The sequence below is a fragment of the Plecotus auritus genome (genome assembly GCF_963455305.1).
Source record: "Plecotus auritus genome assembly, chromosome: X".
In the NCBI taxonomy this organism is placed as follows: Eukaryota; Metazoa; Chordata; class Mammalia; order Chiroptera; family Vespertilionidae; genus Plecotus; species Plecotus auritus.
In genome coordinates, this window is record NC_137784.1 from 133,992,184 (window position 1) to 134,062,201 (window position 70,018).

General features: G+C 45.8%; 5 protein-coding genes and 4 pseudogenes across 9 annotated transcripts; 4 read left to right on the forward strand and 5 right to left on the reverse strand.

The window, feature by feature from the left end:
* Positions 1 to 8,425: 8,425 nt before the first annotated feature.
* LOC308239237 (zinc finger X-linked protein ZXDB-like) lies at positions 8,426 to 13,879 on the reverse strand. Its single transcript, XM_080651943.1, has one exon. The coding sequence runs from the start codon at positions 13,861 to 13,863 to the stop codon at positions 11,254 to 11,256; it is 2,610 nt and encodes an 869-aa protein (XP_080508069.1). The 5' UTR covers positions 13,864 to 13,879; the 3' UTR covers positions 8,426 to 11,253.
* A 10,491-nt stretch (positions 13,880 to 24,370) lies between these two features.
* Positions 24,371 to 24,612, forward strand: LOC308239864 (dolichyl-diphosphooligosaccharide--protein glycosyltransferase subunit TMEM258-like; annotated as a pseudogene). Its single transcript has one exon. The product of its transcript is annotated as a dolichyl-diphosphooligosaccharide--protein glycosyltransferase subunit TMEM258-like (transcript).
* Positions 24,613 to 29,230: 4,618 nt separating this feature from the next.
* LOC308240326 (germ cell-less protein-like 1) lies at positions 29,231 to 30,745 on the reverse strand (the record flags this gene model as incomplete). The annotated part of the gene is made up of 1 exon (XM_080653210.1): positions 29,231 to 30,745. One exon carries the CDS (start codon positions 30,743 to 30,745, stop codon positions 29,231 to 29,233), a length of 1,515 nt encoding a protein of 504 aa, XP_080509336.1.
* A 5,304-nt stretch (positions 30,746 to 36,049) lies between these two features.
* Positions 36,050 to 36,290, forward strand: LOC308240470 (dolichyl-diphosphooligosaccharide--protein glycosyltransferase subunit TMEM258-like; annotated as a pseudogene). The gene has a single exon. The product of its transcript is annotated as a dolichyl-diphosphooligosaccharide--protein glycosyltransferase subunit TMEM258-like (transcript).
* Positions 36,291 to 41,214: 4,924 nt separating this feature from the next.
* LOC308240327 (germ cell-less protein-like 1) lies at positions 41,215 to 42,729 on the reverse strand (the record flags this gene model as incomplete). Its single annotated transcript, XM_080653211.1, has 1 exon — positions 41,215 to 42,729. One exon carries the CDS (start codon positions 42,727 to 42,729, stop codon positions 41,215 to 41,217), a length of 1,515 nt encoding a protein of 504 aa, XP_080509337.1.
* A 4,876-nt stretch (positions 42,730 to 47,605) lies between these two features.
* On the forward strand, positions 47,606 to 47,828 carry LOC308239790 (dolichyl-diphosphooligosaccharide--protein glycosyltransferase subunit TMEM258-like; annotated as a pseudogene). The gene has a single exon. The product of its transcript is annotated as a dolichyl-diphosphooligosaccharide--protein glycosyltransferase subunit TMEM258-like (transcript).
* A 4,565-nt stretch (positions 47,829 to 52,393) lies between these two features.
* LOC308240328 (germ cell-less protein-like 1) lies at positions 52,394 to 53,908 on the reverse strand (the record flags this gene model as incomplete). The annotated part of the gene is made up of 1 exon (XM_080653212.1): positions 52,394 to 53,908. The coding sequence occupies one exon, from the start codon at positions 53,906 to 53,908 to the stop codon at positions 52,394 to 52,396; it is 1,515 nt and encodes a 504-aa protein (XP_080509338.1).
* Positions 53,909 to 58,875: 4,967 nt separating this feature from the next.
* On the forward strand, positions 58,876 to 59,117 carry LOC308239785 (dolichyl-diphosphooligosaccharide--protein glycosyltransferase subunit TMEM258-like; annotated as a pseudogene). The gene has a single exon. The product of its transcript is annotated as a dolichyl-diphosphooligosaccharide--protein glycosyltransferase subunit TMEM258-like (transcript).
* A 4,754-nt stretch (positions 59,118 to 63,871) lies between these two features.
* LOC308240329 (germ cell-less protein-like 1) lies at positions 63,872 to 65,386 on the reverse strand (the record flags this gene model as incomplete). Its single annotated transcript, XM_080653213.1, has 1 exon — positions 63,872 to 65,386. One exon carries the CDS (start codon positions 65,384 to 65,386, stop codon positions 63,872 to 63,874), a length of 1,515 nt encoding a protein of 504 aa, XP_080509339.1.
* Between the last annotated feature and the right edge of the window lie 4,632 nt (positions 65,387 to 70,018).

The window sequence follows — 70,018 nt, forward strand, 5'->3', positions numbered from 1 at the left end:
AAAGCCACTCCATCAACACAGGGAAGCAGCAAAATTCAGAGACAATGAAACATGTCACGAATGAAAGAAATGGAGGAAAGCAAACCACTGGACGACATAGAGTTCAGAACCACATTTATAAGGTTACTCAAGAATCTTCTAAAAACTGCCGAGAAACTTGATGAGACCACCGAGGAGCTTAGTGAGATCTTCAAGGACCTTAATGAGAATGCCAAAAAAATGGAAAAGGACCAGTCAGAAATTAAGCATACACTGTCTGAAATAAAGAATATACAGAAACTCAACTGTAGATCAAAGGACCCCAAGAATCAAACCAAAGATCTGAAATATGAGGAAACAAAAAATACCCAACCAGAAAAACAAAAAGAAAAAAGAATCCAAAAATATGAAGATAGTATAAGGAGCCTCTGGGACAACTTTAAGCATACCAACATCCGATTTTTTGGGGTGCCAGAAGAAGAGAGAGAGAAAAATATTGAAAACCTATTAGAAGAAATAATGACAGAAAACTTTCCCTACCTGGTGAAAGAAATAGACTTACAAGTCCAGGAAGCGCACAGAACCCCATACAAGAGGAATCCAAAGAGGACCACACCAAGACACATCATAATTAAAATGCCAAGGGCAAAAGACAAAGAGAGAATCTTGAAAGCAGCAAGAGAAAAACGGTTAGTTACCTACAAGGGAGTACCCATACAACTGTCAGCTGATTTCTCAACAGAAACTATGCAGGCCAGAAGGGAGTGGCAAGAAATATTCAAAGTGATGAACAGCAAGAACCTACAACCAAGATTACTCTACCCAGCAAAGTTATCATTCAGAGTTGAAGGTCAGATAAAGAGCTTCACAGACAAGAAAAAGCTAAAGGAGTTCATCACCACCAAACCAGGATTACATGAAATGCTGAAGGGTATTCTTTAAGAAGAGGAAGAAGAAGAAAAAGGCAAAGATAAAAATTATGAACAACAAAATGACATCAAATACATACCTACCAACAAGTAAATCTAAAAATCAAGTGAATAAAAACATTTGAAGAACAGAATGGACTGGTGAATATAATAGAATCAGGGACATAGAAAGAAAGTGGACTGACAATTCTCAGGGGGAAGGGGGTGTGAGGGGTGCGGGAAGAGACTGGACAAAAATCTTACACCTATGCATGAAGACAGTGGCGGGGGGTAAGGGCATGGGGTGGGGTGGGGTAGGGAATCAGGTGGAGGGGAGCTATGGGGGAAAAAAAGAGGAACACCTGTAATAATCTGAACAATAAATATTTATTTAAAAAAAGGGGGGGGATGTGTACCTTGAGAAGAAATATATCTACCATGAAGGACTCCTCATAGTTAACTGGGCACAAATTCATAACTAGGTTCTAGCAGGCATTTCCGACAGAAGCTTCTCACACACACTGCATTTCAGGGAAAATCTTCAGACTGAGTTTTATGGTGTGTAGTCTTCATGTTTGACTTATTTTACTCAACATTTTGTTTACTTCAGCCATGCTTTTGCATATAGAAATGGTTTATGTATTCTTGTTGTACAGAGTTCTATTGTATGCCTATATCATAGTTATTTTTATATTCTGTTTATGGGCATTTATATTGTTTCAGTTTTGGCAAGTGGTTACATGGATGTATTCACTTTGTTAAAATTCATGGACATATATTCTTATGATCTGTTTGTAATATATGTTATGGTTCATTTTTAAAAATTATACAAATAGTAAGTTTTACAAATAAACGTTGCAGTATATAGTAGCTTAAAAATAATTCAAGAAATGATTAAAATATACAATCAGCTTCAAAGCTGATAACCTATAGGTTATCTAAATTCTTATTGAATTGAATAATCCATTGATGTTACAACGGAAAATCAAAAGAAAAATGAATTAGCAACTTCAATGGCATGGATCAAAAATTCACATTTAGTTTTAACATACTTTAAAAATTATTTAGAGTAGAAATAATTAAAAGCACTAACTACTAAGATTATCTGTCATCCTATATAATAAAGGCATAGTATGTAAATTGTCCCCTGGACCTGGAGGTCATCAGGGAGTTCAACCAGGGGTTGGAGCCGGCTGGGGGAAGGGAGGGAGTACCTGGCCGGCAGCCAGCAGCTGCTAGGGACCCTACCAGTGCATGAATTTCGTGCACTGGGACTCTAGTATATAAAATAATCCGCAGCATCTAATTTGACCATATATTGGCATTTCATTAGCAGGGCCTAAATTTGGAAAACTTTTCTCTTCACTTCTTACTTCTGAAAGCCAGATGGTATTAGACAGATGACCAATGTTGCAATAACATCTATTTGAAGTTTTATATTGGAAATTGTAACTGGAAAATACTGAGCATATTTCAAAATTGCCATTGTGCATTTACCCAGATGTTGTTGACCAAAAACACTTAGCAAAAGCCAAAACACTTGACTATATAGCAAACTTAACCTCTTTTTTTGTTTAAATTTTTTCATTTATGCTTTTGGGAACAATCTTCAATAATTTTTGCAAATCCAGGTATCATTTTAGCTTTGAGAAACTCCCCCCCCAAAAAAAAGAATCTAAGGTAAAGGAAAATCAGAATCACTTTGCAAACAAGATCTCTGCAGTGAGCCTTTACAATGTTCAGTATACTATGTGGTACATAGATTTGGCAGTGAAAAAGGACTACCTGTCCAATGTCTATTATTGAAATTAAATATCATACAAAGTCTGCCAAATTTTTAAGGTCTCCTCTACAGACTTAATACTAAAATGGGCTAAAATATGCTATAAAATATGAGATTAATCAGCAAGATTGATAAATACAAAATCTGATTTAATATCAGAAATGAATCTTTTTTTTTCCAAAGAATTTGTCCATTTCTTTCTGCAAGCCTTCTATGTTATCCAGTAAAGTATACAGCTAGCATAGGTTTCTCTATTTTCAAAGTAGTCAACTTTCTAAAATTATAACTATGCACACTTACTTTCACAATGCTCCCAAGTTCTGTTTCTTTCTAAGTATATAAAGAAAGTGACATTTCGCCTGGCTGGTGTGGCTCAGTGTTTGAGTGTCGACCTATGAACCAAGAGGTGACAGTTTGATTCCTGATCAGGGCACATGTCTGGGTTGCAGGCTTGATCCTCAGTGTGGGACATGCAGGAGGCAGCCAATCAATGATTCTCTCTCATCATTGATGTTTCTATCTCTCCCTCTCCCTTCCTCTCTGAAATTAATAAAAACATTTTTTAAAAAAGCAAGTGACATTTCCAAGTGAGAAAGTGAGTCCTCAAATTAAAAAAGAAACAAATTTTACTTAATCAACAACATTTTAAAAGGTGAGGCAAAAGTAATAAACAGGTAACATTTCTTTTTTTTTCTTTACTATGTCATGGCACCTGATACAATTCTTATTGCTGTTATTGGTAATTAACAATAATAATTGGCCCTATGAAGTGCCAGAATATAATGTGTCTTAAGGGGGAAAATGTTGCATTTCCTTAGAAACACCAAGTGCTAAATTTAGCATCAACTAGCTAATGCCAACCAAGATGAATTGGTAGGGGGGGAAAGCACTCACTGCGATCAGCAGCAAATATTCTAAAATTGGAACTAGCCTGGAATGAACTGCGGCTCTGTTCACTGAGTCACTGCCTGTGAAATTTCCATTTCAGCTCTTTGTTTTGGCTGATTTCCCCCACAAACAGACATGTGACCAGTTTCCTTCTGCCCCATCCAGCATAATGTAGTCTCACTACAGCTATATCCCTGCACTGTATGTATAAACAGGAAAGGGAAATAGATCCTGATAAAGATTGATTTCTTGGCTTTATTCCAGAGTTAATATGTCTGAGAGTTGAAATGTCTTTGTTTTTGCTACCATTTTGAACTGTTTTACATCTTGGAGACTTAGTGTTGCTTGTCAATCAAGAGTTTTATTTTGTGGACTTTGTTCCCCTTTCCAAATGGCTTAAGCTGCTTACATTTTATTCCGAATCTTAAATGCTTGCTTGATGATTACCCTCTCTCCACAGCTGGCGAGTTCTCAGGATTCTCTATGCTAAATTCCAGTCTTCAGTCCTAAATAGCACAAGAAACTTATCTACCTTCTTTTCAACTAGTGTAGCTACATGACATTATTACTTTTTTAATTAATGTCCTTGTTTTTTGTTTCAGAAAATTAAATATTGTTTTTGTGTCTAATATGAGGCAAGGGATTTTATTTAGCTTAATACCATTCATTGAAGCACTATAGTTTCCTCATTTGAAAATACCTTATTTGTCCCCAGCTGATGTGGCTCAGTGGTTGAATGTGGTCCTATGAACCAGGAGGTCACAGTTCGATTCCCAGTCAGGGCACAAGACCGGATTGTGGGCTCAATCCCCGGTGGGGGACATTAAAGAGGCAGCTGATCGATGATTCTCTTCATTGATGTTTCTATCTCTCTCTCCCTCTCCCCTCCTCTCTGAAAATCAATATATTTATCTTATATGATTTCCAAAAGATCACTATCAGATAAAACACTTATTACATCCAGGATTCCCATCTAGAATAAATGAGAATAAACATAATTTAAAATTTATTTCCCAAAGGTTTTTGATATAATTACTTAAGGTACCACCCAAAATTCTGTTTATATTTTAATAGGATAGTTCACTCTATTTGTTGTGTCCCAAATTAAATTTTAGATGCTTAGAATTTTTTAATAGCTTTAATAATCTGTGCATTGAATTTTTCTCATCACAATGTTTAGTCCATACTCTAAGAACAACTGCTATTATCTACTATTCTAAAATGTAACTATTTAGAACTTGATTATGTATTATTTTTCATTGCTTGATTTTTATTTCTACATTTAGATCATAATGTGTGTGAGCATAAGGATATAACTTGTCAAATATATGCTCAAAAAATGTTGGTTATACACACAGACAACAGTATTATGGTTATCAGAGGGAAGGGGGTTGGGGGAGCAGTAAAGGGTAAAGGAGGCCAAATACATGGTGATGGAAGATGATTTGACTTTGGGTGGTGGGCACACAATGCAATATATAGATTATGTATCATAGATATGTACTCTTGAAACCTATATAATCTTATTAACCAACTAGAGGCCCAGTGCACTACATTTGTGCACAGGTAGGGTCCCTAGAGGCTGCCAGCTGGGGCCTCCCTTCCCCGGCTGCTGGCCGAGGCCTTCCTTCATCCTACGCCGCCCCCTGGTGGTCAGCGCATATCATAGCGAGCAATCGAACTCCTGGTTAGTCGAACTCCTGAGGGGACACTTTGCATTTTACGCTTTTATATATATAGATGTCACGCCAATATATGTTATGTAAAAAATAGTTAAAAAGGGGAAAAAAAAGTTTGAACAAATTAATGAAATATACTTTTGTGTTATACCTCATAGTGCCTCACACAGAGTAGGACTCAATAATTACTAGCTGCTTAATAAGCTGGTAACAATATGATATTCCTAAGGGATTCACACCTTATTAATGCTCCAAAGAATCACTGTCAGTTTTGTTTAAAATATTGAATTATTTGATGTAGCTAAGTCACAGATAATGTGTTTTGTAGTTCCATAAATGTCAGCAGACAACTAGAATGAGGTGAAGTGTCCTGTTGACAATGCATGACAACAAATCCACCATCAAACAAAATGTAACTGCCAGATAGTTATTTATGCTACCTACTTACTCTTCCACTCTTTCTTTGGACTCCATTCCTTCCGAGTTATCACCATTAGTGGTAAAGGTAACAATGAAAAAGAGAAAATATGTTAGGAGAAAATACATATAAATAATATGTATGTAGATAACAGAGGATGTGGTTCCTGTGACTGAGTTCCCATACCATGTTCATTAGTGACCGTGATTATGAGTAAGAAGCCCTCAGGACCAGCTGGAAGTTAGTTTTGGACAATCCTAGTACTGTCTGTTCCATTCTAATAAAAATACATGTAAAACTCAATCCAGCCCAGCTGGTGTGGCTCAGTGGTTGAGTGTTGACCTATGAACCAGGAGGGCACAGTTCGATTCCCGGTCAGAGCACATGCCCAGGTTGCTGGCTCCATCCTCAGTGAGGGATGTGCAGGAGGCAGCCGATCAATGATTCTCCCTCATCGTTGATGTTTCTACCTCTCTCCCTCTCCCTTCCTCTCTGAAATAAAAATAAATATATTTTTAAAAAACCCTCAATCTAACAAAGTTAATATTGCAGAACTATTGAGATTAATGACTAAACAGCATTTCCCAGTTTATAGAGAAATGATTTATTATATTATTAAGTACCACATAAAACATCCACTGAATACCCAGAGTAGGAAAGAGTGTAGTAGTAAGAAAGAAGTGTCAGACAGGGGAGATAGCTCATTTTGACGCAGAGTACTCTGGGTGGGTACTGTAAGAGGTTGAAGTCTGTAAATATTCAGGCAAATAGGAGCGCAAATATGAAATGTGAATCTGAGAGCATATGAGGGAGCCAAGGGAGATGAAAGGTCCCTGCTGTCTAATAGTGTATATATTCTACAATACTTAAGTATTTATTTAGGGATAACCAAGACTTATCATTGCCCAATGAATTAAACATGCCCTAATCTTTTTTTGCATATATATTTCTGAAAAATTCAATACCCAGCCTCAGCCAGTTTGGCTCAGTAGATAGAGTGTTGGCCCTTGGACTGAAGGGTCCTGGGTTTGGTTCTGGTCAAGGGCACATACCTCAGTTGCAGGCTCAATTCCCAGCCCTGGTCGGGGTGCATGCAGGAGGCAACCAATCGATGTCTCTCTCTCATATCGATGTCTCTCTGTCTCTCCCCCTTCCTTCCGCTCTCTAAAAATCAATGGGAAAATATTCTCAGGTGAGGATTAACAACAACAAAAAAATTCAATACCCAAACTTCTTGTTCATGTTAATGAAATGCAATTTATAGTCTCTAAGAAATCCTTAGCCCTGCCACGCGGCTGGGCTAGAAATAATTTGTCTTTCTTTTTCTGATGGATGTCCCATATATTCAATGAGTCCCCCAATTATATTTGTTTCTCCAGTTTGGAAACATCTCCAATATCTGTCACTTCCTGACACAACTCCAGTCCTAGTCTTCATCACCACATCCTGAAATTATTACAATGAACTTCTAAATGATTTTTCTATCTCCCCCAATTAATCCACATTGCACATGCCTACTATATTACACTTTCTATACAGGGTGGGGCAAAAGTAGGTTTATAGTTGTAAGTACCTGAGAGTTTAATCTTATATTATTTTTTCATTATTGTATTATTTTCCATACGAACAACTGTAAACCTACTTTTGCCCCACCCTGTGTATTCCTCATTGGACTTCCCTTCTTAGGTATCTTCACTGGCTCTTAACCATGTCCAGAATAAAGTCCTGTCCACTGTGACTGCTTTTCATAGCTCCCAGAGTTTGCTTCTATACTGAAATCTAACCCCAACACCCAGCGCTTAACAAACTGTACAAGCTAGGTTGTCTTTACCTTTACCAGTGTTGTGTGGTCAATTCTATCTCAAATTCTTGCTTTTCTCCTTGGCTGGAACTCATCTACCCTCTTCTCTATATAACTACATAGAACCATCCATTAAACCATAGCTACTACCCCTCCTTTTCCTCTAAGCCATTAACTTGGTGTCAGAAAACATGTTTGCTGCTATTATCTAGCTGTGAAATGTTTAATATATGAATTCCTATGTCCTCTCTAAAGTGAAGATGCGGCTCACATTTGACTCCTCTTATCTATGTCCCTGGTACTATACCTTATATTTTGCATGTAGTCAGTATATTAATTTAAAATATACAATAAGGTCCCTAGCTTAAAATTTTTACCAAACACCCATCAATTCAGATTTGACAAACATAAAAAATTCATTTGTTAATGAATGACTTGCTTTTTATATGTAGTTGTGATCTGTCAAAGTGCTTATGTAATCTGCTCTCTAAATCCCCAACACACACTTCACTTTTTAAAAAAATTGATAAGCAAATCTTTTAAAAACCATAAATACATAAATTTAATCTCAGCCTTGTATTTCAATTATCCCCTATTTTGAGTGAGCTGTATCTAAATTAGGTTTTATTATCAAATCATCAAGTGGAAATGTTTGATACCAATAATTACTAAGGGATTATGAATATTCCCAAACATGGAGTTAATCAATGCTTTATCTGGAATCAAGAAATAGTAAAAAATACCGCTATACCAAAGCTTTCTCTTATTTTTCCTGGATGGGAATGGAAAGCATTTAATCCACAGAGAAAAATGATCCTCATATTCTATCATTTACATCTACTTCTCAGGGCTTTCCCTATAATGAGACAATAGTAAAAATGTCAGGGTGAATGTACTTTAACTCATGAGGAACATGTCCAACAGAGTCCCCTGGACACAAACCTTCCTGCAAAAGCATGTTTTCAATTAACAACGTTTTAATAAATCAAGGACTGAAGAGGCACAATAGGCAAATGAGATAATGAACATTAAATCATGTCCCATTCTTTTAAAAGGGAAAATGTATGCCAACACCAACAAAAATGTAACCATTAATTTGTAGTCACATGTCTGACTACATTTCATGCCATTTTCATCATCATGATGGGAAAATGGTATTAAAAGAGAAATATTTTGAACAAACTGAAATCATGTGAACCCACAAACAGTTACAAGGTTATCTTCAAGAAAAGTAAAATTTGTCCTTTGAAAATTCCACAGAACAAAAGTATATTTTCTGATAGTGTTTAATGGGAGGAAATAGGAATGAAGTAAGGAAACAAAGTGAACAGATTTTAAAATATTTTATGGTTATATATCTTAACAGATGCCTATGACCTGAATGCTCACCTCAGGCTTCCGCATTCCTATCTGCAAGAAAAGAAGAAGCATATAGTTAAGAGAACTTAATAACAACACATTTTTTAAATGGTCTTAAAAATATTTCCAAAGTGCTGAGGGAGAACTTTTAAATGAGTAGAAACAATCAAACTCTGACCATTTGTTTGAATTACAAATTTATGTATACTTTTCCTTTTTCACAAGATGAGTATAACCAATTTAAAAATTAGAAAGACAGTACAGATACATTTCAAAGTGGCAAATTTTAAAGTGCACTGCCAAACTGCTATGATAAGTACTATACACAAACATCTACATGCAAACAGTACTGGGTTAGAATGTTTCAAAGCAACTAATAGTGTTTGTTAGCAGAACTACACGGTAAAAAAAGTTAGAAAAGTAAAAGAAATACATCTCTCACTAAAATCTTACATAAAATGTCCCTATTATTTGATTCATATATAAACGCAATGGCATCTAAATCCAGAAAATGATTTTAGTACACAGACTTGTCGTAAATTTTGTGACCAAAAAAAATGGGCCATGATAATAAAGGCTGAGAGATGGTGAATATGAAAAAAAATCTAATTAAATTTTTAAAAAAGAGATCATGGCGCCCGGCCAGTGTGGGTCAGTGGTTGAGCATCAACCTATGAACCAGGAGGTCAAGGTTCCAATTCCCAGTCAGGGCACATGCCCTGGTTGCGGGCTCAATCCCCAGTGTGGGGTGTGCAGGAGGCAGCTGATCGATGATTCCTCTCATCATTGATGTTTCTATCTCTCTCTCCCTCTCCCTTCCTCTCTGAAATCAATAAAAATACATTTTTTTAAAAAGAGATGATGTCAAGGACTGGTGTGCATGCGCTGGAGAATAGGTTGTAGAGGGAGCAGAGCTGGCAGAAGGTAACAGACATAAATTTAGGTGCAACAGAATGAGTGGATTATAAACAAAAGTGATCATGAAACTCAGAAGAGTAGAATGGGGGGGCTATATATATATATATATACACACATATATATATACACACACATATGTATATACATATACTATATATATATACATATACTATATATATGTTACTGAGAAATAATTCAATTGTAATGTAAGTTAGGTAGATTTTAATATGAATTATTGTGAGATCTTGGCCACAACTATCTCATAAAATTGTGCGAATCAAATATAACTTTTCTGAAAATGCTATATAAGCTATAAAATGCTATACTCACATAAGACAGTCACTATTTACTCAAAAAGCAAACAAAACCTCATTCCAACTCTGGGAGAAGGCACACAATGAGCTCTCTGGAGAGAGAGGGGAGAGAATCTCACTCCGGTCCATTCCCAGCTTTTCTCAGAACTACAGGCTTTATAGTCACTTTATGGGCTGCCTTTGAATACAGAGCAAAGACACTATAATTTGGTCTAAGGGTCATGTGGACAATGTCATACAAGAATTGTGGGGACAAAAAAATCCTTCTTAATCTGTGGGGGAAAAAAAGATTTCCTTCCCTGCTCCTTAAGCTTCATGTAACTTTATTGAGTGTATAAGTGTGATATTAAATTATGCCAATTTATCCTCTTTGAGGAAGGAAGGAGAGGGGCCGGAAATGTGATAAAGATTCACTAAAACATGCCAAAACACAGAACGTTTTCCCTCCCAACACTAAGTGCTGGGGTAGACAAAGAAGGCCAAGATGCACCATGTATATGCACACTGCAATGACAATTTACAGTTAGGGAACTGAGGTTTAGTGAGACTAAAGAACTTACTTAAGGCCACTTATTCAACAACACAAGTCAATTTGTTCTGGGACTGAGTTATAGCAAAGCCCTGGCACATTCCACAACAACACAATCTTACAGAAAAAAAAAAAGAGGCTGTAAATTTAAACAGAGAAGAAGAACCAGCCTGTATTTTTATCTTTTTATCTTCCTATGTTCAAGCTCTACCACTAAGTTTCAGAAATACTTTGGCATTGTGTAAAATTTCCATTACTTTTAACGTTTAACAGCAGTGCCACAATTTCTGATCATTAACTCTCAATGCATTTTTCATCACGTTAGAGCACATGCAATAGTTAATCATTGTAAAACGTCCTAAGCTTTTCAAAAAAAGAGCACGATATCATGAAAATACAGAGCTCAGAGGACCTCAGAAGCAATCTATTCAAACCACCTCATTGTATAAATAAGGACATTAAGGCTCAGATAGGTTAAGTGACTTGCTCAGGGTCACTCAACTCAACAGTTCCAGATTCAAGATCAGAATTGAAACCTGCCAACGTGTAGCCGGGGACCACGTTCTTTTTCAAACCCAAGGGAAAGGACCGCAGTTACACAATGAGTCCAGAACATCCTTAACGTTGAGTGTAACGAATACACGTAAGCCACGTGGCGAGGAATGAAGGGCGTGGGCTCATACCAAAAAGGAGCTGCCAGTCACTGTGATGAGATCTGTCTCTTTCGGACAGCCGTGGCTTCCTGCCGGATGGGAGAATGCAAACTGGGTGTCCTCCTCCTCCTGCGCGAAGAAGTCCGAGTCGGGGTGGACGGCCCAGTCCGCCTTGGTGGGCGTCAGCAGTTCGGAGACGCTGTTCTCGCAGAGGGTGCTGGAAGGAGTCAGCGCGTCGGTGTCCACGGTCAGCTTGCTGCTGGGGGTCAGGGCCTGGGGCTCCTGGCTGGAGGTTTTCAGGGCCAAAGAGCCCAGAGACCCCAAGGGCCCCGCGCCCGGGCCGGACACGTCGTCCATGTCCAAGGGGCTCTGCTGAAACCCGGTGGCCGTCGTCCCAAAGAAGAGAGAGGTATCCAGGCTCTGAGGAAGGTCGGTGGTGGCCATCAAGGCCCGAGGGTCCACGGGCTGCCCCAAGGAGGCGTTGCTGTTAGCGCCGGCGGGGAGGCTCCCGGCCAGCGTGGAGCTCACGGAGGCCACGTCGATGGTCAAGATGCCCGAGTTGACCAGGGCCGTGTCCAGCACCGCGGCGGACCCGTGCTGGCCGCCGCCGCCGCCGCCGCCACCGCCGCCGCCCCCGCCACCGCCACCGCCACCGCCGGGCCCCTCCGAGAAGAGGGACAGCAGCTCGGCGTCGCTGAGGTCGCTCTGGCCCTGGCTGGTGAGCTCGCTGCTGGGCGTCAGGGCATTGGCGGCCTCCAGCTGGGCCAGGAGGTCCTGGCCCAGGTTGTGCCTCTTGGCCATGTGGGTCTTCATGCTGTGCTTGGAGGTGAAGAGCTTGTTGCAGGTGGAGACGGGGCAGCGGCTCTTCCAGGTGTCCACGTCCTGCAGGTGCTTCTTGGAGTGGATGTAGAGGCTGCTGCGCGCGGAGAAGCGGGCGGAGCAGCCTTCCACGGGGCACACGAAGGGCTTGGTGCCCAGGTGGGTGATGCTGTGGCCCTTGAGGTGCTCGGCCCGGGTGAAGGACTTGCCGCAGCCCTGCACGGGGCACAGGAACCGGCGGTCGTCGTCGTGCTTCCTCTTGTGCCTGAGCAGCTTGGACATGCTGGTGAAGTTCCAGCCGCAGCCGTCAAAGTCGCACAGGAAGGGCCTCTCGCCCGTGTGGCTGCGCAGGTGGATCTTGAGGCGGCAGGCCTTGTCGTACTGCTTGCTGCAGCCCGGGAAGGAGCAGGAGAAGAGCTCCTGCTCGCGGAAGTGGGCGCGGTTGTGGGAGAAGAGGGCGCTGACGGTGATGAAGGTCTTCTTGCAGCCCGAGAAGGCGCACTGGTAGGGCCTCTCGGGCTCGAAGTGGCTGCGCTGGTGGGCGCTGAGCTTGGCCTGCGTGGGGAAGCTGTCCTCGCACACCTCGCACTTGAAGGAGTTCTCCTGCTCGTGGCCCTTCATGTGCGCCTTGAGGTTGTACACGGTGGTGAAGCTCTTGCCGCAGCCCTGGGCCGGGCAGCCGAAGGGCCGCAGCTTGTCGTGCGACTGCAGGTGCCGCTTGAGCTTGTAGGACGTGGTGAAGGTCCAGCCGCAGCCGCCCAGCGGGCACTTGAAGGGCCGCTGGCCCTGGCTGCTGCTGTGCGTCAGCAGGTGCACCTTCAGCTGGTGCTTCTTGGCGAAGGTCTGGCCGCACTGCGCCTCGGGGCACAGGTAGAGCAGCAGGCCCGCGGCGGCGGCTGGGCCCAGCGGTGGCGGCGGCGGCGCGCGGGGGCTCGGGGCGGCCGGGGCCAGGGCCAGGGCCTCGGCCTCCGCCTCCTCCTCGGGCGCGGGCGCGGGCGCGGGCTCCGCGGGCTCGGCAGGCTCGGCCAGCAGCAGGTCGGGCGGCCTCTCGGGGCAGTCGCCGGGCTGCGCGGCGTGCGGGGCCCCGGCCTGGGGGGCGATCGGGCCCGCGGGCTGCGGCGCGGGCTGCGGCGCGGGCGCGACCCCCGGCTCCCAGGCGGGCGGCGGCGGGGGTGGCGGCGGCGGCGGGGGCGGCGGCGGCGGGGGCGCGGCGAGGGTCAGGACGCCGTTCTCGAAGCGCAGCAGCAGGTTCTGGCTGTGGAGGGTCACGGTGCCCGCGAAGGCCGCGGCGGGGCCCAGGCCCGGCCCGGGGAGCGGGGCGGCCAGCGGGGCCGGGGCCGGGGCCGGGGCGGGGAGCGCGGCCGGGAGCGCCGACAGGCAGCGGGGCCCCGGTGCGGGGCGGCCCGGGGGGTTCGCGCCGCCCTCGCCCCCCCGGAGCCCGGGGCCCGGCCCGGCCTCCTCCCTCCACACGGGCCCCGCGGCCTGGCCGGCGCCCGCGGGCCCCACGTCGCCGCCCACCGGGTCCAGCAGCACCAGGAAGAAGTCGTCGCCGCCGCCGCCGCCGCCGCTCGCCGGCTCGGGCCTGGGCGCCAGAGGGCTGGGGCCTGGGCCCCGCGAGGCCGCGCGGGCCTCCTGGCGCCGCCGCCCGCGCCCGCGCCCGCCATCTTGGGGGCCCCGCAGCAGCAGGAGGCGGCGCGCGGGGGCCTGGCCGGCCCGCGGGTCGAGGGCGCCGTGGACGCGGCCGCCGCCCGCGGGGCTGCCGGCGCCGCCGCCCTGTGGCGCCCCGCGGGCCGGGAGCAGCCCCGGGATTTCCATGGCGGCGTCCGCAGGCTCCGCTGGCGCCGGCGCCGGGAGGAGGTGCGACCCCGCCCCCTGCCGCGGGCCCGAACACGCTCCTGGAGGAAAAGTGCAATGCGCAGAAACCCGCCCTATCAGATATTAAAACGTGGTGAGCGCCACGGCGATTTAAATACCGTGGTCCCGGGTCCGGGAACAGACTGGAAAGCCCCGCGGCAGAGCCTGCTGCGCACCGCCCCCCGCCCCCCCCCCCCCACCCACACACAGTTCACATCAGCGGGGAATGCAGCCGGCTCCCAGGTGAAGGGCAGTGACAGCTCCCGTGTGGATGTGGCCGCAATGCCCAGAGCTCTGTGTGCTAACTGCAGCCCGAGTGCCCCTCACTGTGTAAACCACCACAAGCACCCACCCTCCCGGGGCTCAGCCTGGGGCTGAGTGCTTCTCACGTGTGAACACTCATTGGCTGGCTGGCTGGCTGGCTGGCTGGCTGGCTGGCTGGCACCGTATTCCTCAGAGGACACAGTGTGTGTCAGCCTTCATCTACCACAGTGCTGGCAAGTCTCCTGAAAGGGATGTCTTTTTTGTTTGTTTGCTTTCTGGACAACTTCCATATCCAGAACTGTCCTGACCAGGAAAATTTGGCACCCAATATCTATTTTAAAATAAATATTTAATGATATCATAGAGGAGGGGAGGAGAGAAAGAGAGAAACATCCATGATGAGAGAGAATCATTGATTGGCTGCCTCCTTCCTGCACGCCCCACACTGGGGGAGAGAGCCCACATCAGGGTATGTGCCCTGACCTGGAATCAAACCGTGACCTCCTTATTCATGGGTCGATGCTCAACTACTGAGCCACACTGGCCCGGCAGAGGTTCATAATTCGGATGGTTACTTTGGTCCGAAGAAAACCTTTTGCTTGGCAAATAGTTAATTAATTTAACATCAGTTACTTCATATATGCCGATGCAAGGTCCCTGCTTCAAAGCCCAATGGATTCATATAGTCACTGGTTTTTGTCAGTATTTCCCAAACTCTCCAGACCCAAGCCGAGGAGAGCTTTTTAGTTCCCTCCCCCTGGCTTCCTTTTCCTCAGCCTATCAGACACATGAACTTACCTTTCCAAGAAGAAGCACTTCCACAAACGTCTACTCTGAGCTGCCTTACATCTATGAAGTGGGATCTTGAAGTATGAGGAAGTATTGGGAAACTGAAGAACTGTGGACTACGGGCTGGGGTGGCTCAGAGGTTGAGGCTGGACCTATGAACCAGGAGGTCAAGGTTCAATTCCCAGTCAGGGCACATGCCAGCGTTGTAGGCTCCATCCCCAGTAGGGGGCGTGCAGGAGGCAACCGATCAATGATTTTCTCTCATTGATGTTTCAGTGTGTCTCCCTCTCCCTTCCTCTCTGAAATCAATAAAACTATATTTAAAAAAAAAATGAACTGTGGCCCTAGCTGGTTTGGCTCAGTAGATAGAGCATCGGCCTGGGGACTGAAGGGTCCCGGGTTCGATTCCGGTCAAAGGCACATGCCGGTGTTGTGGGCTCAATCCCCAGTAAAGGGCTTGCAGGAGGCAGCCAATCAATGATTCTCTCTCATCGTTGATATTTCAATCTCTCTCACTTCTCTGAAATTAATAAAAATATATTTAAAAAAAAACTCTGGACAAGGATTGGGTGGAATATTTTGGTAATGGAGCAGTCCAACCCAGTTAGCATACTTACTCACCAAGTGGTATTTGCAATAACTGCTCATCACTTTTTCATTTCCCAGCCACAGGTCCCTAAGACAGAGTGTTCCTTAAATGTCAGATTTCTGACACATAATTGTGCCCCCAAGTGGTTCACATCAGAATCAGATAGGCTCCTGGGCCATTAAACTGAGAAGCCAGACCTTGCTTGAGAGACACATTACTAACAGTAAAGAAAAAGGTACATTTTGTAGCATATGAAGAAATAGTTGGAATATATGACCCAAAATGAAAAAAAAAAAGCAATGGCACATTAAAATAAAGATAATATATGGTGCCAGGTGGGTACTGGAAATATCAGGGGGAAAACTTTGTAAAGTATATGATTGTCTAACCCAGGGTTGGGCAAACTTTTTGACTCGAGGGCCACAATGGGTTCTTAAACTGGACCGGAGGACCGGAACAAAAGCATGGATGGAGTGTTTGTGTGAACTAATATAAATTCAAAGTAAACATCATTACATAAAAGGGTACAGTCTTTTTATTTTTTATTTCAATAGTTTTATTCATTTCAAACATTTTAACAAGAAGAATGTAAACACTAATTATTATAATTTGAAACTTCAAAAAATGGAGGAATCATAGCACAATAACATACCTTATATTGAAGATGTCAAAGGCAAAATAAAATTGCCTAACAAAGGAAAGGTACAAAAACCTTTCAAATTAAACTTAAATATAATAAAATAATTTAAAACTAAAACAGAAACTAAGTGGGAGGAGAAACCAAGATGGCGGCATAGGTAAGCACCTAAACTGCTGCCTCGCACAAAAATTTCAAAACTACAACTAAAAGACAGAACGGACACCATCCAGAACCACAGGAAAGCTGGCTGAGTGAAAACTCTACAACTAGAAGGAAAGAGAAAAGCTCACAGAGAATTGGAGGGACGGCAAAGGGTCTTTGTGCATGCAGAGAGGAAGGGCGGCTGAGAGCCTGGCTGACTCTCCCTGGCAGAAGGGGGAAGGAAGCTCCCGACCGCACTGAACCCCAGTTCTGACTGCACTGAACCCCATTCCCGGGCGAAACCCTGGGGACCCACGCTCTTAAGGGGGGAATCGGGACTCTTGGGCGGAGACTCGGGAGCCAGGGAAGGCAGAGGTCTGAGGGCGCGCGCGTGCCAGTGCGCACAAAGGCTGCGGAGGTTGCCACAGGCTTTCCCTAGTGGAAGGGAGTCAGAAGCTCCTGACTGCACTGAGCCCCAGTTCTGACTGCACTGAACCCCAGTTCCAGGTGAGCCCCTGGGGACCCACGCTCTTGTGGGGGGATTCTGGACTCTCGGGCGGAGACTCGGGAGCCAGGGAAGGCAGAGGTCTGAAGGCGAGCGCGTGCGCGCAAGGGCAAGGCTGACGGGAAGCGAAGACTGTCTGCTCCGCCCTGAGACTCCACCCCATCCAAGCTGAGCACAGAGGCTATTGCAATTTGGCAAGTCTAATCCTATAAGGCTGTCTCCAGCACCGAACTTCTCCCAGCATAGACACAGCTGATCCTTACAGCCAACTGGACTGGAGGTCAATTCCTCCCAGTGATACCAACAACAATCAAGACTTAATTACATCAAGGCTGTACACACAGTCCACAAAGGGGTGCACCAAGAGTGTCCACCTCAGGTTAACTGGGGAGGCCGACCCACTGGGCCATATAGGAAACCTAGCACACAAATCTACCCTACCAACTCAGGGAAGCAGTGAAAATGCGGCATCAGAGAAACAGATCACAAACGAAAGAAATGGAGGAAAACAAACGACTGGATATAGAATTCAAAACCATGATTATAAGGCTTTTCAAGAACATCCTAGAAAAGGCCGATAAATATAACGAGACCCTCGAAGATATGAAAAAGGACCAACTAGAAATTAAACATACACTGACTGAAATAAAAAATATTATACAGAGACCCAAAAACAGACTAGAGGAACACAAGAATCAAGTCAAAGAATTGAAATACAAAGAAGCAAAAAACACTCAACTGAAAAAGCAAAAAGAAAAAAAAAATCCAAAAAGTTGAAGATAGTGTAAGAACACTCTGGAACAACTTCAAGCGTACCAACATCAGAATTATGGGGGTGCCAGAAGAAGAGAGAGAGCAAGATACTGAAAACCTATTGGAAGAAATAATGACAGAAAACTTCCCCCACCTGGTGAAAGAAATAGACTTACAAGTCCAGGAAGCCCACAGAACCCCAAACAAAAGGAATCCAAAGAGGACCACACCAAGACACATCATAATTAAAATGCCAAGAGCAAAAGACAAAGAGAGAATATTAAAAGCAGCAAGAGAAAAACAGTTAATTACCTACAAGGGAGCACCCATACGACTGTCAGCTGATTTCTCAACAGAAACTATGCAGGCCAGAAGGGAGTGGCAAGAAATTTTCAATGTGATGAATAGCAAGAACCTACAACCAAGATTACTCTACCCAGCAAAGCTGTCATTCAGAATTGAAGGGCAGATAAAGAGCTTCACAGATAAGAAAAAGCTAAAGGAGTTCATCACCACCAAACCAGTATTATATGAAATGCTGAAAGGTATTCTTAAAGAAGAGGAAGAAGAAAAAAGTAAAGATAAAAATTATGAACAACAAATACATATCTATCAACAAGTGAACCTAAAAATCAAGTGAATTAAAAACCTGAGGAACAGAATAATCTGGTGAATATAAGAGAATCAGGAGCATAGAAAGGGAGTGGACTGATAATTCTCAGGGGGAAAGGGGTGTGGGGGGTTCAGGAAGAGACTGGACAAAAATCATACACCTATGGATGAGGACAGTGGGGGGGAGGTAAGGGCAGAAGGTGGGGTGAGAACTGGGTGGAGGGGAGCTATTGGGGGAAAAAGGAGAAACAATTGTAATAATCTGAATAAAGATTTATTTAAAAAAACTAAAACAAATAGAAAAGAACAAAATGTGTAAACAGTAAATTAAACATTTTCTTTTTTTTTCTTTTTTAATGTATTTTATTGATTTTTTACAGAGAGGAAGGAAGAAGGATAGATAGTCAGAAACATCGATGAGAGAGAAACATCGATCAGCTGCCTCTTGCACACCTCCTACTGGGGATGTGCCCGCAACCAAGTTACATGCCCTTGACTGGAATCGAACCCGGGACCTTTCAGTCCGCAGGCTGACGCTCTATCCACTGAGCCAAACCAGTTTTGGCAAACATTTTCTTTAGTGCAACTTCCAAATTATGCCCGGGACGTAGATGTAGATGGCAATGCAGACTGGGTTGAAAGGTTTTTGGTCTTTAAAACATCAGCTTCAGTGGGAACAGTGTTGTTGGTCTCCTTTTTAGCTAATGCTCTGATCCTGTGCTCTCCAGGGGCGTGTCTCCCTACATCACCACGATAACGTGTCTACGCATTCCCAGGGTGATGTCGGGGGACGCGTCCGCAGGCATTACAAGGAGCCTCTGGAAGATTGAGGGGTTGTTCCTTCTACTGAATGGGTGGATATAAATCCGCCCACTCAGAAGAAGGAGCTGCGGCCCTGTTTCCCCACGTTGCCATGTTAACACTGCTGCTGGTGGAGGAGCGGAGGGGAGAGCAAGAGAACCCTCCGCTCTTTCGGCTCCACGGGCCGGATAGAACAGCCGAACGGGCCGGATCCGGCCTGCGGGCCGTAGTTTGCCCATGGCTGGTCTAACCACTACACTGTACATCTGAAATTAATACAAAATAATATTGAATGTAATTGAAAATAAAATAAAAAATAGCAAAACAAATAGAAAAAATAAGTCTTCAAGATTTTGACTTATTCACTTTTAAGAAAAGTGAATTGGCTAATAAATTGTCAAAGAACTTTTAGGCCTTAATGCACTGTTTTCAAAGATCTTTCATTCCAAACATGTTTTTCTATTTCTTAAATTTAACAAAAATCCATATGTATGCACTCCTGCAGCCCTTACTACAATCAAAATAGTGACCATAACCATCACCTTCAAAGGTGTCTTTGTGCCCTAGCCAGTTTCGCTCAGTGGATAGAGCATTGGCCTGTGGACTTAAGGGTCCTGGGTTCGATTCTGGTCATGACTGGGTTGCGGGCTTGATCCCCAACACAGGGTGTACAGGAGGCAGTCAATCAATGATTCTCTCTCATCATTGATGTTTGTATCTCTCTCTCCCTCTCTGAAATCAATAAAATTATATATTTTTAAAAAGTTTCTTTGTTGCTGAAACCGGTTTGGCTCAGTGGATAGAGCGTCGGCCTGCAGACTGAGGGGTCCCAGGTTCGATTCCGGTCAAGGGCATGTACCTTGGTTGCGGGCACATCCCCAGTAGGAGGTGTGCAGGAGGCAGCTGATCAATGTTTCTCTCTCATCGATGTTTCTAGCTCTCTATCCCTCTCCCTTCCTCTCTGTAAAATATCAATAAAATATATTTTTTATTTATTTATTTTTTTTATTTATTTTTTTTTTTGTTGTTTGTTTATAAATTTTTATTGATTGATTGATTTTTATTTTTATTTTTTTTTTTTTGTTTTTTTTTTTGTTTTTTTTTTTATTTTTTTAAATCTTTATTCAGATTATTACAATTATTTCTCCTTTTTCCCCCCATAGCTCCCCTCCACCCCTTTCCCACCCCACCTTCTGCCCTTACCTCCCCCGCACTGTCCTCATCCATAGGTGTATGATTTTTGTCCATTCTCTTCATGAACCCCCCATACCCCTTTCCCCCTGAGAATTATCAGTCCACTCCCTTTCTATGCCCCTGATTCTATTATATTCACCAGATTATTCTGCTCCTCAGGTTTTTAATTCACTTGATTTTTAGGTTCGCTTGTTGATAGATATGTATTTGTTGTTCATAATTTTTCTCTTTACTTTTTTCTTCTTCCTCTTCTTTAAGAATACCTTTCAGCATTTCATATAATACTGGTTTGGTGGTGATGAACTCCTTCAGCTTTTTCTTATCTGTGAAGCTCTTTATCTGCCCTTCAATTCTGAATGATAGCTTTGCTGGGTAGAGTAATCTTGGTTGTAGGTTCTTGCTATTCATCACATTGAAAATTTCTTGCCACTCCCGTCTGGCCTGCATAGTTTCTGTTGAGAAGTCAGCTGACAGTCGTATGGGTGCTCCCTTGTAGGTAATTAACTGTTTTTCTCTTGCTGCTTTTAATATTCTCTCTTTGTCTTTTGCTCTTGGCATTTTAATTATGATGTGTCTTGGTGTGGTCCTCTTTGGATTCCTTTTGTTTGGGGTTCTGTGGGCTTCCTGGACTTGTAAGTCTATTTCTTTCACCAGGTGGGGGAAGTTTTCGGTCATTATTTCTTCAAATAGGTTTTCAGTATCTTGCTCTCTCTCTTCTGGCACCCCCATAATTCTGATGTTGGTACGCTTGAAGTTGTCCCAGAGTCTTCTTACATTATCTTCAATTTTTTGGATTTTTTTTTTTGCTTTTTGCTTTTTTGGTTGAGTGTTTTTTGCTTCTTTGTATTTCAATTCTTTGACTTGATTCTTGCGTTCCTCTATTCTGTTTCTGGGTCTCTGTATAATATTTTTTTATTTCAGTCAGTGTATGTTTAATTTCTAGTTGGTCCTTTTTCATATCTTCGAGGGTCTCGTTATATTTATCGGCCTTTTCTAGGATATTCTTAAAAAGTCTTATAACCGTGGTTTTGAATTCTATATCCAGTCGTTTGTTTTCCTCCATTTCTTTCGTTTGTGATCTGATTCTTTGACCCCGCATTTTCACTGATTCCCTGAGTTGGTAAGGTAGATATTTGTGCTAGGTTTCCAATATGGCCCAGTGGGTCTGCTTCCCCAGTTAACCTGAGGTGGACACTCTTGGTGCACCCCTTTGTGGACTGTGTGTACAGCCTTGTTGTAATTAAGTCTTTATTGTTGTTAGTATCACTGGGAAGAATTGACCTCCGGGTCAGTTGGCTGTAAGGATCAGCTGTGTCTATGCTGGGAGAAGTTCGGTGCTGGAGACAGCCCTATAGGATTAGACTTGCCAAATTGCAATAGCCTCTGTGCTCAGCTTGGATGGGGTGGAGCCTCAGTCTTGGCTTCCTGTCAGCCCCGCCCCTGCGCGCACGTGCGCTTTCAGTCCTCCGCCTTCCCCAGCTCGAGTCTCCGCCTGAGAGTCCAGACTCCCCCCACAAGAGCGTGGGTCCCCAGGGGCTCGCCTGGAACCGGGGTTCACTGCAGTCAGAACTGGGGCACAGTGCCGTCAGGAGCCTCTGACTCCCCTCCACCAGGGAAAGCCCGCGGCAACCTCCGCAGCCTTTGAGCGCACTGGCCCGCGTGCGCCTTCAGACTTCTGCCTTTCCCAGCTCGAGTCTCCACCCGAGAGTCCAGACTCCCCCCTAAGAGCGTGGGTCCCCAGGGGTTCGCCCGGAACTGGGGTTCAGTGCAGTCAGAACTGGGGTTCAGTGCGGTCGGAGGCTTCCTTCCCCCTTCCGCCAGAGGAAGTCAGCCAGGCTCTCAGCCGCCCTTCCTCTCTGCGCGCACAAAGCCCCTTTGCCGTACCTCCAATTCTCTGTGAGCTTTTCTCCTTCCTTCTAGTTGTAGAATTTTCACTCAGCCAGCTTTCCTGTGGTTCTGGATGGTGTCCGTTCTGTCTTTTAGTTGTAGTTGTGAAATTGTTGTGCGAGGCAGCAGTTTAAGTGTTTACCTATGCCGCCATCTTGGTTTCTCTCTGATTGATTTTTTCAATAAAATATATTTTTTAAAAAAAGTTTCTTTGTTTTCCTATGTATTGCTTTCCTCTCGACCCATCCCAACCCCTATCCGTAGGCAACACTAATTTGCTTTCTCTCACTATAGATTAATTTGCATTTGGCTGAATCTTATTCAAATGGAAACATACACTATATTCTATTTTTTGTCCTTTCTTTTAAATCCTCACCCGAGGAGTGAGGATATTTTTCCCATTCATTTTTAGAGAGAGTGGAAGGGACAGGGGAGGAGGGAGAGAGAGACAGAGAGAGAGAGAAACATATATGCATCTATGTGAGAGACCCATCAATTGGTTGTCTCCCACACACACCCGAACCCCAGAGGTGGGGATAGAACCTGCAATCCAGAAACCAGCTCCTGACTGGGAATTGAACCCGAGACTCTCTAACCACTGAGTCATACTGGCCAGGGCTTTTTTTTCTTTTTTTTTAAGCACAGCATAATTATTTTGAGAATTACTCATCCTGTTATTTTAAGCAATAATTCATTTATTTCTGTTGTTCTGTATTTCATTGTATGGTTATTAGGGTTGTTTTTAGTTTTTGATTATTACAAATAAAGCTGCTATGAATATTCATGTACAAGTCTTTGTGTGGACCTATGCTTTCATTTCTCTTAGATTAAAAACTTAAGAACAGTGGTATGGTGTGTTAACATTTTAAGAAACTGACAAAGTGTTTCCAAATATTCATAACCACATATACTCTGATCGCATACTTATGGAGCCTTGATATGGTCAATATTTTTATTTTGAGCCATTCTAATGTGTGTGTTGTGGTCTATCATTTTAATTTTAATTAACATGTCATTAATTACTTATAATATTGAGCATCATTTCAAGGGTTTAATTGCCATTATTTTATTTGGTGAAGTTTCTGTTAAAATATTTGTTCATTATACTTGTGTTGTTTACATGTAATTGATTTTCAAAAGTTCTTTACATATTTGAATTACAGGACTATTAGTGGTTATATTTTGTATATATTTTCTCATTATTTGTCTTATATTTAATTTTCCTAAAGTATATTTTTATTTTCTTAATTTATTTATTTAAAAATTTTTATTTTATATTATTGATTTCAGAGAGGAAGGGAGAGGGAGAGAGAGATAGAAACATCAATGATGAGAGAGAATCATTGATGGCCTGCCTCCTGCAAGCACCCTACTGGGGATGGAGCCCGCAACCCAGGCATGTGCCCTTGACCGGAATGGAACCCGGGACCCTTCAGGCCTCAGGCCAACGCTCTATTCACTGAACCAAACCAGCTAGGGCCTAAAGTGTATTTTCAGAACAAACTTTTTTAGTTTGGATGAAGTCCAATTTATTGATTTTGTGTATTATACTCCATGTGTTTGATGGCTTATTTAAGAGATTTTTGTCAAATCCAATTGCACTTCGATTTTGTCCTGCCCTTTCTTCTAGAAATGTTATAGTGTTAGTTCTTACATTTAATTCCAATGTCAATTTCTAGTTCATTTTTGCATATGGTGTAAGGTAAGGTTTAATGGTCATTTCTTTTCTTTTTTTAAATATATTTTATTGACTTTTTACAGAGAGGAAGAGAGAGGGATAGAGAGCTAGAAACATCGATGAGAGAGAAACATCAATCAGCTGCCTCCTGCTCACAACCAAGGTCCATGCCCTTGACCGGAATTGAACCTGGGACCCTTCAGTCTGCAGGCTGATGCTCTAGCCACTGAGCCAAACCGGTCAGGGCTAGTGGTCATTTCTTTTAACTTACGGGTATCCAATTGTTCCAGCATCAGTTCCTGATAACAGTATCCTACCTCCTCTGAAATGAGTTTTGCACCTTGGTTGACAAGCAATTGACTGTATCCATGTGGGTCTATTTCTGGATTCTCTCTTCTGCTAAATTGACCTGTGTCCCTGTACTTTGTGCCAATGACACACTTTCTTGAATTCTGTAGCTCATGGTAGGTCTTGCAACCTGGCAGTCAGGGTAAGTTCTCAAATGTCACTATTCATATTCAGACTAACTTTGAATAGTCTAAGTCCTATGTAGTAGTATTTCCATATAAATCTCAGAAATAGCTTGAGGGAGTGGCAGATTACCCAGTGCCCGGCAAAATGGAGCTCAAGGCCATGAGCAGATACACCAGCCCCGCAAACCCAGCCGTCTTCCCCCATCTGACGGTGGTGCTGTTGGCCATTGGCATGTTCTTCACCGCCCGGTTCTTCGTTTGTGAGGTCCGTCCACCAGGTACACTCGGGACATCTACAAGGAGCTCCTTATCTCATTCCTGGCCTCCCTCTTCATGGGCTATGGGGTCTTCTTCCTGCTGCTCTGGGTCAGCATCGATGTATGAGCTCCCACAGGCTCCAAACAGGCAGCTGCACTGAACCCCTGCTTTTGTAAATTAATTTTTTTACTGTTGCTGGAGGTGTGCCGCCTGCTGCTCACAATAAAGCAGATGTGTGACAAAAAACAAAAAAAGAAAAAAGAAAAAGAAATAACTTGAATTGTTGCCTTCCCTATAGAGAAAGGTAAAAATGGCATCAGATGTGTTATCAGAAAAAAGTGTCTTAGTCCATTTGTTTTGCTATAAAAACATACCACAGACTGGGTGGCTTAGAAACAACAAGTATTTATCACAGCCCTGAAAACTGGAAGTTTGAGACCGGGGTTCTACTGAGGTTGGGTGAGGTGCCTCTTCTGGTTTGCAGACTTCTCCTTCTATCCACACAGACTGGAAGGAGTAAGCAACTCTCTGGGAGCTTTTTATAAACAAACAAACAAAAATAATACAATTCATGCACGCTCCACCCTCATGACCTAATCACCTTTCAAGGCCTAGCCTACTACCATTACCTTGGTGGTTAGAATTTTTTTTTAAACAAATACTTTTTAAATTTTTAATATATTTTTATTGATTTCAGAGAGGATGGAGAGGTAGAGAGAGAGAGAAACATCAATGTGGAAAGGGAGTCATGGATAGGCTGCCTCCTGCAGGTCCCTCACTGGGGATTGAACCCACAACCTGAGCATGTGCCCTTATGGGGAATCAAACCGTGACTTCCTGGTTCACAGGTTGATGTTCAATCACTGAGCCACACCTGCCTGCAATAGAATTTTCACATATAAATTTTGGGGCAGGGAAACCGACATAAACAGCATTTGAGGGGCGGTAAAATCTTTGAAAGCTGCACCAGTTAGTTGGACAGACTGGCCCTCTCTTCCTACATCAGGGACTGTTTGGAAGACACATCTTTAAAGTAATAATGTTGTGTGTCCTGTTGTCTTCTATTTTGAAATAAATGTCACCTTAAATACTCTGCAGGCAAGCAGAACAAACTCTGGCAAAATAAAAAATAAGCCAAATAAAAACACCAAAAGGAAAATGTGAAGATACTTCGAAATTATTCATACCTAGATATCCAAGGGAATAACTGGCATCTATGGAAGTGCATTTTATTTTATTTATGTATTTTTATTTAATTAATTGGAGTGACACTGGTTAACAAAATTATACAGGTTTCAGGTGCACAATCCTACAACACATCACTTGTACATTGTATTGTGTGTTCACCACCCCAAGTCAAGTCTTCATCCATCACCAGTCATCCCTCCTTAACACCTCACCTGTCCCACACCCATCCACCAGGCAATCCCTACACTATTGTGTCCAAGAGTTCTTTCCCTTTTTTCCTTTTTTGTTCAATCCCTCCACCCCCTTCACCCAGCCCCACCCCTGAGCACTCTATGAGTCTGTTCCTATTTTGCTTGGTAATTCATTTTGTTCATTAGATTCCACATGAGTGAAATCCTATGGTAATTGTTTTTCTCTGATTGGCTTGTTTCACTTAGCATAATGCTCTCCAGGCCCATCCATGCTGTTGCAAAGGGTAGAAATTGCCTTTTTTTTTTTTTACTACCATGTAGTATTCCATTGGGTAAATGTACCACAGCTTGCTTATCTACTCAACTACTGATGGGCACTTGGGCTGCTTCTAGATTACAGTGTTTATTCAACCATTTAAAAATTATTTCTTTGGTTTTTACAAGCAATAAAAACATTTATTTGCATGTAAAATATAATATTGTATCTAACATTATGTATTTACTAGAGGCCCAGTGCACGAAATTTGTGCACTGGGGGTGGAGGTCCCTCAGCCAAGCCTGCACCCTCTCTAATTGGGGACCCCTCAGGGGATATCCGACTGCCTCTTGCAATCCGGAACATCTGGCTCCTAACCGCTCACCTGATCACCCCTGACTCCTCTGCCTGCCTGCCTGATTGCCCCTAGCTGCTCCCCTGCTGGCCTGATCGCCCCTAACCGCCTCTGCCTCACCCCACACCTGGGACCCAGGATTTCCTCCTCCAGCCAGTTGCAGGAACCTGGGAGCCAGGACCCGGGTTTCCCTACCTCTGGCTGGCTGTAGACACCCAGGACCTGGGCTGGCTTCACCCGGCCTGGCCACAGCCACAGCCACATGGGACTGTGGGTGGGCAGCTTGCCCAGAATGCAGCCATTGACACCCAGGACCATGGTGTGGCGGCTTATCCCTCTCCTGGGCCGCAGGCACAGTTGCAGGCACTGATCCCGGGGACCAAGGGGTGGATGACTTGTCCCTCTCCCAGGCTAGAGCCCCAGGCGCTGGTGCCCAGGACTGCAGGGCAGGCGGCTTGTCCTTCTCCTGGGCCGCAGCCTGGCTGGTCCCCATTCCTTTCTCGTGAGCTCATTTGTGCCTGTCTGCTCCGCATTCCTCTCTCCCCAGTATTGAGTGTCTGAGCTGTTACCATGTGTCAGCATGAGGGCATGATGACCACTTGCATATTATTTCTTTATTATATAGGATATGTGTTACTATATAATTATAATTATATATGTTTTACAATACATATTTTCTGATATATATTTATATACTATACTAGAGGCCTGGTGCACAAAATTCGTTCACAGGGGGGTGTGTCCCTCAGCCCAGCCTGCACCCTCTCCAATCTGGGAACCACCGGGATCAGGCTTAAACGGGCAGTCAGACATCCCTCTCACAATCCAGGACTGCTGGCTCCCAACTGCTTGCCTGCCTGCCTTCCTGATTGCCCCTAACCACTCCCCTGCCAGCCTGATTGATGCCTAACTGCTCCCCTGCCAGCCTGTTTGCCCCTAACTGCCCTCTCCTGCAGGCCTGGTCACCCCTAACTGCCCTCCATGCAGGCTTGATCGACCCCAGCTGCCCTCCCTTGCAGGCATGGTCCCTCCCAACAGCCCTCCCCTGCTGGCCTGATCGCCCACAACTGCCCTCCCTTGCAGGCCTGGACCCTCCCAACTGCCCTCTCCTGCTGGCCATCTTGTGCTCGCCACCTTGTATCCACATGGGGGCAGGATCTTTGAACACATGGGGGCAGCCATCTTATGTGTTGGAGTGATGGTCAATCTGCAAATTACTCTTTTATTAGATAGGATAGAGGCCTGGTTCATGGGTGGCGGCCTGCTGGTTTGCCCTGTAGGGTGTCCTGGATCAGGGTGGGAGTTCCCTTGGGTCATGGGGCGGCCTGGGCGAGGGGCCTGTGGTGGTTTGCAGGCCGGCCACACCCCCTGGTGACCCAAGCACAGGCCCTGGTATCTGGGGTTTATTTATCTTCTACAATTGAAACTTTGTAGCCTGGAGCAGGGCCAAGCCTTCTGCTTGCTCCGTGGCGTGGCGGCAGCCATTTCTATTGGGATTTATGTATCTTCTATAATTGAAACTTTGTAGCCTTAAGTGAGGCCTGGGCTGGCCAGAGTGTGCGGAAAGCTTGGCTTCCTCCATCGCCGAGGGCATCCCTAGCCTCTTGCTCTGTCCAGCTCTGTGGCTGCCGCCATTTCTGTTTGGATTTATGTATCTTCTATCATTGAAACTTTGTAGCCTTGAGTGGAGGCCTGGGCCGGCAAGGGCAGGCGGAAAGTTTGGCTTCCTCCATTGCCAGGGATGCGCAAGCCTCGCTCCTGCTCTCTGTGGCCATAGCCATCTTGGTTGGGTTTATTTGCATATTTGCTCCTTATTGGCTGGTGGGCGTGGCTTGTGGGCATGGCTTGTGTGTGTAGTGGAGTGATGGTTAATTTGCATATTACTCTTTTATTAGATAGGATGATAATATAATATTTTATCTACCTATATATAAAAATGTAATATGTTAATTAGAATGGACGACCTTCCCGACAAAGCCAGGGCTGTGAGGGAAGCCCAGGTCCCAGGTGCCAGAGGGAAGCCAGTGTCCACAGCCGGGGGAAGGAAGGCCTACTCTTGCATGAATTTCGTGCATCTGGCCTCTAGTATTTATATAATATGTAATTATGTACTATGTTTATGTATCCTTTAATCCTTGTTCCATTCTTTAAGTGTGGAAAAAAATATAGTTTTTGCAGATAAGCTGGCAGCAGTATGCGCTCTCCAAACCCTAGAGTAACTGGGCCATGTGTTCAATTATTTGGAAAATAACACTAACTTATATAATATGTAATGTTATAAAACCTGAGAATGCCTGGCTATTTAAAACTGTACATTTTAGAGTACAAAAGCGTCCCTAATCACAGGTTTTACCTGATGATTGACTCTCCTGTAATATTGACACAATAAAAACCACATTTGCTCAACAATTATAGCAAGGGAAAGAATTCTACATTTTCTCTCAATGTTAGTTAGGGTAAAGCGTGTCTAAGTAATAAATTGATTTTTATTCCTTGGCTTGCATTTCCATTTAGAGCTTGCCTATTGATGGTAAATAAGAGGCAAAAAATGACAGCATTAATGATTATTTGGTTTCACAGATACTTGCTTTGAAATAAACTTTGTCTTCTTAAATCCATAGAAATAAAATAAAGCTAGTCATTCATGGTAGTTTCCACATTTGATTTTATTATATGCCATCTTTATTGTGTTTTACAGTAGGGCCATTGAAGGCAATGAAACATCAGAAGTGTTCAAAATGCTAATATATGCTACTAGACAAGCTGATCAATTCCTGGACTTTCTAATGATGTAAACAGGAAGTTACAGAATATATATAAAGGAAAGCTCAGAACTTTTCTATCTAACTTCATTACCAGGTGGTCCTCATCGTTCTCAAAGGTAAGAGTTTTATAACCAGTTGTTTTCCTGAAAATTACTTTTCCACTAGAATCGAAATATACCAGAGTTAATCTGAATGCAATATTTCTTAGAGATCGTAGAGAAACTGAACCCACATCTGGCCGAGTGACGAGATTTTGCTTGAAAATTATATAATCGCTGGTGAAGATGACGTGCAAAGGAAAGCCGAAGTTGAAACCCGACCACTTCCAGGAGAATTTCCCATTCTTGACAACGATTTTCCCACATCTCATGCTGTATTCTTCCAGTTCTGCTTCATTGGTGTATTGGGGCCCGATTTCCTTGCTTTGTTGAGCTCTCAGCAAGGTAAACCATTGTTGTTTATAAGCTTTCAATAACCATTCTGAAGGTATTAGAGTATCTTGCTCAATAACCCTTGTGGAGGCCAGGTCACAGATGATATGCTGAAACCTCAAATTTTTAAACACCGACTGAAATGGTATGCCTCGTCTGGTCTCCAGGAAGGCCATGCTGGCAACACGTCCTCTGTGCCTGGAAAACCAGTCGTTTGCGTGGTCTAAAAGCTGTTGTATGGATCCTTTCCAAGCCCGGTTAAGACGAAGGAACATCCACTCTTTCAGCGTGGTGTACACATCTATTTCCTTCTGTATCACTAGTAAGTCAGCGGAAGAAATGAGCTGATTCATGAGTTCTATACTGACTTCTTTGTACAGTTCAACACTGGGATGAGTCATCAGGTTGTGGAGAAGCCAGTCAAAGCATTCTGTCTTCAGAGACTCTAACCCATAGGCTTCTGCTGTTGCGTAATAGCCACATACAGTTTTCACGTTGACTGCCTCCTTCATGGTCTCCTCACAGTCTTCAATGAGGTCCTCCACTTGAAGCAGGCACGCCGTTGCCAAAACCCTTGGAACTCGAAGGGGCTCCCGCAAGTCATAGTCATCCCTGTACAAGGAACCTAGCACGAAGTTCAGGGACTCGACGTCAATATTGTGGTCCTTAATCTCCAGGTCGATAATATCTTTGTCAGAGTCTTCGCGAGAACTTCTAAAGAGAGTAGCAAAGTAGCCTGCCTGACGCAAATACGTTTTGTGTAAACACCACACTTTCCCCAGAGCGCGGATTTTAATGTCACTGGTTTCCCCATTCAGAAATAAAGTTTGGTAAGCATACTCAGATGTGAGCTTCACTTTTTTCCTCTGGCTTGTAGTGGCCTCTTGCTGGAGACTGTCTTCTGGGTCTAGAGACCTGCGGCTGTTCCCGGCCTCTGGGTCGCAAGAGGGTCCGCTCCGCTTGCGTTTCCGGCGGGACGATACTCGTCTGGGGCCTCCCCGGGCTTCTGGCTGAGGCGGATCCGTTGTGCCTAAGTCCCTGCCCCTCAGGATGCGACTGCTCAAGGACCCCATAGAGGAAGACTATGAGATTCCCTGGCCTAGGGGGACTGTTCTAGACTTTCTTGCCAAGGCATTCCGGCGTCCGTCACCTCAGCTTATGCCCGAGTCTCCCTGAGACCCTGAGCGACAGTTCCGAATGTCACAGAGGTCCCTCATTCTTTAAAGTCCCCCTGCCACGCCCCCAGCGAGACCACGCCCCCAGTGAGACCACGCCCCAGCTCCCCGCCACAGCCCGTGGCCCCGCCCACTCCGATCGCCCCGCCCAACCGCTGTGGCTCCGCCCCCTGACCTGGTCTTCTGTGAACCTGGCAGCTTACCAGGGCCCCACCCAGGCCTCCAGGTTTTCCTGAGAATGTTTATAAGGGAAATGACTGAACCAAAGGCTTTTGGATCAGAGTGTCAGAGGCTGTAAGGCTTTCACACATTCTCAATGCCAGTGTGCGGGAAATTCAATGTGAGCAGTCCTAAATACAGTCATTTACCTACAACTTGTAGCGATTTGAAAAGGTTAACAGCCTGGCTGGCTGGCTCAGTGGTTGAGCATGGATCTATGAACCAGGAGGTCACGGGTCCATTCCAGGTCAGGGCACTTTTTCCGATTCCGGGCTCAATCCCCAGTGCGGGGTGTGTGGGTGGTAGCTAATCAATGATTCTCTCTCATTATTGATGTTTCTTCTCTCTCTCCCTCTCTCTTCCTCTCTGAAATCAATAAAAATATTTTTTTTAAATGTGAACAGTGTGGTATCTCATTATTGTATTTGCTTTTGATTACTGGAGGGCAGAAGAGATCTTAAAAATTTTCCAGTGAGGTACATCTTCATATTCTTCGCCGATTTCTGAAAGGTTTACATATATTTTCGCCTCATGGATTGCTAAAAGCTTCTTTTAACTATTGTCATTTGCCATTTAGTTTTTATGCAGTTCTTTTCTGTGAAGACATTTTCATTCTGTTTTGAAAATATATTTTTGTTTATTTAAAAAATATTTTTATTGATTTCAGAGAGGAAGGGAGAGATAAAAACATCAATGATGAGAGAGAATCATTAATTGGCTGCCTTCTGCATGCCCCCTACTGAGGATCAAGCCTGGATATGTGTCCTTGACCAGAACCAAACCTGGGACCCTTCAGTCTGCAGGCCAATGCTCTATCCACTGAGCTAAATCAGCTAGGGCAACATTTTTATGCTTAAGAGGCCAAATCAGATTTTCCAAATACCGGTTTTTGCATCTCTGCTTATAGAAAGCCTTGCCTTATCTGAAATTAGATAAATTATGTTCTATAATTCCTTGCTGAATTTTCATGATATTATGTAATAATTTAAAAAATCTAAGTATTAAAGTTTAAAGCATTTGGATATTCTTATACTTTGAAGTGACAGAAGCAATATACAAAAGAACACATTATAAAACAAATTTTTATAAACAGAAAAATACACATATATGTATATGCATGCACAGTAATACTGCAAGTAATAGACAAGATTACACCATACATGCCTGATCGGCATGGCTCAGTGGTTGAGCTTTGAACCAGGAGGTCATGGTTTGATTCCCCGTCAGGGCACATGCTCAGGTTTCAGGCTGGATCCCCAGTGTGGGGCATGCAGGAGGCTTGATCAATGGTTCCCTGTTATCATTGAGGTTTCTCCTCTTCCCTCCACTCTCCCTTAAAAAAAAACCAACAAAAGATGGCAGAGCAGGGAGCCAGAGATCTGGGCCCTTAATACCATCCCTGATGCAATTATAACCAACTTGCCTGGAACTCCCCCTACCACTGGAATGCCTGATCTATAGACTATAAGTTAGTTTGAATCAACATTTTCTTTTGTTTAAAGCTAAAAGCATCTTAACTGACACAATAAACATTGTAGATTTCTCTGAGGGAGGCAGAAAAATCTGGATCATGGGATAGACACTGCGACTTGCAAGCTGTGTCTATCTCGGAGAAAAAAATGAATCCGCTCTGTGCCTCAGTTTCCCCGTATGTGAAGTGAGAACAATACCTGTACTTCACAGGCTTGCTCTGGAAAGCTTTAAATAAAGTAATTTAAGTCTAGCTCTTTATCACTATCATAAAGATATCTTGGAGACAGAAAACAACATCACGTCAGTTATATATTTGTATGCTCTCCTATTTCCACGTTTTTACCCTGATACCATGTCTCACCCACGCAGCAACCCCCTCACCTGCTCTCAGCTCCCCCCTTCATAGGCATAAGGATATTCTTTTACAGAATTACAGTGCAAGCATAAATTCAGAAATTTCCACAGGACACATTATCTGATATAAATCCGATATCCACATTCTGCCATTTGTCCTAATGTCCTTTGTTTCACATTTATTCCCCAATCGAAGATCACACATTGCATTATGTGTTTTCAGCTACCTTTCATCTGGAACAGTTTCTCTGCCTTTCCTTCATCTAATTCATTTATTTGTTTTAAAGAATATGGGCCCTTTATTTTGTAACGTGTCCATAATTTTTTTACTGCTTTCAGAGAGAGGAAGGGAGAGGGAGAGAAAGGTAGAAACATCAATGATGAGAGAGAATCATTGATGGCCTACCTCCTGCAAGCACCCTACTGGGGATGGAGCCCACAACTCAGGCATGTGCCCTTGACCAGAATGGAACCCGGGACCCTTCAGGCCTCAGGCCAACGCTCTATTCACTGATCCAAACCAGCAAGGGCCTAAAGTGTATTTTCAGAACAAACTTTTTTAGTTTGGATGAAGTCCAATTTATTGATTTTGTGTATTATACTCCATGTGTTTGATGGCTTATTTAAGAGATTTTTGTCAAATCCAATTGCACTTCGATTTTGTCCTGCACTTTCTTCTAGAAATGTTATAGTGTTAGTTCTTACATTTAATTCCAATGTCCATTTCTAGTTCATTTTTGCTTATGGTGTAAGGTAAGGTGTAATGGTCATTTCTTTTCTTTTTTAAATATATTTTATTGACTTTTTACAGAGAGAAAGGGAGAGGGATAGAGGGCTAGAAACATCGATGAGAGAGAAACATCTATCAGCTGCCTCCTGCACACCACCCACTGGGGATGTGCCCGCAACCAAGGTATATGCTCTTGACCAGAATTGAACTTGGGAACCTTCAGTCCTCAGTCCGATGCTCTAGCCACTCAGCCAAACGGGTCAGGGCTAGTGGTCATTTCTTTTAACTTACGGGTATCCAATTGTTCCAACATCAGTTCCTGATAACAGTATCCTTCCTCCTCTGAAATGAGTTTTGCACCTTGGTTGACAAGTAATTGACTGTATCCATGTGGGTCTATTTCTGGATTCTCTCTTCTGCTAAATTGACCTGTGTCCCTGTACTTTGTGCCAATGACACACTTTCTTGAATTCTGTAGCTTCATGGTAAGTCTTGCAACCTGGCAGTCAGGGTAAGTTCTCAAATGTCACTATTCATATTCAGACTAATTTTGAATAGTCTAAGTCCTATGTACTAGTATCCTATCTAATAAAGAGGGAATATGCTAATTAACCATCAAACCTTCACAAAGCTGGCTACACCCACAGCTGAGGCCAAGTTCCCATAAGGAGCCTTAAGAAGCAATCAGCAGGGACCTGAGGCTACGCCATCCCCTGCCCGCCGTGGGGCTTGACAGGGGACCTCAGCCTGCCTTCCAAACCTGGCAGGGCTTGACAGGGGACCTCAAGGTTCTCCTCCCGTCCTGGTGCTGGGCTAGTGGACCTCAGGCTGCTCCCCCCGCCCCAGTGCCAGGACAGGGGACCTCAGACTGCGCCCCCCACCAGGTGGGGCTTGTCAGGGGACTTTAGGCCACACCCCCACCAGTAGGGCTTGACAGGGGACCTCAAGGTGGGCTTCCCGTCCTGGTGCTGGACTAGGGGACCTCAGGCTGCTCCCCCCTGCCCCAGCGCCAGGCCGGGGGACCTCAGTCTACGTCCCCCAACCAGCAGGGCTTGACGGGGGACCTCAAGGTGTGCTTCCAGTCCTGGTGCTGGGCTAGGGGACCTCAGGCTGCTCCCCTGGCCCCAGCTCCAGGCTGGGGGACCTCAGCCTGTGCCTCCCACCTGGTGGGGCTTGACAGGGGACCTCAAGGTGTGCTTCCTGTCCTGGTGCTGGGCTAGGGGACCTCAGGCTGCTCCCTTGGCCCCAGCACCAGGCCAGGGGACTTCAGGCCGTGCCCCCAACTAGGTGGGGCTTGACAGGGGACTTCAGGCCATGCTCCCCACCCTGGCACCAGGCCGGGGGACCTCAGTCTCCGTCCCCCAACCAGCAGGGCTGGACGGGGGACCTCAAGGTGGGCTTCCAGTCCTGGTGCTGGGCTAGGGGACCTCAGGCTGCTCCCCTGGCCCCAGCTCCAGGCTGGGGGACCTCAGCCTGTGCCCCCCACCTGGTGGAGATTGACAGGGGACCTCAAGGTGTGCTTCCTGTCCTGGTGCTGGGCTAGGGGACCTCAGGCTGCTCCCCTGGCCCCAGCACCAGGCCAGGGGACTTCAGGCCGTGCCCCCAACTAGGTGGGGCTTGACAGGGGACTTCAGGCCATGCTCCCCATCCTGGCACCAGGCCGGGGACCTCAGGCTGCACCCCCCGCCCCAGCACTGCGCCAGGGGACCTTAGGCTGCACCCCCTGCCTGGCGGGGCTTGACAGGGGATCTCAAGGTGCACCCCCAGTGCTGGGTCAGGGGAACTAAGGCCGCGCCCCCTGCCCAGGTGGGACCTGAGGCTGCACCCCCCTGCCTGGCGATGCTTGACAGGGGACCTCAAGGTACACCCCCAGTGCTGAGTCAGGGTACCTCAGGCCATGGCCCCCACCCAGTGGGGCTTGACAGAGGATCTCAGGTCATGTCCCACACCTGGTGGGGCTTGACGGGGAACCTCAAGGCATGCCCCCCCACCCCAGTCTGGGCTTGGGGACCTCAGGCCAAGCCCCCTGTCCTGGTGCCAGGCCAGTCGACCTGAGGCTACGTTCCCTGCCCGGCGAGGCTTGACAAGGGTGGGACTAGCCAGGTCTGTATCTATCCCAATGAGGGGGGGCGGCAGCCAGGTATGGGTCTCACGTGATTTTGAGGCGCACAGGGGTAGACGTGGACTTGACTCTGGGTCCTGTGTTGTGCCCCAGACTCTGACAGGAGGAAGGTTTTCATGTACATTTTACTAATTTTCTTTCATCTCTGACAATTCTATTATAGAGAAAGGGCAAATAGCAATATTAAAATATTTCCTCTATTTAATCCCCTTTTAATGTGCACGAATTTTGTGCACCAGGCCACTAGTTTCCATATAAATCTTAGAAATAGCTTGAGGGAGTGGCAGATTACCCAGTGCCCGGCAAAATGGAGCTCGAGGCCATGAGCAGATACACCAGCCCGCAAACCCAGCCATTTTCCCCCATCTGACGGTGGTGCTGTTGGCCATTGGCATGTTCTTCACCGCCCGGTTCTTTGTTTGTGAGGTCCGTCCACCAGGTACACTTGGGACATCTACAAGGAGCTCCTCATCTCCTTGGTGGCCTCCCTCTTCATGGGCTTTGGGGTCCTCTTCCTGCTGCTCTGGGTCAGCATCTATGTATGAGCTCCCACAGGCTCCAAACAGGCAGCTGCACTGAACCCCTGCTTTTGTAAATTAATTTTTTTACTGTTGCTGGAGGTGTCCCGCCTGCTGCTCACAATAAAGCAGATGTGTGACAAAAAAACAAAAAAAGAAAAAAGAAAAAGAAATAACTTGAATTGTTGCCTTCCCTATAGAGAAAGGTAAAAATGGCATCAGATGTGTTATCAGAAAAAAGTGTCTTAGTCCATTTGTTTTGCTATAAAAACATACCACATACTGGGTGGCTTAGAAACAACAAGTATTTATCACAGCCCTGAAAACTGGAAGTTTGAGATCGGGGTTCTACTGAGGTTGGGTGAGGTGCCTCTTCTGGTTTGCAGATTTCTCCTTCTATCCACACAGAGTGGAAGGAGTAAGCAACTCTCTGGGGAGCTTTTTATAAACAAACAAACAAAAATAATACAATTCATGCACGCTCCACCCTCATGACCTAATCACCTTTCAAGGCCTAGCCTACTACCATTACCTTGGTGGTTAGAATTTTTTTTTTAACAAATACTTTTTAAATTTTTAATATATTTTTATTGATTTCAGAGAGGATGGAGAGGTAGAGAGAGAGAGAAACATCAATGTGTAAAGACAGTCATGGAGAGACTGCCTCTTGCAGGTCCCTCACTGGGGATTGAACCCACAACCTGAGCATGTGCCCTTATGGGGAATCGAACCGTGACTTCCTGGTTCATAGGTTGATGTTCAATCACTGAGCCACACCTGCCTGCAATAGAATTTTCACATATGAATTTTGGGGCAGGGAAACCGACATAAAGAGCATTTGAGGGGCGGTAAAATCTTTTTTTTTTTTTTTAAATATATTTTATTGATTTTTTTACAGAGAGGAAGGGAGAAGGATAGAGAGTTAGAAACATCGATGAGAGAGAAACATCGACCAGCTGCCTCCTGCACACCCCCTACTGGGGATGTGCCCGCAACCAAGGTACATGCCCTTGACCGGAATCGAACCTGGGACCCTTGAGTCCGCAGGCCGACGCTCTATCCACTGAGTCAAACCGGTTAGGGCAAGGGGCGGTAAAATCTTTGAAAGCTGCACCAGTTAGTTGGACAGACTGCCCTCTCTTCCTACATCAGGGAATGTTTGGAAGACATACCTTTAAAGTAATAATGTTGTGTGTCCTGTTGTCTTCTATTTTGAAATAAATGTCACCTTAAATACTCTGCAGGCAAGCAGAACAAACTCTGGCAAAATAAAAAGTAAGCCAAATAAAAACACCAAAAGGAAAATGTGAAGATACTTCGAAATTATTCATACCTAGATATCCAAGGGAATAACTGGCATCTATGGAAGTGCATTTTATTTTATTTATGTATTTTTATTTAATTAATTGGAGTGACACTGGTTAACAAAATTATACAGGTTTCAGGTGCACAATCCTACAACACATCACTTGTACATTGTATTGTGTGTTCACCACCCCAAGTCAAGTCTTCATCCATCACCAGTCATCCCTCCTTAACACCTCACCTGTCCCACACCCATCCACCAGGCAATCCCTACACTATTGTGTCCAAGAGTTCTTTCCCTTTTTTCCTTTTTTGTTCAATCCCTCCACCCCCTTCACCCAGCCCCACCCCTGAGCACTCTATGAGTCTGTTCCTATTTTGCTTGGTAATTCATTTTGTTCATTAGATTCCACATGAGTGAAATCCTATGGTAATTGTTTTTCTCTGATTGGCTTGTTTCACTTAGCATAATGCTCTCCAGGCCTATCCATGCTGTTGCAAAGGGTAGAAATTGCCTTTCTTTTTACTGCCATGTTGTATTCCATTGGGTAAATGTACCACAGCTTGCTTATCTACTCAACTACTGATGGGCACTTGGGCTGCTTCTAGATTACAGTATTTATTCAACCATTTAAAAATTATTTCTTTGGTTTTTACAAGCAATAAAAACATTTATTTGCATGTAATCTATAATATTGTATCTAACATTATGTATTTACTAGAGGCCCAGTGCACAAAATTTGTGCACTGGGGGTGGAGGTCCCTCAGCCTGGCCTGCACACTCTCCAATCGGGGACCCCTCGGGGGATATCCGACTGCCTCTTGCAATCCGGAACTTCTGGCTCCTAACTGCTCACCTGATCACCCCTAACTCCTCTGTCTGCCTGCCTGATTGCCCCGAGCTGCTCCCCTGCTGGCCTGATCGCCCCTAACCGCCTCTGCCTCACCCCACACCTGGGACCCAGGATTCCCTACCCAGCCAGTTGCAGGTACCTGGGAGCCAGGACCCGGGTTTCCCTACCTCTGGCTGGCTGTAGACACCCAGGACCTGGGCTGGCTTCACCCGGGCTGGTCACAGCCACAGCCACATGGGACTGTGGGTGGGCGGCTTTGCCCAGAATGCAGCCATTGGCACCCAGGACCGTGGTGCAGCGGCTTATCCCTCTCCTGGACCGCAGGCACAGTTGCAGGCGCTGATCTCCGGGACCCAGGGGTGGATGACTTGTCCCTCTCCCAGGCTACATCCCCAGCGGCTGGTGCCCAGGACTGCAGGGCAGGCGGCTTGTCCTTCTCCCTGGCCGCAGCCTGGCTGGTCCCCATTCCTTTCTCGTGAGCTCATTTGTGCCTGTCTGCTCCGCATTCCTCTCTCCCCAGTATTGAGTGTCTGAGCTGTTACCATGTGCTGGCATGAGGGCATGATGACCATTTGCATATTATTTCTTTATTATATAGGATATGTGTTACTGTATAATTATAATTATATATGTTTTACAATACATATTTTCTGATATATATATTTATATACTATACTAGAGGCCCGGTGCACAAAATTCGTTCACAGGGGTGTGTGTCCCTCAGCCCAGCCTTCACCCTCTCCAATCTGGGACCCACCGGAATCGGGCTTGAAGGGGCAGTCGGATATCCCTCTCAAAATCCAGGACTGCTGGCTCCCAACTGCTTGCCTGCCTGGCTTCCTGATTGCCCCTAACCACTCCCCTGCCAGCCTGATTGATGCCTAACTGCTCCCCAGCCAGCCTGTTTGCCCCTAACTGCCCTCTCCTGCAGGCCTGGTAACCCCTAACTGCCCTCCTCTGCACTCCTGGTCCCCCCCAACTGCTCTCCCCTGCCGGCCTGGGTCCCTCCCAACTACCTTTCCCTGCAGGCCTGGTTGCCGCCAACTTCCCTCCTCTGCCAGCTTGGTCACCCCTAACTGCCCTCCCCTGCAGGCTTGATTGCCCCCAACTGCCCTCCCTTGCAGGCCTGGTCCCTCCCAAATGCCCTCCCCTGCTGGCCATCTTGTGGCAGCCACCTTGTGTCCACATGGGGGCAGGATCTTTGACCACATGGGGGCAGCCATCTTGTGTATTGGAGTGATGGTCAATCTGCATATTACTCTTTTATTAGATAGGATAGAGGCCTGGTGCATGGGTGGGGGCCAGCTGGTTTGCCCTGAAGGGTGTCCTGGATCAGGGTGGGGGTTCCCTTGGGGTGTGGGGCGGCCTGGGCGAGGGGCCTGTGGTGGTTTGCAGGCCGGCCACACCCCCTGGCGACCCAAACAGAGGCCCTGGTATCTGGGGTTTATTTATCTTCTACAATTGAAACTTTGTAGCCTGGAGCAGGGCCAAGCCTTCTGCTTGCTCCATGGCAGCAGCCATTTCTATTGGGATTTATGTATCTTCTATAATTGAAACTTTGTAGCCTTAAGTGAGGCCTGGGCCGGCCAGAGTGTGTGAAAAGCTTGGCTTCCTCCATCGCCGAGGGCATCCCTAGCCACTTGCTCTTTCCAGCTCTGTGGCTGCCGCCATTTCTGTTTGGGTTTATGTATCTTCTATCATTGAAACTTTGTAGCCTTGAGTGGAGGCCTGGGATGACAAGGGCAGGTGGAAAGCTTGGCTTCCTTCATTGCTGGGGATTCCCAAGCCTTCCTCCTGCTCTCTGTGGCCATAGCCATCTGGGCTGGGTTTATTTGCATATTTGCTCCTGATTGACTGGTGGGCTTGGCTTGTGGGCATGGCTTGTGGGTGTAGCGGAGTGATGGTTAATTTGCATATTACTCTTTTATTAGATAGGATGATAATATAATATGTTATCTACCGATATATATAAAAATGTAATATGCTAATTAGAATGGACGACTTTCCAGACAAAGCCAGGGCTGTGAGGGAAGCCCAGGTCCCAGGTGCCAGAGGGAAGCCGGTACCGGCAGCCGGGGGACGGAAGGCCTACTCTTGCATGAATTTTGTGCATCGGGCCTCTAGTATTTATATAATATGTAATTATGTACTATGTTTATGTATCCTTTAATCCTTATTCTACTCTTTAAGTGTGGAAAAAAATATAGTTTTTGCAGATAAGCTGGCAGCAGTATGCGCTCTCCAAACCCTAGAGTAACTGGGCCATGTGTTCAATTATTTGGAAAATAACACTAACTTATATAATATGTAATGTTATAAAACCTGAGATTGCCTGGCTATTTAAAACTGTACATTTTAGAGTACAAAAGCGTCCCTAATCACAGGTTTTACCTGATGATTGACTCTCCTGTAATATTGACACAATAAAAACCATATTTGCACAACAATTATAACAAGGGAAAGAATTCTACATTTTCTCTCAATGTTAGTTAGGGTAAAGCGTGTCTAAGTAATGAAGTGATTTTTATTCCTTGGCTTGCATTTCCATTTAGAGCTTGCCTATTGATGGTAAGTAAGAGGCAAAAAATGACAGCATTAATGATTATTTGGTTTCACAGATACTTGCTTTGAAATAAACTTTGTCTTCTTAAATCCATAGAAATAAAACAAAGCTAGTCATTCATGGTAGTTTCCACATTTGATTTTATTATATGCCATCTTTATTGTATTTTACAGTAGGGCCATTGAAGGCAATGAAACATCAGAAGTGTTCAAAATGCTAATATATGCTACTAGACAAGCTGATCAATTCCTGGACTTTCTAATGATGTAAACAGGAAGTTACAGAATATATATAAAGGAAAGCTCAGAACTTTTCTATCTAACTTCATTACCAGGTGGTCCTCATCGTTCTCAAAGGTAAGAGTTTTATAACCAGTTGTTTTCCTGAAAATTACTTTTCCACTAGAATCGAAATATACCAGAGTTAATCTGAATGCAATATTTCTTAGAGATCGTAGAGAAACTGAACCCACACCTGGCCGAGTGACGAGATTTTGCTTGAAAATTATATAATCGCTGGTGAAGATGACGTGCAAAGGAAAGCCGAAGTTGAAACCCGACCACTTCCAGGAGAATTTCCCATTCTTGACAACGATTTTCCCACATCTCATGCTGTATTCTTCCAGTTCTGCTTCATTGGTGTATTGGGGCCCGATTTCCTTGCTTTGTTGAGCTCTCAGCAAGGTAAACCATTGTTGTTTATAAGCTTTCGATAACCATTCTGAAGGTATTAGAGTATCTTGCTCAATAACCCTTGTGGAGGCCAGGTCACAGATGATATGCTGAAACCTCAAATTTTTAAACACCGACTGAAATGGTATGCCTCGTCTGGTCTCCAGGAAGGCCATGCTGGCAACACGTCCTCTGTGCCTGGAAAACCAGTCGTTTGCGTGGTCTAAAAGCTGTTGTATGGATCCTTTCCAAGCCCGGTTAAGACGAAGGAACATCCACTCTTTCAGCGTGGTGTACACATCTATTTCCTTCTGTATCACTAGTAAGTCAGCGGAAGAAATGAGCTGATTCATGAGTTCTATACTGACTTCTTTGTAAAGTTCAACACTGGGATGAGTCATCAGGTTGTGGAGAAGCCAGTCAAAGCATTCTGTCTTCAGAGACTCTAACCCATAGGCTTCTGCTGTTGCGTAATAGCCACATACAGTTTTCACGTTGACTGCCTCCTTCATGGTCTCCTCACAGTCTTCAATGAGGTCCTCCACTTGAAGCAGGCACGCCGTTGCCAAAACCCTGGGAACTCGAAGGGGCTCCCGCAAGTCATAGTCATCCCTGTACAAGGAACCTAGCACGAAGTTCAGGGACTCGACGTCAATATTGTGGTCCTTAATCTCCAGGTCGATAATATCTTTGTCAGAGTCTTCGCGAGAACTTCTAAAGAGAGTAGCAAAGTAGCCTGCCTGACGCAAATACGTTTTGTGTAAACACCACACTTTCCCCAGAGCGCGGATTTTAATGTCACTGGTTTCCCCATTCAGAAATAAAGTTTGGTAAGCATACTCAGATGTGAGCTTCACTTTTTTCCTCTGGCTTGTAGTGGCCTCTTGCTGGAGACTCTCTTCTGGGTCTAGAGACCTGCGGCTGTTCCCGGCCTCTGGGTCACAGGAGGGTCCGCTCCGCTTGCGTTTCCGGCGGGACGATACGCGTCTGGGGCCTCCCCGGGCTTCTGGCTGAGGCGGATCCGTTGTGCCTAAGTCCCTGCCCCTCAGGATGCGACTGCTCAAGGACCCCATAGAGGAAGACTATGAGATTCCCTGGCCTAGGGGGACTGTTCTAGACTTTCTTGCCAAGGCATTCCGGCGTCCGTCACCTCAGCTTATGCCCGAGTCTCCCTGAGACCCTGAGCGACAGTTCCGAACGTCACAGAGGTCCCTCATTCTTTTAAGTCCCCCTGCCACGCCCCCAGAGAGACCACGCCCCCAGCTCCCCGCCACAGCCAGTGGCCCCGCCCCACTCCGATGGCCCCGCCCAACCCCTGTGGCTCCGCCCCCTGCCTCGGGGTCTTCCATGAACCTGGCTGCTTACCAGGGCCCCACCCAGGCCTCCAGGTTTTCCTGAGAATGTTTATAAGGGAAATGACTGAACCAAAGGCTTTTGGATCAGAGTGTTAGAGGCTGTAAGGCTTTCACACATTCTCAATGCCAGTGTGCGGGAAATTCAATGTGAGCAGTCCTAAATACAGTCATTTACCTACAACTTGTAGCGATTTGAAAAGGTTAACAGCCTGGCTGGCTGGCTCAGTGGTTGAGCATGGATCTATGAACCAGGAGGTCACGGGTCCATTCCAGGTCAGGGCACTTTTTCCGGTTCCGGGCTCAATCCCCCTTGCGGGGTGTGCGGGTGGTAGCTAATCAATGATTCTCTCTCATTATTGATGTTTCTGTCTCTCTCTCCCTCTCTATTCCTCTCTGAAATCAATAAAAATATTTTTTTAAAATGTGAACAGTGTGGTATCTCATTATTGTATTTGCTTTTGATTACTGGAGGGCAGAAGAGATCTTAAAAATTTTCCAGTGAGGTACATCTTCATATTCTTCGCCGATTTCTGAAAGGTTTACATATATTTTCGCCTCATGGATTGCTAAAAGCTTCTTTTAACTATTGTCATTTGCCATTTAGTTTTTATGCAGTTCTTTTCTGTGAAGACATTTTCATTCTGTTTTGAAAATATATTTTTGTTTATTTAAAAAATATTTTTATTGATTTCAGAGAGGAAGGGAGAGATAAAAACATCAATGATGAGAGAGAATCATTAATTGGCTGCCTTCTGCATGCCCCCTACTGAGGATCAAGCCTGGATATGTGTCCTTGACCAGAACCAAACCTGGGACCCTTCAGTCTGCAGGCCAATGCTCTATCCACTGAGCTAAATCAGCTAGGGCAACATTTTTATGCTTAAGAGGCCAAATCAGATTTTCCAAATACCGGTTTTTGCATCTCTGCTTATAGAAAGCCTTGCCTTATCTGAAATTAGATAAATTATGTTCTATAATTCCTTGCTGAATTTTCATGGTATTATGTAATAATTTAAAAAATCTAAGTATTAAAGTTTAAAGCATTTGGATATTCTTATACTTTGAAGTGACAGAAGAAATATACAAAAGAATACATTATAAAACAAATTTTTATAAACAGAAAAATACACATATATGTATATGCATGCACAGTAATACTGCAAGTAATAGACAAGATTACACCATACATGCCTGATCGGCATGGCTCAGTGGTTGAGCTTTGAACCAGGAGGTCATGGTTTGATTCCCCGTCAGGGCACATGCTCAGGTTTCAGGCTGGATCCCCAGTGTGGGGCATGCAGGAGGCTTGATCAATGGTTCCCTGTTATCATTGATGTTTCTCCTCTTCCCTCCACTCTCCCTTAAAAAAAAACCAACAAAAGATGGCAGAGCAGGGAGCCAGAGATCTGGGCCCTTAATACCATCCCTGATGCAATTATAACCAACTTGCCTGGAACTCCCCCTACCACTGGAATGCCTGATCTATAGACTATAAGTTAGTTTGAATCAACATTTTCTTTTGTTTAAAGCTAAAAGCATCTTAACTGACACAATAAACATTGTAGATTTCTCTGAGGGAGGCAGAAAAATCTGGATCATGGGATAGACTCTCTGCCACTTCCAAGCTGTGTCATCTCAGACAAAAAAAACAAATCCTCTCTGTGCCTCAGTTTCCCCGTATGTGAAGTGAGAACAATACCTGTACTTCACAGGCTTGCTCTGGAAAGCTTTAAATAAAGTAATTTAAGTCTAGCTCTTTATCACTATCATAAAGATATCTTGGAGACAGAAAACAACATCAAGTCAGTTATATATCAGTATGATCTCCTATTTCCACGTTTTTACCCTGATACCATGTCTCACCCACTCAGCAACCCCCTCACCTGCTCTCAGCTCCCCCCTTCATAGGCATAAGGATATTCTTTTACAGAATTACAGTGCAAGCATAAATTCAGAAATTTCCACAGGACACATTATCTGATATAAATCCGATATCCACATTCTGCCATTTGTCCTAATGTCCTTTGTTTCACCTTTTTTCCCCAATCGAAGATCACACATTGCATTATGTGTTTTCAGCTACCTTTCATCTGGAACAGTTTCTCTGCCTTTCCTTCATCTAATTCATTTATTTGTTTTAAAGAATATGGGCTCTTTATTTTGTAAAGTGTCCATAATTTTTTTACTGCTTTCAGAGAGAGGAAGGGAGAGGGAGAGAAAGATAGAAACATCAATGATGAGAGAGAATCATTGATGGCCTGCCTCCTGCAAGCACCCTACTAAGGATGGAGCCCACAACTCAGGCATGTGCCCTTGACCAGAATGGAACCCGGGACCCTTCAGGCCTCAGGTCAACGCTCTATTCACTGAACCAAACCAGCAAGGGCCTAAAGTGTATTTTCAGAACAAACTTTTTTAGTTTGGATGAAGTCCAATTTATTGATTTTGTGTATTATACTCCATGTGTTTGATGGCTTATTTAAGAGATTTTTGTCAAATCCAAATGCACTTCGATTTTGTCCTGCCCTTTCTTCTAGAAATGTTATAGTGTTAGTTCTTACATTTAATTCCAATGTCCATTTCTAGTTCATTTTTGCTTATGGTGTAAGGTAAGGTGTAATGGTCATTTCTTTTCTTTTTTAAATATATTTTATTGACTTTTTACAGAGAGAAAGGGAGAGGGATAGAGAGCTAGAAACATCGATGAGAGAGAAACATCGATCAGCTGCCTCCTGCACACCACCCACTGGGGATGTGCCCACAACCAAGGTATATGCTCTTGACCAGAATTGAACCTGGCAACTTTCAGTCCTCAGTCCGATGCTCTAGCCACTCAGCGAAACCGGTCAGGGCTAGTGGTTATTTCTTTTAACTTACGGGTATCCAATTGTTCCAACATCAGTTCCTGCCTCCTTCCAACTCTGAAAATGAGTTTTGCGCCTTGGTTGACAAGTAATTGACTGTATCCATGTGGGTCTATTTCTGGATTCTCTGTTCTGCTAAATTGACCTGTGTCCCTGTACTTTGTGCCAATGACACACTTTCTTGAATTCTGTAGCTTCATGGTAAGTCTTGCAACCTGGCAGTCAGGGTAAGTTCTCAAATGTCACTATTCATATTCAGACTAACTTTGAATAGTCTAAGTCCTATGTACTAGTATCCTATCTAAGAAAGAGGGAATATGCTAATTAAACATCAACCCTTCACAAAGCTGGCTACACCCACAGCTGAGGCCAAGTTCCCATAAGGAGCCTTAAGAAGCAATCAGCAGGGACCTGAGGCTACGCCATCCCCTGCCCGCCGTGGGGCTTGACAGGGGACCTCAGCCTGCCTTCCAAACCTGGCAGGGCTTGACAGGGGACCTCAAGGTTCGCTTCCCGTCCTGGTGCTGGACTAGGGGACCTCAGGCTGCTCCCCCCGCCCCAGCGCTAGGACAGGGGACCTCAGACTGCGCCCCCACCAGGTGGGGCTTGACAGGGGACTTTAGGCCACACCCCCACCAGTAGGGCTTGACAAGGGACCTCAAGGTGGGCTTCCCGTCCTGGTGCTGGACTAGGGGACCTCAGGCTGCTCCACCCTGCCCCAACGCCAGGCCGGGGGACCTCAGTCTACGTCCCCCAACCAGCGGGGCTTGACGGGGGACCTCAAGGTGCGCTTCCCGTCCTGGTGCTGGGCTAGGGGACCTCAGGCTGCTCCCCTGGCCCCAGCTCTAGGCTGGGGGACCTCAGCCTGTGCCTCCCACCTGGTGGGGCTTGACAGGGGACCTCAAGGTGTGCTTCCTGTCCTGGTGCTGGGCTAGGGGACCTCAGGCTGCTCCCTTGGCTCCAGCACCAGGCCAGGGGACTTCAGGCCATGCCCCCAACTAGGTGGGGCTTGACAGGGGACTTCAGGCCATGCTCCCCACCCTGGCACCAGGCTGGGGGACCTCAGGCTGCACCCCCCGCAAGAGCACTGCGCCAGGGGTCCTGAGGCTGCACCCCCCTGCCTGGCAGGGCTTGACAGGGGACCTCAAGGTACACCCCCAGTGCTGGGTCAGGGTACCTCAGGCCATGCCCCCCACCCAGTGGGGCTTGACAGAGGATCTCAGGTCATGTCCCACAACTGGTGGGGCTTGACGGGGAACCTCAAGGCATGCCCCCCCACCCCAGTCTGGGCTTGGGGACCTCAGGCCAAGCCCCCTGTCCTGGTGCCAGGCCAGTCGACCTGAGGCTACGTTCCCTGCCCGGCGAGGCTTGACAAGGGTGGGACTAGCCAGGTCTGTATCTATCCCAATGAGGGGGGGCGGTGCCAGGTATGGGTCTCATGTGATTTTGAGGCGCACGGGGGTGGACGGGGACTTGACTCTGGGTCCTGTGTTGTGCCCCAGACTCTGACAGGAGGAAGGTTTTCATATACATTTTACTAATTTTCTTTCATCTCTGACACTTCTATTATAGAGAAAGGGCAAATAGCAATAATAAATATTTCCTCTAATTAATCCCCTTTTAATGTGCACGAATTTCGTGCACCAGGCCACTAGTTTCCATATAAATCTTAGAAATAGCTTGAGGGAATGGCAGATTACCCAGTGCCCGGCAAAATGGAGCTCAAGGCCATGAGCAGATACACCGCCCCATGAACCCAGCCATCTTCCCCCATCTGACGGTGGTGCTGTTGGCCATTGGCATGTTTTTCACCGCCCGGTTCTTCGTTTGTGAGGTCCGTCCACCAGGTACACTCGAGACATCTACAAGGAGCTGCTCATCTCCTTGGTGGCCTCCCTCTTCATGGGCTTTGGGGTCCTCTTCCTGCTGCTCTGGGTCAGCATCGATGTATGAGCTCCCACAGGCTCCAAACAGGCAGCTGCACTGAACCCCTGCTTTTGTAAATTACTTTTTTTACTGTTGCTGGAGGTGTCCCGCCTGCTGCTCACAATAAAGCAGATGTGTGACAAAAAACAAAAAAAGAAAAAAGAAAAAGAAATAACTTGAATTGTTGCCTTCCCTATAGAGAAAGGTAAAAATGGCATCAGATGTCTTATCAGAAAAAAGTGTCTTAGTCCATTTGTTTTGCTATAAAAACATACCACAGACTGGGTGGTTTAGAAACAACAAGTATTTATCACAGCCCTGAAAACTGGAAGTTTGAGATCGGGGTTCTACTGAGGTTGGGTGAGGTGCCTCTTCTGGTTTGCAGACTTCTCCTTCTATCCACACAGAGTGGAAGGAGTAAGCAACTCTCTGGGAGCTTTTTATAAACAAACAAACAAAAATAATACAATTCATTCAGCTCCACCCTCATGACCTAATCACCTTTCAAGGCCTAGCCTACTACCATTACCTTGGTGGTTAGAATTTTTTTTTAAACAAATACTTTTTAAATTTTTAATATATTTTTATTGATTTCAGAGAGGATGGAGAGGTAGAGAGAGATAGAAACATCAATGTGGAAAGAGAGTCATGGATAGGCTGCCTCCTGCAGGTCCCTCACTGGGGATTGAACCCACAACCTGAGCATGTGCCCTTATGGGGAATCGAACCGTGACTTCCTGGTTCACAGGTTGATGTTCAATCACTGAGCCACACCTGCCTGCAATAGAATTTTCACATATGAATTTTGGGGCAGGGAAACCGACATAAACAGCATTTGAGGGGCGGTAAAATCTTTGAAAGCTGCACCAGTTAGTTGGACAGACTGGCCCTCTCTTCCTACATCAGGGACTGTTTGGAAGACACATCTTTAAAGTAATAATGTTGTGTGTCCTGTTGTCTTCTATTTTGAAATAAATGTCACCTTAAATACTCTGCAGGCAAGCAGAACAAACTCTGGCAAAATAAAAAATAAGCCAAATAAAAACACCAAAAGGAAAATGTGAAGATACTTCGAAATTATTCATACCTAGATATCCAAGGGAATAACTGGCATCTATGGAAGTGCATTTTATTTTATTTATGTATTTTTATTTAATGAATTGGGGTGACACTGGTTAACAAAATTATACACGTTTCAGGTGCACAATCCTACAACACATCACTTGTACATTGTATTGTGTGTTCACCACCCCAAGTCAAGTCTTCGTCCATCACCAGTCATCCCTCCTTAACACCTCACCTCTCCCACACACATCCACCAGGCAATCCCTACACTATGGTGTCCAAGAGTTCTTTCCCTTTTTTCCTTTTTTGTTCAATCCCTCCACCCCCTTCACCCAGCCCCACCCCTGAGCACTCTATGAGTCTGTTCCTATTTTGCTTGGTAATTCATTTTGTTCATTAGATTCCACATGAGTGAAATCCTATGGTAATGGTTTTTCTCTGATTGGCTTGTTTCACTTAGCATAATGCTCTCCAGGCCTATCCATGCTGTTGCAAAGGGTAGAAATTGCCTTTTTTTTTTTTACTGCCTTGTTGTATTCCATTGGGTAAATGTACCACAGCTTGCTTATCTACTCAACTACTGATGGGCACTTGGGCTGCTTCTAGATTACAGTATTTATTCAACCATTGAAAAATTATTTCTTTGGTTTTTACAAGCAATAAAAACATTTATTTGCATGTAATCTATAATATTGTATCTAACATTATGTATTTACTAGAGGCCCAGTGCACGAAATTTGTGCACTGGGGGTGGAGGTCCCTCAGCCTGGCCTGCACCCTCTCCAATCGGGGACCCCTCGGGGGATATCCGACTGCCTCTTGCAATCCGGGACTGCTGGCTCCTAACCGCTCACCTGCCTGCCTGCATGATCACCCCTAACTCCTCTGCCTGCCTGCCTGATTGCCCCTAGCTGCTCCCCTGCTGGCCTGATCGCACCTAACCGCCTATGCCTCACCCCACACCTGGGACCCAGGATTTCCTCCTCCGGCCAGTTGCAGGAACCTGGGAGCCAGGACCCGGGTTTCCCTACCTCTGGCTGGCTGTAGACACCCAGGACCTGGGCTGGCTTCACCCGGGCTGGCCACAGCCACAGCCACATGGGACTGTGGGTGGGCAGCTTGCCCAGAATGCAGCCATTGGCACCCAGGACCATGGTGTGGCGGCTTATCCCTCTCCTGGGCCGCAGGCACAGTTGCAGGAACTGATCACGGGGACCAAGGGGTGGATGACTTGTCCCTCTCCCAGGCTACAGCCCCAGGCGCTGGCACCCAGGACTGCAGGGCAGGCGGCTTGTCCTTCTCCCTGGCGGCAACCTGGCTGGTCCCCATTCCTTTCTCGTGAGCTCATTTGTGCCTGTCTGCTCCGCATTCCTCTCTCCCCAGTATTGAGTGTCTGAGCTGTTACCATGTGTCGGCATGAGGGCATGATGACCACTTGCATATTATTTCTTTATTATATAGGATATGTGTTACTATATAAATATAATTATATATGTTTTACAATACATATTTTCTGATATATATTTATATACTATACTAGAGGCCTGGTGCACAAAATTCGTTCACAGGGGGCTGTGTCCCTCGGCCCAGCCTGCACCCTCTCCAATCTGGGAACCACCGGAATTGGGCTTAAACGGGCAGTCAGACATCCCTCTCACAATCCAGGACTGCTGGCTCCCAACTGCTTGCCTGCCTGCCTTCCTGATTGCCCCTAACCACTCCCCTGCCAGCCTGATTGATGCCTAACTGCTCCCCTGCCAGCCTGTTTGCCCCTAACTGCCCTCTCCTGCAGGCCTGGTCACCCCTAACTGCCCTCCCCTGCAGGCTTGATCGACCCCAGCTGCCCTCCCTTGCAGGCCTGGACCCTCCCAACTGCCCTCTCCTGCTGGCCATCTTGTGCTCGCCACCTTGTATCCACATGGGGGCAGGATCTTTGAACACATGGGGGCAGCCATCTTGTGTGTTGGAGTGATGGTCAATCTGCAAATTACTCTTTTATTAGATAGGATAGAGGCCTGGTTCATGGGTGGTGGCCTGCTGGTTTGCCCTGAAGGGTGTCCTGGATCAGGGTGGGGGTTCCCTTGGGGCGTGGGGTGGCCTGGGCGAGGGGCCTGTGGTGGTTTGCAGGCCGGCCACACCCCCTGGCGACCCAAGCAGAGGCCCTGGTATCTGGGGTTTATTTAACTTCTACAATGGAAACTTTGTAGCCTGGAGCACGGCCAAGCCTTCTGCTTGCTCCGTGGCGTGGCGGCAGCCATTTCTATTGGGATTTATGTATCTTCTATAATTGAAACTTTGTAGCCTTAAGTGAGGCCTGGGCTGGCCAGAGTGTGTGGAAAGCTTGGCTTCCTCCATCGCCGAGGGCATCCCTAGCCTCTTGCTCTTTCCAGCTCTGTGGCTGCCGCCATTTCTGTTTGGATTTATGTATCTTCTATCATTGAAACTTTGTAGCCTTGAGTGGAGGCCTGGGCCGGCAAGGGCAGGCATAAAGTTTGGCTTCCTCCATTGCCGGGGATGCCCAAGCCTCGCTCATGCTCTCTGTGGCCGTAGCCATCTTGGTTGGGTTTATTTGCATATTTGCTCCTTATTGGCTGGTGGGCGTGGCTTGTGGGCGTGGCTTGTGTGTGTGGTGGAGTGATGGTTAATTTGCATATTACTCTTTTATTAGATAGGATGATAATATAATATTTTATCTACCTATATATAAAAATGTAATATGCTAATTAGATCGGACGACCTTCCAGACAAAGCCAGGGCTGTGAGGGAAGCCCAGGTCCCAGGTGCCAGAGGGAAGCCAGTGTCCGCAGCCGGGGGAAGGAAGGCCTACTCTTGCATGAATTTCGTGCATCTGGCCTCTAGTATTTATATAATATGTAATTATGTACTATGTTTATGTATCCTTTAATCCTTGTTCCATTCTTTAAGTGTGGAAAAAAATATAGTTTTTGCAGATAAGCTGGCAGCAGTATGCGCTCTCCAAACCCTAGAGTAACTGGGCCATGTGTTCAATTATTTGGAAAATAACACTAACTTATATAATATGTAATGTTATAAAACCTGAGAATGCCTGGCTATTTAAAACTGTACATTTTAGAGTACAAAAGCGTCCCTAATCACAGGTTTTACCTGATGATTGACTCTCCTGTAATATTGACACAATAAAAACCATATTTGCACAACAATTATAGCAAGGGAAAGAATTCTACATTTTCTCTCAATGTTAGTTAGGGTAAAGCGTGTCTAAGTAATAAAGTGATTTTTATTCCTTGGCTTGCATTTCCATTTAGAGCTTGCCTATTGATGGTAAGTAAGAGGCAAAAAATGACAGCATTAATGATTATTTGGTTTCACAGATACTTGCTTTGAAATAAACTTTGTCTTCTTAAATCCATAGAAATAAAATAAAGCTAGTCATTCATGGTAATTTCCACATTTGATTTTATTATATGCCATCTTTATTGTGTTTTACAGTAGGGCCATTGAAGGCAATGAAACATCAGAAGTGTTCAAAATGCTAATATATGCTACTAGACAAGCTGATCAATTCCTGGACTTTCTAATGATGTAAACAGGAAGTTACAGAATATATATAAAGGAAAGCTCAGAACTTTTCTATCTAACTTCATTACCAGGTGGTCCTCATCGTTCTCAAAGGTAAGAGTTTTATAACCAGTTGTTTTCCTGAAAATTACTTTTCCACTAGAATCGAAATATACCAGAGTTAATCTGAATGCAATATTTCTTAGAGATCGTAGAGAAACTGAACCCACACCTGGCCGAGTGACGAGATTTTGCTTGAAAATTATATAATCGCTGGTGAAGATGACGTGCAAAGGAAAGCCGAAGTTGAAACCCGACCACTTCCAGGAGAATTTCCCATTCTTGACAACGATTTTCCCACATCTCATGCTGTATTCTTCCAGTTCTGCTTCATTGGTGTATTGGGGCCCGATTTCCTTGCTTTGTTGAGCTCTCAGCAAGGTAAACCATTGTTGTTTATAAGCTTTCGATAACCATTCTGAAGGTATTAGAGTATCTTGCTCAATAACCCTTGTGGAGGCCAGGTCACAGATGATATGCTGAAACCTCAAATTTTTAAACACCGACTGAAATGGTATGCCTCGTCTGGTCTCCAGGAAGGCCATGCTGGCAACACGTCCTCTGTGCCTGGAAAACCAGTCGTTTGCGTGGTCTAAAAGCTGTTGTATGGATCCTTTCCAAGCCCGGTTAAGACGAAGGAACATCCACTCTTTCAGCGTGGTGTACACATCTATTTCCTTCTGTATCACTAGTAAGTCAGCGGAAGAAATGAGCTGATTCATGAGTTCTATACTGACTTCTTTGTAAAGTTCAACACTGGGATGAGTCATCAGGTTGTGGAGAAGCCAGTCAAAGCATTCTGTCTTCAGAGACTCTAACCCATAGGCTTCTGCTGTTGCGTAATAGCCACATACAGTTTTCACGTTGACTGCCTCCTTCATGGTCTCCTCACAGTCTTCAATGAGGTCCTCCACTTGAAGCAGGCACGCCGTTGCCAAAACCCTGGGAACTCGAAGGGGCTCCCGCAAGTCATATTCATCCCTGTACAAGGAACCTAGCACGAAGTTCAGGGACTCGACGTCAATATTGTGGTCCTTAATCTCCAGGTCGATAATATCTTTGTCAGAGTCTTCGCGAGAACTTCTAAAGAGAGTAGCAAAGTAGCCTGCCTGACGCAAATACGTTTTGTGTAAACACCACACTTTCCCCAGAGCGCGGATTTTAATGTCACTGGTTTCCCCATTCAGAAATAAAGTTTGGTAAGCATACTCAGATGTGAGCTTCACTTTTTTCCTCTGGCTTGTAGTGGCCTCTTGCTGGAGACTGTCTTCTGGGTCTAGAGACCTGCGGCTGTTCCCGGCCTCTGGGTCGCAGGAGGGTCCGCTCCGCTTGCGTTTCCGGCGGGACGAAACGCGTCTGGGGCCTCCCCGGGCTTCTGGCTGAGGCGGATCCGTTGTGCCTAAGTCCCTGCCCCTCAGGATGCGACTGCTCAAGGACCCCATAGAGGAAGACTATGAGATTCCCTGGCCTAGGGGGACTGTTCTAGACTTTCTTGCCAAGGCATTCCGGCGTCCGTCACCTCAGCTTATGCCCGAGTCTCCCTGAGACCCTGAGCGACAGTTCCGAACGTCACAGAGGTCCCGCATTCTTTAAAGTCCCCCTGCCACGCCCCCAGCGAGACCACGCCCCCAGCTCCCCGCCACAGCCCGTGGCCCCGCCCCACTCCGAGGGCCCCGCCCAACCGCTGTGGCTCCGCCCCCTGCCTCGGGGTCTTCCATGAACCTGGCCGCTTACCAGGGCCCCACCCAGGCCTCCAGGTTTTCCTGAGAATGTTTATAAGGGAAATGACTGAACCAAAGGCTTTTGGATCAGAGTGTTAGAGGCTGTAACGCTTTCACACATTCTCAATGCCAGTGTGCGGGAATTTCAATGTGAGCAGTCCTAAATACAGTCATTTACCTACAACTTGTAGCGATTTGAAAAGGTTAACAGCCTGGCTGGCTGGCTCAGTGGTTGAGCATGGATCTATGAACCAGGAGGTCACGGGTCCATTCCAGGTCAGGGCACTTTCCCGGGTTCCGGGCTCAATCCCCCGTGCGGGGTGTGCGGGTGGTAGCTAATCAATGATTCTCTCTCATTATTGATGTTTCTGTCTCTCTCTCCCTCTCTATTCCTCTCTGAAATCAATAAAAATATTTTTTTAAAATGTGAACAGTGTGGTATCTCATTATTGTATTTGCTTTTGATTACTGGAGGGCAGAAGAGATCTTAAAAATTTTCCAGTGAGGTACATCTTCATATTCTTCGCTGATTTCTGAAAGGTTTACATATATTTTCACCTCATGGATTGCTAAAAGCTTCTTTTAACTATTGTCATTTGCCATTTAGTTTTTATGCAGTTCTTTTCTGTAAAGACATTTTCATTCTGTTTTGAAAATATATTTTTGTTTATTAAAAAATATTTTTATTGATTTGAGAGAGGAAGGGAGAGATAAAAACATCAATGATGAGAGAGAATCATTAATTGGCTGCCTTCTGCATGCCCCCTACTGAGGATCAAGCCTGGATATGTGTCCTTGACCAGAACCAAACCTGGGACCCTTCAGTCTGCAGGCCAATGCTCTATCCACTGAGTAAATCAGCTAGGGCAACATTTTTATGCTTAAGAGGCCAAATCAGATTTTCCAAATACCGGTTTTTGCATCTCTGCTTATAGAAAGCCTTGCCTTATCTGAAATTAGATAAATTATGTTCTATAATTCCTTGCTGAATTTTCATGGTATTATGTAATAATTTAAAAAATCTAAGTATTAAAGTTTAAAGCATTTGGATATTCTTATACTTTGAAGTGACAGAAGCAATATACAAAAGAATACATTATAAAACAAATTTTTATAAACAGAAAAATACACATATATCTATATGCATGCACAGTAATACTGCAAGTAATAGACAAGATTACACCATACATGCCTGATCGGCATGGCTCAGTGGTTGAGCTTTGAAACAGGAGGTCATGGTTTGATTCCCCGTCAGGGCACATGCTCAGGTTTCAGGCTGGATCCCCAGTGTGGGGCATGCAGGAGGCTTGAGCAATGGTTCCCTGTTATCATTGATGTTTCTCCTCTTCCCTCCACTCTCCCTTAAAAATAAAACCAACAAAAGATGGCAGAGCAGGGAGCCAGAGATCTGGGCCCTTCATACCATCCCTGATGCAATTATAACCAACCTGCCTGGAACTCCCCCTACCACTGGAATGCCTGATCTATAGACTATAAGTTAGTTTGAATCAACATTTTTTTTTGTTTAAAGCTAAAAGCATCTTAACTGACACAATAAACATTGTAGATTTCTCTGAGGGAGGCAGAAAAATCTGGATCATGGGATAGACACTGCCACTTGCAAGCTGTGTCTATCTCGGAGAAAAAAATGAATCCGCTCTGTGCCTCAGTTTCCCCGTATGTGAAGTGAGAACAATACCTGTACTTCACAGGCTTGCTCTGGAAAGCTTTAAATAAAGTAATTTAAGTCTAGCTCTTTATCACTATCATAAAGATATCTTGGAGACAGAAAACAACATCACGTCAGTTATATATCAGTATGCTCTCCTATTTCCACGTTTTTACCCTGATACCATGTCTCACCCACGCAGCAACCCCCTCACCTGCTCTCAGCTCCCCCCTTCATAGGCATAAGGATATTCTTTTACAGAATTACAGTGCAAGCATAAATTCAGAAATTTCCACAGGACACATTATCTGATATAAATCCGATATCCACATTCTGCCATTTGTCCTAATGTCCTTTGTTTCACCTTTTTTCCCCAATCCAAGATCACACATTGCATTATGTGTTTTCAGCTACCTTTCATCTGGAACAGTTTCTCTGCCTTTCCTTCATCTAATTCATTTATTTGTTTTAAAGAATATGGGCCCTTTATTTTTTAAAGTGTCCATAATTTTTTTACTGCTTTCAGAGAGAGGAAGGGAGAGGGAGAGAAAGATAGAAACATCATGATGACAGAGAATCATTGATGGCCTACCTCCTGCAAGCACCCTACTGGGGATGGAGCCCACAACTCAGGCATGTGCCCTTGACCAGAATGGAACCCGGGACCCTTCAGGCCTCAGGCCAACGCTCTATTCAATGATCCAAACCAGCAAGGGCCTAAAGTGTATTTTCAGAACAAACTTTTTTAGTTTGGATGAAGTCCAATTTATTGATTTTGTGTATTATACTCCATGTGTTTGATGGCTTATTTAAGAGATTTTTGTCAAATCCAATTGCACTTCGATTTTGTCCTGCACTTTCTTCTAGAAATGTTATAGTGTTAGTTCTTACATTTAATTCCAATGTCCATTTCTAGTTCATTTTTGCTTATGGTGTAAGGTAAGGTGTAATGGTCATTTCTTTTCTTTTTAAAATATATTTTATTGACTTTTTACAGAGAGAAAGGGAGAGGGATAGAGAGCTAGAAACATCGATGAGAGAGAAACATCGATCAGCTGCCTCCTGCACACCACCCACTGGGGATGTGCCCGCAACCAAGGTATATGCTCTTGACCAGAATTGAACCTGGGAACCTTCAGTCCTCAGTCCGATGCTCTAGCCACTCAGCCAAACGGGTCAGGGCTAGTGGTCATTTCTTTTAACTTACGGGTATCCAATTGTTCCAACATCAGTTCCTGATAACAGTATCCTTCCTCCTCTGAAATGAGTTTTGCACCTTGGTTGACAAGTAATTGACTGTATCCATGTGGGTCTATTTCTGGATTCTCTCTTCTGCTAAATTGACCTGTGTCCCTGTACTTTGTGCCAATGACACACTTTCTTGAATTCTGTAGCTTCATGGTAAGTCTTGCAACCTGGCAGTCAGGGTAAGTTCTCAAATGTCACTATTCATATTCAGACTAACTTTGAATATTCTAAGTCCTATGTACTAGTATCCTATCTAATAAAGAGGGAATATGCTAATTAACCATCAAACCTTCACAAAGCTGGCTACACCCACAGCTGAGGCCAAGTTCCCATAAGGAGCCTTAAGAAGCAATCAGCAGGGACCTGAGGCTACGCCATCCCCTGCCCGCCGTGGGGCTTGACAGGGGACCTCAGCCTGCCTTCCAAACCTGGCAGGGCTTGACAGGGGACCTCAAGGTTCTTCTCCCGTCCTGGTGCTGGGCTAGTGGACCTCAGGCTGCTCCCCCCGCCCCAGTGCCAGGACAGGGTCCTCAGACTGCGCCCCCCACCAGGTGGGGCTTAACAGGGGACTTTAGGCCACACCCCCACCAGTAGGGCTTGACAGGGGACCTCCAGGTGGGCTTCCCGTCCTGGTGCTGGACTAGGGGACCTCAGGATGCTCCCCCCTGCCCCAGCGCCAGGCCGGGGGACCTCAGTCTACGTCCCCCAACCAGCAGGGCTTGACGGGGAGCTCATAGTGGGCTTCCCGTCCTGGTGCTGGGCTAGGGGACCTCAGGCTGCTCCCCTGGCCCCAGCTCCATGCTGGGGGACCTCAGCCTGTGCCCCCCACCTGGTGGAGCTTGACAGGGGACCTCAAGGTGTGCTTCCTGTCCTGGTGCTGGGCTAGGGGACCTCAGGCTGCTCCCCTGGCCCCAGCACCAGGCCAGGGGACTTCAGGCAGTGCCCCCAACTGAGTGGGGCTTGACAGGGGACTTCAGGCCATGCTCCCCACCCTGGCACCAGGCCGGGGGACCTCAGGCTGCACGCCCCGCCCCAGCACTGCGCCAGGGGACCTGAGGCTGCACCCCCCTGCCTGGCGGGGCTTGACAGGGGATCTCAAGGTGCACCCCCAGTGCTGGGTCAGGGGAACTAAGGCCGCGCCCCCTGCCCAGGTGGGACCTGAGGCTGCACCCCCCTGCCTGGCGATGCTTGACAGGGGACCTCAAGGTACACCCCCAGTGCTGAGTCAGGGTACTTCAGGCCATGCCTCCCACCCAGTGGGGCTTGACAGAGGATCTCAGGTCATGTCCCACACCTGGTGGGGCTTGACGGGGAACCTCAAGGCATGCCCCCCCACCCCAGTCTGGGCTTGGGGACCTCAGGCCAAGCCCCCTGTCCTGGTGCCAGGCCAGTCGACCTGAGGCTACGTTCCCTGCCCGGCGAGGCTTGACAAGGGTGGGACTAGCCAGGTCTGTATCTATCCCAATGAGGGGGGGCGGCAGCCAGGTATGGGTCTCACGTGATTTTGAGGAGCACAGGGGTAGACGGAGACTTAACTCTGGGTCCTGTGTTGTGCCCCAGGCTCTGACAGGAGGAAGGTTTTCATATACATTTTACTAATTTTCTTTCATCTCTGACACTTCTATTATAGAGAAAGGGCAAATAGCAATATTAAATTATTTCCTCTATTTAATCCCCTTTTACTGTGCACGAATTTTGTGCACCAGGCCACTAGTTTCCATATAAATCTTAGAAAAAGCTTGAGGGAGTGGCAGATTACCCAGTGCCCGGCAAAATGGAGCTCAAGGCCATGAGCAGATACACCAGCCCCGCAAACCCAGCCATCTTCCCCCATCTGACGGTGGTGCTGTTGGCCATTGGCATGTTCTTCACCGCCCGGTTCTTTGTTTGTGAGGTCCGTCCACCAGGTACACTCGGGACATCTACAAGGAGCTCCTCATCTCCTTGGTGGCCTCCCTCTTCATGGGCTTTGGGGTCCTCTTCCTGCTGCTCTGGGTCAGCATCGATGTATGAGCTCCCACAGGCTCCAAACAGGCAACTGCACTGAACCCCTGCTTTTGTAAATTAATTTTTTTACTGTTGCTGGAGGTGTCCCGCCTGCTGCTCACAAAAAAGCAGATGTGTGACAAAAAAACAAAAAAAGAAAAAAGAAAAAGAAATAATTTGAATTGTTGCCTTCCCTATAGAGAAAGGTAAAAATGGCATCAGATGTGTTATCAGAAAAAAGTGTCTTAGTCCATTTGTTTTGCTATAAAAACATACCACAGACTGGGTGGCTTAGAAACAACAAGTATTTATCACAGCCCTGAAAACTGGAAGTTTGAGATCGGGGTTCTACTGAGGTTGGGTGAGGTGCCTCTTCCGGTTTGCAGACTTCTCCTTCTATCCACACAGAGTGGAAGGAGTAAGCAACTCTCTGGGGAGCTTTTTATAAACAAACAAACAAAAATAATACAATTCATGCACGCTCCACCCTCATGACCTAATCACCTTTCAAGGCCTAGCCTACTACCATTACCTTGGTGGTTAGAATTTTTTTTTTAACAAATACTTTTTAAATTTTTAATATATTTTTATTGATTTCAGAGAGGATGGAGAGGTAGAGAGAGATAGAAACATTAATGTGGAAAGAGAGTCATGGATAGGCTGCCTCCTGCAGGTCCCTCACTGGGGATTGAACCCACAACCTGAGCATGTGCCCTTATGGGGAATCGAACCGTGACTTCCTGGTTCACAGGTTGATGTTCAATCACTGAGCCACACCTGCCTGCAATAGAATTTTCACATATGAATTTTGGGGCAGGAAACCGACATAAACAGCATTTGAGGGGCGGTGAAATCTTTGCAAGCTGCACCAGTGAGTTGGACAGACTGGCCCTCTCTTCCTACATCAGGGACTGTTTGGAAGACACATCTTTAAAGTAATAATGTTGTGTGTCCTGTTGTCTTCTATTTTGAAATAAATGTCACCTTAAATACTCTGCAGGCAAGCAGAACAAACTCTGGCAAAATAAAAAGTAAGCCAAATATAAACACCAAAAGGAAAATGTGAAGATACTTCAAAATTTTTCATATCTAGATATCCATGGGAATAACTGGCATCTATGGAAGTGCATTTTATTTTATTTATATATTTTTATTTAATTAATTGGGGTGACACTGGTTAACAAAATTATACAGGTTTCAGGTGCACAATCCTACAACACATCACTTGTACATTGTATTGTGTGTTCACCACCCCAAGTCAAGTCTTCGTCCATCACCAGTCATCCCTCCTTAACACCTCACCTCTCCCACACCCATCCACCAGGCAATCCCTACACTATGGTGTCCAAGAGTTCTTTCCCTTTTTTCCTTTTTTGTTCAATCCCTCCACCCCCTTCACCCAGCCCCACCCCTGAGCGCTCTATGAGTCTGTTCCTATTTTGCTTGGTAATTCATTTTGTTCATTAGATTCCACATGAGTGAAATCCTATGGTAATGGTTTTTCTCTGATTGGCTTGTTTCACTTAGCATAATGCTCTCCAGGCCTATCCATGCTGTTGCAAAGGGTAGAAATTGCCTTTTTTTTTTACTGCCTTGTTGTATTCCATTGGGTAAATGTACCATAGCTTGTTTATCTACTCAACTACTGATGGGCACTTGGGCTGCTTCTAGATTACAGTATTTATTCAACCATTTAAAAATTATTTCTTTGGTTTTTACAAGCAATAAAAACACTTATTTGCATGTAATCTATAATATTGTATCTAACATTATGTATTTACTAGAGGCCCAGTGCACGAAATTTGTGCACTGGGGGTGGAGGTCCCTCAGCCTGGCCTGCACCCTCTCCAATCGGGGACCCCTCGGGGGATATATGATTGCCTCTTGCAATCCGGGACTGCTGGCTCCTAACTGCTCACCTGCCTGCCTGCATGATCACCCCTAACTCCTCTACCTGCCTGCCTGATTGCCCCTAGCTGCTCCCCTGCTGGCCTGATCGCCCCTAACAGCCTCTGCCTCACCCCACACCTGGGACCCAGGATTTCCTCCTCCAGCCAGTTGCAGGAACCTGGGAGCCAGGACCCGGGTTTCCCTACCTCTGGCTGGCTGTAGACACCCAGGACCTGGGCTGGCTTTACCCGGCCTGGCCACAGCCACAGCCACATGGGACTGTGGGTGGGCAGCTTGCCCAGAATGCAGCCATTGGCACCCAGGACCGTGGTGTGGTGGCTTATCCCTCTCCTTGGCTGCAGTCACAGTTGCAGGCACTGATCCCCGGGACCAAGGGGTGGATGACTTGTCCCTCTCCCAGGCTACAGCCCCAGGCGCTGGTGCCCAGGACTGCAGGGCAGGCGGCTTGTCCTTCTCCCGGGCCGCAGCCTGGCTGGTCCCCATTCCTTTCTCGTGAGCTCATTTGTGCCTGTCTGCTCCGCATTCTTCTCTCCCCAGTATTGAGTGTCTGAGCTGTTACCATGTGTTGGCATGAGGGCATGATGACCATTTGCATATTATTTCTTTATTATATAGGATATGTGTTACTATATAATTATAATTATATATGTATTACAATACATATTTTCTGATATATATTTATATACTATACTAGAGGCCCGATGCACAAAATTCGTTCACAGGGGTCTGTGTCCCTCAGCCCAGCCTGCACCCTCTCCAATCTGGGAACCACCGGGATCAGGCTTAAACGGGCAGTCAGACATCCCTCTCACAATCCAGGACTGCTGGCTCCCAACTGCTTGCCTGCCTTCCTTCCTGATCACCCCTAACCACTCCCCTGCCAGCCTGATTGATGCCTAACTGCTCCCCTGCCAGCCTGTTTGCCCCTAACTGCCCTCTCCTGCAGGCCTGGTCACCCCTAACTGCCCTCCCCAGCAGGCTTAATCGACCCCAGCTGCCCTCCCTTGCAGGCCTGGTCCCTCCCAACTGCCCTCCCCTGCTGGCCATCTTGTGGTCGCCACTTTGTGTCCACATGGGGGCAGGATCTTTGACCTCATGGGGGCAGCCATCTTGTGTGTTAGAGTGATGGTCAATCTGGATATTACTCTTTTTTTTTTCTTTTCATTTTTTTGTACATATTACTCTTTTATTAGATAGGATAGAGGCCTGGTTCATGGGTGGGGGCCTGCTGGTTTGCCCTGAAGGGTGTCCTGGATCAGGGTGGGGGTTCCCTTGGGGCATGGGGTGGCCTGGGAGAGGGGCTTGTGGTGGTTTGCAGGCCGGCCACAGCCCCTGGCGACCCAAGCAGAGGCCCTGGTATCTGGGGTTTATTTATCTTCTACAATTGAAACTTTGTAGCCTGGAGCAGGGCCAAGCCTTCTGCTTGCTCCGTGGCGTGGCGGCAGCCATTTCTATTGGGATTTATGTATCTTCTATAATTGAAATTTTGTAGCCTTAAGTGAGGCCTGGGCTGTCCAGAGTGTGCGGAAAGCTTGGCTTCCTCCATCGCCGAGGCATCCCTAGCCTCTTGCTCTTTCCAGCTCTGTGGCTGCCGCCATTTCTGTTTGGATTTATGTATCTTCTATCGTTGAAACTTTGTAGCCTTGAGTGGAGGCCTAGGCCGGCAAGGGCAGGCGGAAAGCTTGGCTTCCTCCATCGCCGAGGGCATCCCTAGCCTCTTGCTCTTTCCAGCTCTGTGGCTGCCACCATTTCTGTTTGGGTTTATGTATCTTCTATCATTGAAACTTTGTATCCTTGAGTGGAGGCCTGGGCCAGCAAGGGAAGGCGGAAAGTTTGGCTTCCTCCATTGCCGGGGATGCCCAAGCCTCGCTCCTGCTCTCTGTGGCCGTAGCCATCTTGGTTGGGTTTATTTGCATATTTGCTCCTCATTGGCTGGTGGGCGTGGCTTGTGGGCATGGCTTGTGTGTGTAGTGGAGTGATGGTTAATTTGCATATTACTCTTTTATTATATAGGATGATAATATAATATGTTATCTACCGATATATATAAAAATGTAATATGCTAATTTGAATGGACGACCTTCCAGACAAAGCCAGGGCTGTGAGGGAAGCCCAGGTCCCAGGTGCCAGAGGGAAGTCGGTGTCCGCAGCCGGGGGAAGGAAGGCCTACTCTTGCATGAATTTTGTGCATCGGGCCTCTAGTATTTATATAATATGTAATTATGTACTATGTTTATGAATCCTTTAATCCTTGTTCCATTCTTTAAGTGTGGAAAAAAATATAGTTTTTGCAGATAAGCTGGCAGCAGTATGCGCTCTCCAAACCCTAGAGTAACTGGGCCATGTGTTCAATTATTTGGAAAATAACACTAACTTATATAATATGTAATGTTATAAAACCTGAGAATGCCTGGCTATTTAAAACTGTACGTTTTAGAGTTCAAAAGCGTCCCTAATCACAGGTTTTACCTGATGATTGACTCTCCTGTAATATTGACACAATAAAAACCACATTTGCACAACAATTATAGCAAGGGAAAGAATTCTACATTTTCTCTCAATGTTAGTTAGGGTAAAGCGTGTCTAAGTAATAAATTGATTTTTATTCCTTGGCTTGCATTTCCATTTAGAGCTTGCCTATTGATGGTAAATAAGAGGCAAAAAATGACAGCATTAATGATTATTTGGTTTCACAGATACTTGCTTTGAAATAAACTTTGTCTTCTTAAATCCATAGAAATAAAATAAAGCTAGTCATTCATGGTAGTTTCCACATTTGATTTTATTATATGCCATCTTTATTGTGTTTTACAGTAGGGCCATTGAAGGCAATGAAACATCAGAAGTGTTCAAAATGCTAATATATGCTACTAGACAAGCTGATCAATTCCTGGACTTTCTAATGATGTAAACAGGAAGTTACAGAATATATATAAAGGAAAGCTCAGAACTTTTCTATCTAACTTCATTACCAGGTGGTCCTCATCGTTCTCAAAGGTAAGAGTTTTATAACCAGTTGTTTTCCTGAAAATTACTTTTCCACTAGAATCGAAATATACCAGAGTTAATCTGAACGCAATATTCCTTAGAGATCGTAGAGAAACTGAACCCACACCTGGCCGAGTGACGAGATTTTGCTTGAAAATTATACAATCGCTGGTGAAGATGACGTGCAAAGGAAAGCCGAAGTTGAAACCCGACCACTTCCAGGAGAATTTCCCATTCTTGACAACGATTTTCCCACATCTCATGCTGTATTCTTCCAGTTCTGCTTCATTGGTGTATTGGGGCCCGATTTCCTTGCTTTGTTGAGCTCTCAGCAAGGTAAACCATTGTTGTTTATAAGCTTTCGATAACCATTCTGAAGGTATTAGAGTATCTTGCTCAATAACCCTTGTGGAGGCCAGGTCACAGATGATATGCTGAAACCTCAAATTTTTAAACACCGACTGAAATGGTATGCCTCGTCTGGTCTCCAGGAAGGCCATGCTGGCAACACGTCCTCTGTGCCTGGAAAACCAGTCGTTTGCGTGGTCTAAAAGCTGTTGTATGGATCCTTTCCAAGCCCGGTTAAGACGAAGGAACATCCACTCTTTCAGCGTGGTGTACACATCTATTTCCTTCTGTATCACTAGTAAGTCAGCGGAAGAAATGAGCTGATTCATGAGTTCTATACTGACTTCTTTGTAAAGTTCAACACTGGGATGAGTCATCAGGTTGTGGAGAAGCCAGTCAAAGCATTCTGTCTTCAGAGACTCTAACCCATAGGCTTCTGCTGTTGCGTAATAGCCACATACAGTTTTCACGTTGACTGCCTCCTTCATGGTCTCCTCACAGTCTTCAATGAGGTCCTCCACTTGAAGCAGGCACGCCGTTGCCAAAACCCTGGGAACTCGAAGGGGCTCCCGCAAGTCATATTCATCCCTGTACAAGGAACCTAGCACGAAGTTCAGGGACTCGACGTCAATATTGTGGTCCTTAATCTCCAGGTCGATAATATCTTTGTCAGAGTCTTCGCGAGAACTTCTAAAGAGAGTAGCAAAGTAGCCTGCCTGACGCAAATACGTTTTGTGTAAACACCACACTTTCCCCAGAGCGCGGATTTTAATGTCACTGGTTTCCCCATTCAGAAATAAAGTTTGGTAAGCATACTCAGATGTGAGCTTCACTTTTTTCCTCTGGCTTGTAGTGGCCTCTTGCTGGAGACTGTCTTCTGGGTCTAGAGACCTGCGGCTGTTCCCGGCCTCTGGGTCGCAGGAGGGTCCGCTCCGCTTGCGTTTCCGGCGGGACGAAACGCGTCTGGGGCCTCCCCGGGCTTCTGGCTGAGGCGGATCCGTTGTGCCTAAGTCCCTGCCCCTCAGGATGCGACTGCTCAAGGACCCCATAGAGGAAGACTATGAGATTCCCTGGCCTAGGGGGACTGTTCTAGACTTTCTTGCCAAGGCATTCCGGCGTCCGTCACCTCAGCTTATGCCCGAGTCTCCCTGAGACCCTGAGCAACAGTTCCGAACGTCACAGAGGTCCCGCATTCTTTAAAGTCCCCCTGCCACGCCCCCAGCGAGACCACGCCCCCAGCTCCCCGCCACAGCCCGTGGCCCCGCCCCACTCCGAGGGCCCCGCCCAACCGCTGTGGCTCCGCCCCCTGCCTCGGGGTCTTCCATGAACCTGGCCGCTTACCAGGGCCCCACCCAGGCCTCCAGGTTTTCCTGAGAATGTTTATAAGGGAAATGACTGAACCAAAGGCTTTTGGATCAGAGTGTTAGAGGCTGTAACGCTTTCACACATTCTCAATGCCAGTGTGCGGGAATTTCAATGTGAGCAGTCCTAAATACAGTCATTTACCTACAACTTGTAGCGATTTGAAAAGGTTAACAGCCTGGCTGGCTGGCTCAGTGGTTGAGCATGGATCTATGAACCAGGAGGTCACGGGTCCATTCCAGGTCAGGGCACTTTTTCCGGTTCCGGGCTCAATCCCCCGTGCGGGGTGTGCGGGTGGTAGCTAATCAATGATTCTCTCTCATTATTGATGTTTCTGTCTCTCTCTCCCTCTCTCTTCCTCTCTGAAATCAATAAAAAATATTTTTTAAAAATGTGAACAGTGTGGTATCTCTTTATTGTATTTGCTTTTGATTACTGGAGGGCAGAAGAGATCTTAAAAATTTTCCAGTGAGGTACATCTTCATATTCTTCGCTGATTTCTGAAAGGTTTACATAACTTTTCACCTCGTGGATTGCTAAAAGCTTCTTTTAACTATTGTCATTTACCACTTAGTTTTTATGGAGTTCTTTTCTGTAAAGACATTTTCATTCTGTTTTAAAAATATATTTTTGTTTATTTAAAAATATTTTTATTGATTTGAGAGAGGAAGGGAGAGATAAAAACATCAATGATGAGAGAGAATCATTAATTGGCTGCCTCCTGCATGCCCCCTACTGGGGATCAAGCCTGGATATGTGTCCTTGAGCAGAATCAAACCTGGGACCCTTCAGTCTGCAGGCCAATGCTCTATCCACTGAGCTAAATCAGCTAGGGCAACATTTTTATGGTTAAGAGGCCAAATCAGATTTTCCAAATACCGGTTTTTGCATCTCTGCTTATAGAAAGTCTTGCCTTATCTGAAATTAGATAAATATTGTTCTATAATTCCTTGCTGAATTTTCATGGTATTATTTAATAACTTTAAAAATCTAAGTATTAAAGTTTAAAGCATTTGGATATTCTTATACTTTGAAGTGACAGAAGCAATATACGAAAGAATACATTATAAAACAAATTTTTATAAACAGAAAAATACACATATATGTATATGCATGCACAGAGATACTGCAAGTAATAGACAAGATTACACCATACATGCCTGATCGGCATGGCTCAGTGGTTGAGCTTTGAACCAGGAGGTCATGGTTTGATTTCCCGTCAGGGCACATGCTCAGGTTTCAGGATGGATCCCCAGTTTGGGGCATGCAGGAGGCTCGATCAATGGTTCCCTGTTATCATTGATGTTTCTCCTCTTCCCTTCCACTCTCTCTCTCTCTAAAAAAAAAAAAAAAAAAAAAGATGGCAGAGCAGGGAGCCAGAGATCTGGGCCCTTCATACTATCCCTGATGCAATTATAACCAACTTGCCTGGAACTCCCCCTACCACTGGAATGCCTGATCTATAGACTATAAGTTAGTTTGAATCAAGATTTTCTTTTGTCTAAAGCTAAAAGCATCTTAACTGACACAATAAACATTGTAGATTTCTCTGAGGGAGGCAGAAAATTCTGGATCATGGGATAGACTCTCTGCCACTTCCAAGCTGTGTCATCTCAGACAAAAAAAAACAAATCCTCTCTGTGCCTCAGTTTCCCCATATGTGAAGTGAGAACAATACCTGTACTTCACAGGCTTGCTCTGGAAAGATTTAAATAAAGTAATTTAAGTCTAGCTCTTTATCACTATCATAAAGGTATCTTGGAGACAGAAAACAACATCACGTCAGTTATGTATCTGTATGCTCTCCTATTTCCAAGTTTTTACCCTGATACCATGTCTCACCCACGCAGCAACCCCCTCACCTACTCTCAGCTCCTCCCTTCATAAGCATAAGGATATTCTTTTACAGAATTACAGTGCAAGCATAAATTCAGAAATTTCCACAGGACACATTATCTGATATAAATCTGATATCCACATTCTGCCATTTGTCCTAATGTCCTTTGTTTCACCTTTTCCCCCCAATCCAAGATCACACATTGCATTGAGTTATGTGTTTTCAGCTACCTTTCATCTGGAACAGTTTCTCTGCCTTTCCTTCATCTAATTCATTTATTTGTTTTAAAGGATATGGCCCCTTTATTTTGTAACGTGTCCATAATTTTTTTACTGTTTTCAGAGAGAGGAAGGGAGAGGGAGAGAGAGATAGAAACATCAATGATGAGAGAGAATCATTGATGGCCTGCCTCCTGCAAGCACCCTACTGGGGATGGAGCCCCCAACTCAGGCATGTGCCCTTGACCGGAATGGAACCCCGGACTCTTCAGGCCTCAGGCTAACACTCTATTCACTGAACCAAACCAGCTAGGGCCTAAAGTGTATTATCAGAACAAACTTTTTTAGTTTGGATGAAGTCCAATTTATTGATTTTGTGTATTATACTCCATGTGTTTGATGGCTTATTTAAGAGATTTTTGTCAAATCCAATTGCACTTCGATTTTGTCCTGCCCTTTCTTCTAGAAATGTTATAGTGTTAGTTCTTACATTTAATTCCAATGTCAATTTCTAGTTCATTTTTGCTTATGGTGTAAGGTAAGGTGTAATGGTCATTTCTTTTCTTTTTCAAATATATTTTATTGATTTTTTACAGAGAGAAAGGGAGAGGGATAGAGAGCTAGAAACATCGATGAGAGAGAAACATCGATCAGCTGCCTCCTGCACACCACCCACTGGGGATGTGCCCGCAACCAAGGTATATGCTCTTGACCAGAATTGAACCTGGGAACCTTCAGTCCTCAGTCCGATGCTCTAGCCACTCAGCCAAACGGGTCAGGGCTAGTGGTCATTTCTTTTAACTTACGGGTATCCAATTGTTCCAACATCAGTTCCTGATAACAGTATCCTTCCTCCTCTGAAATGAGTTTTGCACCTTTGTTGACAAGTAATTGACTGTATCCATGTGGGTCTATTTCTGGATTCTCTCTTCTGCTAAATTGACCTGTGTCCCTGTACTTTGTGCCAATGACACACTTTCTTGAATTCTGTAGCTTCATGGTAAGTCTTGCAACCTGGCAGTCAGGGTAAGTTCTCAAATGTCACTATTCATATTCAGACTAACTTTGAATAGTCTAAGTCCTATGTACTAGTATCCTATCTAATAATGAGGGAATATGCTAATTAACCATCAAACCTTCACAAAGCTGGCTGCACCCACAGCTGAGGCCAAGTTCCCATAAGGAGCCTTAAGAAGCAATCAGCAGGGACCCGACGCTACGCCCTCAACTGCCCCCGTGGGGCTTGACAGGGGACCTCAGCCTGCCTTCCACACCCGTCAGGGCTTGACAGGGGACTTCAAGGTTCGCTTCCCGTCCTGGTGCTGGGCTAGTGGACCTCAGGCTGCTCCCCCCGCCGCAGTGCCAGGACAGGGGACCTCAGACTGCGCCCCCCACCAGGTGGGGCTTGTCAGGGGACTTTAGGCCACACCCCCACCAGTAGGGCTTGACAGGGGACCTCAAGGTGGGCTTCCCGTAGTGGTGCTGGACTAGGGGACCTCAGGCTGCTCCCCCCTGCCCCAGCGCCAGGCCGGGGGACCTCAGTCTACATCCCCCAACCAGCAGGGCTTGACGGGGGACCTCAAGGTGCGCTTCCCATCCTGGTGCTGGGCTGGGGACCTCAGGCTGCTCCCCTGGCCCCAGCTCCATGCTGGGGGACCTCAGCCTGTGCCCCCCACCTGGTGGGGCTTGACAGGGGACCTCAAGGTGTGCTTCCTGTCCTGGTGCTGGGCTAGGGGACCTCAGGCTGCTCCCCTGGCCCCAGCACCAGGCCAGGGGACTTCAGGTCATGCCCCCCACTAGATGGGGCTTGACAGGGGACTTCAGGCCATGCTCTCCACCCTGGCACCAGGCCGGGGGACCTCAGGCTGCACCCCCCGCCCCAGCACTGCGCCAGGGGACCTGAGGCTGCACCCCCCTGCCTGGCGGGGCTTGACAGGGGACCTCAAGGTGCACCCCCAGTGCTGGGTCAGGGGAACTAAGGCCGCTCCCCCTGCCCAGGGGGGACCTGAGGCTGCACCCCCCTGCCTGGCGGGGCTTGACAGGGGACCTCAAGGTACACCCCCAGTGCTGGGTCAGGGTACCTCAGGCAATGCCCCCCACCCAGTGGGGCTTGACAGAGGATCTCAGGTCATGTCCCACACCTGGTGGGGCTTGAGGGGGAACCTCAAGGCATGCCCCCCCACCCCAGTCTGGGCTGTGGGACCTCAGGCCACGCCCCCTGTCTTGACGCCAGGCCAGAGGACCTGAGGCCACATTCCCTGCCT

What these genes read in the sequence shown, in the direction of transcription:
- LOC308239237 (XM_080651943.1), bottom strand. Translation starts at nt 13,863, where the DNA reads ATGGAAATCCCGGGGCTGCTCCCGGCCCGCGGGGCGCCACAGGGCGGC.